The 72,089-nt window shown below is 33.1% G+C and overlaps 1 protein-coding gene, 1 long non-coding RNA gene and 2 pseudogenes across 4 annotated transcripts; all 4 read left to right on the top strand.

Annotated features, from left to right (window-relative positions):
* Positions 1–12,718: 12,718 nt before the first annotated feature.
* Positions 12,719–19,097, top strand: LOC132300222 (disease resistance protein RPV1-like; annotated as a pseudogene).
* An 18,353-nt stretch (positions 19,098–37,450) lies between these two features.
* On the top strand, positions 37,451–48,803 carry LOC132300221 (disease resistance protein RPV1-like). Of its 3 annotated transcripts, none has more exons than XM_059797224.1 (7): positions 37,451–37,603; positions 39,772–43,036; positions 43,700–44,255; positions 45,197–46,298; positions 46,376–46,831; positions 46,986–47,906; positions 47,995–48,803. In XM_059797224.1, exons 3-7 carry the CDS (start codon positions 43,753–43,755, stop codon positions 48,604–48,606), a joined length of 3,594 nt encoding a protein of 1,197 aa, XP_059653207.1. In that variant the 5' UTR covers positions 37,451–37,603; positions 39,772–43,036; positions 43,700–43,752; the 3' UTR covers positions 48,607–48,803. The 3 variants fall into 3 exon arrangements, with proteins under 3 accessions (XP_059653207.1, XP_059653205.1, XP_059653206.1); XM_059797222.1 differs by having other exon boundaries at positions 38,053–43,036; XM_059797223.1 differs by lacking the exon at positions 39,772–43,036.
* A 3,559-nt stretch (positions 48,804–52,362) lies between these two features.
* Positions 52,363–53,636, top strand: LOC132298734 (uncharacterized). Its single transcript, XR_009479942.1, has 3 exons — positions 52,363–52,485; positions 52,583–52,864; positions 53,011–53,636. It is a non-coding gene; the product is annotated as an uncharacterized LOC132298734 (long non-coding RNA).
* Positions 53,637–55,508: 1,872 nt separating this feature from the next.
* Positions 55,509–59,211, top strand: LOC132301414 (disease resistance protein Roq1-like; annotated as a pseudogene).
* Positions 59,212–72,089: the final 12,878 nt, after the last annotated feature.

Here is a 72,089-nt window from a genome sequence, read left to right as displayed (position 1 = left end):
AAGTGAGCTAATTAAGTGTGGGCGCGCTCACAGTAGTGTTTGAGCTTAGCCAATTATTTTGTCTGTTTGTGACATAAAATTAAAACGGTCATAACTTAGTCATCTTAAATCGAAATTGGGTCATTCTTGAGCTCAAATTCAAGGATTTTTCGTCCTCTTTCCAATGGTACCAATTTCATTATCAGATTCTTATCCTAATAAGAGATATTTACGTTTTAGTGAGACGGTGTCGGAAAACTATTTAAACCGGTATGGAGTATTTAAAGGAAACTATTTCTGACATATTTAGTTGCACTAATTTGGGTAAATATAATAAATTAATAATTTGTTATGGAAGGAAGTGTATATATATGTATATATATATATTCATCCTTCCATACAACTCATAGACAAATTAAACTATATATACACATATATAAATAATTATATATATATATGTATGTATGTATGTATATTGATTTTAAATAATCAAGGATTATTAAAGAAGGTGTTAAACACATATATACATTAAATAACATATGTGTAGGTATATATATATATAAATCATTTAAGATGATTAATATTATCATTCTTATTTAGCATATCTTAATAGGCTGGTTGTTAAATTAATGATATGCGTATAATATGCATGTGATGGCTATGTATGATTTAGCGTATTGTTAATTTTAAAGTTAATTCATGGTTAAAGTGTGGGCATGGATGAATTGTCAAATGATTAAATATATTACCTAAATATTTGTATGAATAGAATACATATATGGAAAGCATGGATGAATTGCTAATTAAATGTATGAATAAATATACCTGTGGAGGCATGGTTGAATTGCCAATGTATAAATATACATACACGGAGGCATGGTTGAATTGCCAATGTATAAATAAATATACTTATGGAGGCATGGTTGAATTGCCAATATATAAATAAAAATATTTACGATGGCATGGTTGATTTGCCAAAGCATAATTACGTTGTTATGTGTTAGATGATTAAAATATCATCTATGGTTGTTGTATGTATGAATTGGATTAGGGTTAGATATTCTTAAATGAGAATAGTTTAATACTTACTGGTTAGTGTATTATTTTCCATTAATAAAATAATATTGGGGAAGACGTGGATGTTTTGTCAAAACTTGGATTTTGGATATGTGATTTAAACAATTAAAATCATTATCGGGTTGGTTAAATAGAGTATTTCTTTTATTATAATTTGTTGTTTAAATGATTAGACAACTGACTAGGATGGGATTAAGGTCAAAGGAGTTTTTATAAAATGAAATGGTAGATTGGTCTAGGTATGAATATTTTAATAATTATTTAATAGGTATGGAAATTTAATAAACCTATTAATGGATGTGATTAGTATAGTATATATAATTATATATAGACATGTATATCGTGCTTTATTAAAGTTAAAACTTTATTAGGTTTGGTTTTGATCAGAGATGATCTGCTTATTGGTTTTCAGAGGCCTGGTAGAGTGAACTTGCTCGTAGGGTTTAACCCACGATTTATTTTTCAGGTTATTAGAGGTTCCAGTCTCGAGGTTGAGGATCCGCAGCTGGGAGACTGTCATTCGTCTATTCATCTTGTGTACTTTTAAATAGTATTGGATTATTGGATAATGTTTTAAGGGGTCCTTGAGTTATGGGATTTCCGAATTGTAATTGTTGGAGAATCATTAAGTAATATTTATTTATTAGTTTTCTTCAGCGGTTTATTTATTCTTTATTATTCATCTTTGTATTCTGTGCTTGTTAAACACTTAAATTGTTTTGATATCCCTTGATTTTGTGCGCGGACTTGATCAATCCGTGTTCCAAAATTAGGGGTATCACAGTTGGTATCAGAGTACTCCAGGTTCAAGTGTCCCTAAGGTGTCTTTCGTTGTGTGACTTCCGCGTTGTGTACTCTTTTACTTAGAGCTTAAGTTTAGGATTCATTGTATTCTATATTCGGTCCGTTAGTGTGTCCTAATGGTAAATCATTGAGTCTTATCAGGAAAATGGTAAGACACCGATTTAGAAGGTATTGGTAAATCGTTGAGTCTTCCCCTAATTTTGAAGTATGGGTTTTATGGATTTATGCACCAATAAAATAATATGGAGGTATTTTAGGGACGGATTAACGGAATAGTTAAGTCCTACCTATTTATTTATGAATTGTATGGTTTAATACACCGGTATGGGACGGTGGTATTTTAGGGACGGATTAACCAAAGAAGTTAAGTCCTACCTATATATTTATAAAGGAACGGATTAACCATAGCGTTAAGCCCTACTTATTCGTGTCAGGTCAACGGAATAGTTGGATGGTATGCCATTGAAATAATATGGTTGGATAGTTTACTTTTATGTGGATATAATGGATTATATATATCTATATACATACATACATACACACACACATATATGGGCCATGATATAAGCTTGAGTCTCAGGATCAGTGGTTAGGATGGAGGCGTATATTGCCGATTGAGATGGGTAGCTGGGTTTAAGGATGTGTGGGCTCTGGTAGAAGGAGGACTCGTAACCACCTTTGTGTGCGTTTTACATGAGATACCCACTATCCGGTTGAAACTGCTTTAGTCCAGTGAGAGTCTCTAGTGTGTACTTATATTTATCAATTATATAAATATGGAATTAGCTAATTACGTGATGTGTCTGCTAATAATGAATATGTGTGGATGGGTTAATTTCCACACGGATAAAAGGAATAATGAAATTTGAAATTAAATAATCAAAGTTTTTATTTCATGGATTTGTGAATTCCGAGGACGGAATTCCGTTTGTTATGGGGGAAGAATGTAATACCCCGATAATTTTAAAAGATTTATTAATTAGGATTAATTATTTTATTTTATTTTTCAATGATTTATTTTATTTTATTGAGTGCTAGATTAATTATCTTATTTTAATTAAGTTATATTTCGTGATTATGTATGATGATTGATTGTTTGTGTGGTTGATTATTGATTGAATTATTGGTGTGTTGATTTTATTGGTATTATATGACTTAGTTGTAAATTCTTGTTTGTTTATGTGCTTCATGTAATTAGTTATTTTAATTTCTGTATTTAATTAATTATCTTATTTATTTAAATTAATTGGATTGGGCTTAAGGAAAGTTGGACCAAAAGATGTGGTCTTGGGCTTGTATGAAACCTTATTGGGTTAATTAATGAAGGTCCGTGGTTATTTAATTATTTAAATGATCACTTTTGTATCAATTATATATATATATATATATATATATATAATTATATATAAATATAATTAATTAATAATTGTTATGGAAAGATATATATATAGATATATATTTATTGATATTTATAAGTATATATGATTTAATTAACTAATGAGTTAATTATGGAAGGAATATATATTTATATATAATATATGTTTATAGATATAAATTATTTAGAGGTTATTATTTTAATTCATAATACTAGTTGGAATAGGATTTGGAATTTAAGGTGTATAAAAATACACATAAAACTTTAGGGTTAAAGGTTTTACACGTTAGAAAAATAAAACAGACAGAGAGAGAGGAAGAAGAAGGGCTGACAAGGAGGAGGTCGGATCTGAAAAGGAGGACGTCGGAATTGGAAGAGATAATTAAAGCTTGAAGCGTCGGTTTCGTTTCGAAACCTTCAGGCGAGTTTTCTCTATTTTTCCTCTTAGAACCTATAAGGATTTCATCTTAAGTATTAAGGCTCTAATTAAATTATTAATTTGGATTAATTAAAAGCATCAAGTTAATTTATTTTATTAAATTGTGTTTAGATATGATTATTTAAAAGTATGAATTATTATATATTTTTAATTTTGGATTATTGGATTTTATTTGTATATGTAGATGTTGGATATATATATTAAAATCAATGTATAGGTGGAACTGTGACCTAAGGGGATTAATTTTGGTTTTTATATTTTCTGGAATTTTTCTGTACTTTTCAGAATATTTTTAGAATTTGTTTTGTAATTTTTTTATATTCTGGAATTTATTTTAGAATTATTTTTATTAAATTTTAAATTAATTCTATGCACTCTGTGTGAATCGGCGCATAAATCAGGAGATGGGTGATTTGAGGTATGATCTAGTGTGGTAGAATGCATAGTAAAAGGTTACATCACTGATCTAGGCCTTTGGAATAGTTTAAATATAAGTGGAATGATTCGGTGCATTACGGTGTACATAAAAGAGTGCGCATGTGAATCTGGACCATGGATTAAGTTTGGTCAACAGAAGATTTATCTGGTGTGGGTGCATACATGTGAGCTCAAGTGAGCTAATCTGGTGTGGGTGCGTTTGTGTGAGCTCAAGTGAGCTAATTAAGTGTGGGCGCGCTCACAGTAGTGTTTGAGCTTAGCCAATTATTTTGTCTGTTTGTGACATAAAATTAAAACGGTCATAACTTAGTCATCTTAAATCGAAATTGGGTCATTCTTGAGCTCAAATTCAAGGATTTTTCGTCCTCTTTCTAATGGTACCAATTTCATTATCAGATTCTTATCCTAATAAGAGATATTTACGTTTTAGTGAGACGGTGTCGGAAAACTATTTATACCGGTATGGAGTATTTAAAGGAAACTATTTCTGACATATTTAGTTGCACTAATTTGGGTAAATATAATAAATTAATAATTTGTTATGGAAGGAAGTGTATATATATATATATATATATATATAATTATTTATATATGTGTATATATAGTTTAATTTGTCTATGAGTTGTATGGAAGGATGAATATATATATATATATATATATATATATATATGTATGTATGTATGTATATTGATTTTAAATAATCAAGGATTATTAAAAAAGGTGTTAAACACATATATACATTAAATAACATATGTGTAGGTATATATATATATAAATCATTTAAGATGATTAATATTATCATTCTTATTTAGCATATCTTAATAGGTTGGTTATTAAATTAATGATATGCGTATAATATGCATGTGATGGCTATGTATGATTTAGCGTATTGTTAATTTTAAAGTTAATTCATGGTTAAAGTGTGGGCATGGATGAATTGTCAAATGATTAAATATATTACCTAAATATTTGTATGAATAGAATACATATATGGAAAGCATGGATGAATTGCTAATTAAATGTATGAATAAATATACCTGTGGAGGCATGGTTGAATTGCCAATGTATAAATATACATACACGGAGGCATGGTTGAATTGCCAATGTATAAATAAATATACTTATGGAGGCATGGTTGAATTGCCAATATATAAATAAAAATATTTACAATGGCATGGTTGATTTGCCAAAGCATAATTACGTTGTTATGTGTTAGATGATTAAAATATCATCTATGGTTGTTGTATGTATGGATTGGATTAGGGTTAGATATTCTTAAATGAGAATAGTTTAGTACTTACTGGTTAGTGTATTATTTTCCATTAATAAAATAATATTGAGGAAGACGTGGATGATTTGTCAAAACTTGGATTTTGGATATGTGATTTAAACAATTAAAATCATTATCGGGTTGGGATTAAATAGAGTATTTCTTTTATTATAATTTGTTGTTTAAATGATTAGACAACTGACTAGGATGGGATTAAGGTCAAAGGAGTTTTTATAAAATGAAATGGTAGATTGGTCTAGGTATGAATATTATTTTAATAATTATTTAATAGGTATGGAAATTTAATAAACCTATTAATGGATGTGATTAGTATAGTATATATAATTATATATAGACATGTATATCGTGCTTTATTAAAGTTAAAACTTTATTAGGTTTGGTTTTGATCAGAGATGATCTGCTTATTGGTTTTCAGAGGCCTGGTAGAGTGAACTTTCTCGTAGGGTTTAACCCACGATTTATTTTTCAGGTTATTAGAGGTTCCAGTCTCGAGGTTGAGGATCCGCAGCTGAGAGACTGTCATTCGTCTATTCATCTTGTGTACTTTTAAATAGTATTGGATTATTGGATAATGTTTTAAGGGGTCCTTGAGTTATGGGATTTCCGAATTGTAATTGTTGGAGAATCATTAAGTAATATTTATTTATTAGTTTTCTTCAGCGGTTTATTTATTCTTTATTATTCATCTTTGTATTCTGTGCTTGTTAAATACTTAAATTGTTTTGATATCCCTTGATTTTGTGCGCGGACTTGATCAATCCGTGTTCCAAAATTAGGGGGTATCACACATTGCGCCACAGGTAATGGTTGCAATAAACCTGCTGGCCTTTGATGCTCGGCCTTCACCTGCTGACAGGTAAGGCATCTAGCCACAAACTGTGCAACATCATTCTTCATCCCGCTCCACCAATATTGACGTCTCAAATTGTGATACATTTTAGTACCACCTGGATAAACTGCAAAACGGGAAGTGTGAAACTCCTGTAGGACATCCTCACGACATACTGTGGGAACCACCAACAAACCCATGAACCGTAGACCCCCATCTGCATGCAAGGCCCAATCTTTCACTGTCTCACCACTAGAGATCAAAGCGTGGATGGCATCTAAGTCCGGGTCCTGTCTCTGTGACTCAATCACTCGTACAACAAGAGTAGGCTGAGCCACAAGACTAAATAAGAATGCCGACTCACTGCAAGCATCATCATCACAACACTGTAATCCCATCTCTGCCAGATCTTCAAGCATCTTCCACTTCCGAATAGCTAAACTGGCCAAAGTTCCACGAGATTTCTGACTTAAGGCATCCGCTACCACATTCGCCTTGGCCGGATGACACTGCAAGTCAAAATTGTAGTCCTCCAAGAATTTGACCCATCGCCTCTGTCTGTTGTTCAAGTCCTTTTGGGAGAAAAGGTACTTGAGACTTTTGTGATCTGAAAATACCTCGAATCTCTCACCATACAAATAGTGTCTCCAACACTTCAAGGCAAATACAACTGCCGCTAACTCCAGATCATGAGTAGGGTAGTTAAGCTCGTGAGTCTTCAACTGTCGAGACCCATAAGCCACTTCTCTACCATCCTGCATCAACACACATCCCAACCCGTCACGTGAAGCATCACAATAGATCACATAAACTAAGCCATGCTCAAGTATCACCAACACTGGAGCTGTAGTCAGTCTCGTCTTCAACTCCTGAAAAGATGAATCACAGGCCTCATTCCAGACAAACTTGACCCCTTTCCGGGTCAAACGGGTCATAGGAGCTGCCAAACGGGAGAAATCCTTCACAAATCTCCGATAGTAACCTGCTAAACCAAGGAAACTGCGGATCTCAAACACATTCTTGGGTCGCTCCCAAGTCAAAACTGCTTCAACCTTTGATGGATCAACTGATACTCCACCTTCTGAAACAACATGCCCCAAAAAATTCACCTCCTAAAGCCAAAACTCACATTTCTCGTATTTGGCATACAATCGGTGCTCCCGCAAAATCTGTAAAACAATACTCAAATGAACCTCGTGATCTTCCCGAGTCTGTAAGTACACAAGAATGTCATCCACGAAAACTACCACAAACTGGTCCAAGTAATCGTGAAAGACGCAGTTCATCAAGTCCATGAATGTCGCTGGCGCATTAGTCAAGCCAAAAGGCATAACAAGGAACTCATAGTGTCCATACCGTGTACGGAATGCTGTCTTCGGGATATCCTCATCCCTAACCCGCAACTGATAATAGCCAGACCTCAAGTCAATCTTTGAGAAACAGCTGGCTCCCCTCAACTGATCAAATAAATCATCTATCCTTGGCAAAGGATACTTGTTCTTGATGGTGGCACGATTCAACTTCCGATAATCAATGCACAACCTCAATGATCCATCTTTCTTCTTAGCAAACAAGACCGGTGCGCCCCACGGTGACACACTCGGTCGGATGAAACCTTTCATCCTCAAATCATCCTCCGGGTGAGCTCTCTCTCTCTGTCTCTCTCTCTCACACACACACACACATATCGGTAAGAGTTAAAAATGATGATTTTCATGTTGTAGGGACTGTATGAATTGGGTATATTTAGCACTTTTCTCCCTGGTAGTGAAGTTCCAGGCTGCTTCAGCATAAAGTGCATGGGATCTTCAATATGTTTCAAGGTACCTTCATTTCCTAATATGAAGATCCAAGGCTTGAATGTATGTGTTGTCTATGCACAAATTGATGGACATTCTGGTAATTCAAGAAATGTTTATTGGAGAAATGCTTATTGGACCGAGTGTTGCATGATTGAAGTGAGTAATAGGACAAAGGATCTGACGTGGATATACAGCCCAACATTCATGGGCATTTCAGATGACCTGAAGGAGATGGTATGGTTAAGCCATTGGAATTTGGTGAATCAATTCATGGAAGCTGGCGATGAAGTGAATGTTTCAGTGCTTTTTGAGGAAGAAGAAACGAACCTTAAGCTAAAGGAGTTTGGAATCCATGTTGTGATTGAGGAAGAAGAGAAGGGTACCCCATACCTCACCTATCCTTCTTGTCAAAATGTTAATAACGTAGATTTGTCGGTGTATCAGGTGAGGACAGGTTTGTACTTCCTTTGTCATTACAACTATAGCCTCCATCGAAGCTTACCGGATGACAGCAATTATGATTGGACTACTTGGTATAACTTCTTATCTGGCGATGTGGAGGAGCAGCAATGATGATTGCTGAGGATGATCTGACAGTAACACCTCTATATCATTTTTTTTTTCGATTCACAGTGACCTTTAATATACAAATACATACTCCAAAGCACTCCTTGTCAAAATGTTAATAACGTAGATTTCTTGCTTTACACTCTAAGCTGAAGTGAATGCCCGAGTTTAATGGCCTGAGCCAACTGGTTGATATTAACGGCAGAATTCAGGTGCGCAAAATGGCTTACCTTCAGCATAAATTTGATTAATGTTCATGAATCATTAGAGAATTAAAGAGTTGTTTTTCGAATAGAAAAAGTTGTTAAAAGCTTCCTACAAGTACCTCTTTTATTTTTTATGTTATGAGTAACCTTCTAAGCTGGTGACATTCGGATACACTTGGACTATAAAGTAGACTTCAGATGTGTGCAATTACTTCCGATACACTTATTGTAAAGTAAATTTCGGATGTGTGCATTCACTTGCCGATTGACATGTCATTTTTCATTTTTCTTGTTTCTTGCTGGCTATCTAAAGCTCAAGAAGTTACTTTAGATCACTGTCTCTGAGCTGCAATCACTTAGTAATAGAGCATTGCACAAGCCTCCAATTACTTAAGAACTTCCAATGAGTCTATGGCCGGGACTTGGATTGAGCCTGGTGCAGGTAACCGGAAGTGGTATGAGAAGTACACCAAAGCTATTGAAATCAACAATAAATGTGTCACCTTCTAACTCTCTTTCACTGTTAATTAATCAACAAGCCACAAAATCCTTTATGAATTTGTTACATTTGCCAAAAAAAAAAGATATACTCGTTACATACGTTTTGCATTTGCTTTGTATAATAATATATTTATTTTTTGGGCAACAAATTCTTTTACTGAAAAAATACTATTTGAGAAATAATAATTCAAACAAGATATGAAAAGTAGAGAAATAATAATTCAAAAAGGAATAAAAATACCTTAAACATAAATCACATGAGCGGGCCAAAACTGACACTTCAATTTTGTCAAATTTAATCCAAATAAAGAGAAAATCACTGTATTTTGTAATTTATAAGGGTCTCACTATGCTCCACAGACTCAATCTAAACAACTGCCCAAAACTCCAGTTACTTCCGGAGCTTCCAATGAGTTTAAGGTCATTAGAAATGATAACAAATCTACCAAACCTGTTGAATTCGCTGTTTTTATTGACAGTTAATTGTGAGAAACTAACAGAGGTTCAGAGAATGTTCAAGTTAGAAGCCACTGGAAACTTTGATAAAGCAATGATCGGCAATTTGGGCTTGTCCAACTTGGAATTCCTGAGAAATATTGAAGTGTCTTTTTTGTATAACATGGCGTTAACTGAAAGGAAAGTTCCCCTTCAGGTGAGCTCTCTCTCTCTCTCATATATATTATATTATATTATATTATATATATATATTATATTATATTTTATGCCAAAGGTATGGAGTTTAAAAGCTTGTAAGATTTGTAATATAGATTGATATATATATATATATATATATTTATTTATTTGTATCTTTAATTTGTATGTATCCATGAAAAAAAAGAAGAAGCTGAAATTAGATATAAAAATGTAAGCTAAATAAAATTAGCCACTGGGTTTGGTTTCTATGTTCTTAGACCCATCCATGTTGATGTCTTTGTATATCCAATTTGTTCTCAAGGTTTAAGATAACAGAAATTAGCCATGCATAAATATCAAAATAAAATTTTCACCTAGCCTCAATTCTTTAATTTGTGGGAAGACTAAAGATGATGTTGGTTAAGTTAAAGAATGTTTATGGTGTATTGTGCAATCATAATTAAAAAATTGAACAAAAATTGTGTTTGATTCAGTTTTTAAAAAATTCAGTATAAAACGGACTATTTTTAAGGAACTTTCTTCTATAGTTCTTTTAAAATAGTTTTATATTTCCTACGTTTCTGAGACCTGTTTTCAAAATTACAAACCAAACAGACCCTAAATTAGTAAATTTCACCTTTACTCATTCACATTAAAAGTTAAATATTATTATCTATTTTTTCATTTGGGTGGATTAAATTCCGACAAATTTGGGATCGAAGAAAGACCCAATTATAAATGGAGACAACTTTATTAATATCATACTAACTCTATCGAGTCTTATATAAACGTACTTAAAAAAATCTTAAATAGTCCAACAAAATATCTCACCATGAATTCGTATCTTGAACTCTGGTTTGTACAATCGAAGAAACGAGTTTATATCACAATAAGCGCATTCATGATAGATTGAATTTGTTAAAAATCTTAATTTTCTTTTGTATTCATTGACATGTGTTACACACACAAAATGAATGATCATGAATAAACAACAAAAGAAATCCACCCCCACAACGTACATGAAAAAAATCCTAGCTATTAGAAGACGCCTTAAAAAAAAATAATAATAAATAAATAAATTTAAAGGATAAGAAATCCTGAAAGACATCACATCATCACCTTGCACTTCTTAATAATCTTACAAAAATAATAATAATATACTTTAAAATACAATCATACTAGCATGTAGCATATCAAAATTGACACTTCAATTTTGTCAAATTTGTTCAAAATAAATAGAAAATGCTTCATTTTGTGATTTATCATAAATAACAATTAACTCTCACTGTTCTAGATAAAAAAAAATAAAAAATAAACCGGAAGGAAATGTAAAGAAAAGAAAGTGTTTGTAGCATTAAATAGCTATCCATTGAACATTTGAGGTGACATAGAAAATAAATTTTTTTAATATAAACTCTAAAGCACAAATTCAACCAAAGTCATTAACTCGGGGTTCACAAACTATTCAGTTGCAGGAAAGCTTCCTCAGTGGATTCAGCCAATGGTTCTTTCCTTTCCCCTCCAGCCCTTTTATCATTTGGCTCTTTCCCTTCTCTCTTTATCACTCCTTTTGGGCTCCTTTCCTTTCTCTGCAATTAGTGAACATAAAATCACATTAGTCCATCGACTCCATCAAAATAGACACTTCAATTTGGTTAAACTTAATCAAAATAAAGAGAAACCAACAAGTTCTGTGATTTATTTAGAATAAACAAATAATTCTCATCAATTCAAATTTAAAATAAAGGAAAATAATAAGTAATCTTTACTATCAGGCATATTCAATTATTTTATGTATCATAAAAGAAAAAAAAAAATTGTAGCATTAAAAAGCTATCCACATAGAATCAGAATATTTTTTTGAAAACACTGGCTCAAGAATCTATTTGGGGGATAAGAAAAGAAAAGAAAAAAGAAAGGATAAGAAATGTTATGTTTGGATGGAAGGATTTGAGGAGAAAAGAAAGGATTGGCTATCCCTCCAAATCCCTTGCATTGTATAAAAATGAGAAAATTTAGAGGGAAAAGAAAGTGGATTAGTGATACTTTCATAATGTAAAAATTAGCCTCCAAAATTATAACATTGAACCACCTCCAAAATCTTAGATAAAGAGTATTATAGTTATTTGATCATTGTTCATTCTTTTCTTTTATCTCTTCCATTTTATTCAGAATACTAACATTTTCTTTTTTCTTTTCCATCTATCCAAACATAAATGTAAATTATTGCTATCATTTATTTTACTTTACTTTACTTTACCTTACCTTCCTTTTCTTATTTTCTTTCTCAAGTAATACTCTCTCTCTCCTGTCCTCTCCTGTCCTCTCCTCTCCTCTCCTATGCCAATTACAGGTAAAACTCTTTCTTAGAACACTTGATAATGAGAACTTAATAAAAAAAGTTAGATTCTACAGTTTCAACCCCAGCTCATTATGAATGAGGTCCACCAATTGATGTATTGGACAAAATTCCTCACTGAGGTAGAGTTGCTCACTTGCAGGTTAGCCTCCTCTGTGGATCCCACCAATGGTTCTTTCCTTATCCTTTCCTCCCCCATTGGACACTTTTCCTTCTCTTTTTCTCACTCCTCATTTTTGCTTCTCTCTTCTCTCTTCAGCAGTGACCCGAACAAATTATATCTTTTGGTGGAGTGATCAATCCATTTCTTGGGGTAATTTAGGGTCGGCCCTGACCCAAGGCTCGCCTAGGGCCTCAAAATTTATGGGACCTCAAAATTTATAGGCCCATGGATGATGGGCCACCAGTAAGAAAAAAAGAAATTTAGGGAAAATCATTTCAGCCTCCCCAATCGCCTCCATCGTTCTCAACTCCAAACTTGCCCTCTCTCTGTCTTCGCAATTGCAAACTACAAAATCTACAAGAATCAGAAGTTCAAAACCCATATACTTCAGTTAATCAAAATTTCAAAACCCATATCGCCATATCATTTCAGATTGTTCAAAAAATCAAAACCCATATCTTTCAGTTTCCATCGCCCGCTGTTCCAGTTAGGGTTCGCAGTTCGCAAGCTTCACCCGCTGTCTCTCAACTCTCAAGCTTGCCCCCCTCTCTCTCTCTGCAACTGCTAACTTGTATGTATGGGTTTTGTTTTAATTGTTTTTTTTCTAAATCAATTAATCAAGGTCTGTAATTCTTGTTTTGCAAACTAAATCCTATTTGGTGAAATTTTTTATGATCTTTTTTATAGAATTTTTTTATATTGTATGAATTTTAGTTATAAAGTGAAGATAATGACTGACTTATCAAACAAAAGTGAAGATAATGACTGAAACAGGATCTCCCTTTGCAGGATTTGAAAGACTAATTGGTAAATTTGGGTTCAACTTGAGTCTTGAACAAGCTGAAGGCCAGTGGATTATAATTGTTACAATTACAGCATCCTACGGTCCTACCATCTTTTACCGTGCTTTCATCACTTCAGACTGGTAAGTCATTTCTTCACTTATTCAATATATATATATTATTCATTTTTTTTTTTCATGCTAATAACAAATTGGATGTTAACCGCATAAAGCATAAATCTGTCAATTAATATGGGCACCCAATTGTATATGAAACAAAGTACAATATAAAGTAACAAAATTTATTAATATGTAAACAACAAAATTTTCATTTTTTGTAGACTTTTGTGCTTTGAGCAACTTGGAGGTGCTTGATTTGAGTGTTAGTGTGAAGAAGCTGATTACAGTAAAAGGTATTATAGTGTCATATTCATTGCATTTTGAGGTAATCTACATTTTATTTCAGCAAAACAAATATATATATATATATATATATATATATATTTTAATTCTATAACTTCTATTTCTGTTTTTTTTTTTTTTTGTCATTTATGTCTACAAGAAAATTTGAATCTGGGCATGAAAAAAGAAAAAAAAAAAAAAAAAGAAGAGAGAAGAAAAATTAATTCAATCTCAAAAAGACGCTATTCATAAGCTTTTTAGGGACAATACACAAATAAAGAGTTTAGTTGAAGATTTGGTGAATGAAGAACATAGGACTTAAGAAAATCTTAATGAACATGGAGATTTAATGAATGAAGATACGAATGAGAATCAAAATGAAGATACGAATGAGAATCAAAACGAAGAAAATGTGAATGAACTTGAAGATTTGGTAAATGAAGAATATACGAATGAGAATGATAATCTTCCTTTGAACATTAATGATCCAGAAAATTGGAAAAATATTGATAAAAAAAAAATGAGAGATTTATTAGTTGAAAGAGGTCTTCCAACAGATGCTAAATTTGAAAATTTTCCTAAGGATTTAAAAAATAGACATTTATTTTTGTGCATGTGAAACTTTATGTATAAAGGGCCTCACATTAAAGTTCGCCTAGGGCCTCTAGAAATTTTTTCAATCTCAGGGCCGGCCGTATATTTTGCTAATTACAGGTAACCCTTTTAAAAATTCAATCTTGTAGTGGAGTGATGAGTCCATTTCTTGGGGTATTTTGCAAATTACTAGCCCTTTTACAATTAAACACCCATTGCTCAATATTTCTAGTTTATTACATGTATCATTAATCAATTTTTGTTTTCTGTTTCTGTTTAATTTTTTGTTGTATTTGTATGTATCCATGAAAAAGAAGAAGATAGAAGTGTAACTTGAATAAAACTAGCCACTGGGTTTGGTTTCTATGTTCTTAATGGTTGATCCATGTTGAATAAGACTGTTAGATACTTACCGAAAAAATAAAAATAAGACTGTCAGATCAAGTATCCAAATTGTTCTAAAAGTTTTAGTGAATTAACCATGCATAAATTTAAAATATTGAATGCAAATATGTATGATTAAAATTGAATATATAAATTTAGTAAAACTGAAAATATATATATGGAGATGTAATAAAGATCGAAGGTCTCGAGAAATACCAAAAGAATTTGTATTACCTAGGCTCAATTCTTTACTAGGTGGGAAGATTGAAGATGATGTTGGTTAAGTTGAAGAGTGCTTATGGTGTACTATGTGATCAACAGAGTCTATAAAGTTGAAAGGAAATTTTGTAGCTAAGTTTGGGAATACTGAATAGGCGCCGATTTGGTGCTCCCAAACACAACATAACAGTTATTACCTAGTCATGTTTTATGGGAGAGAATGTTTGTCAGTTAAGAGATAAAAAGGTCATAAGAAGACAAAACTAACATGAGTTCATGTAGTTTAAATGAAGTTATAATTAACCCTATAAAAAGAAAATGGTGAAATGGGATTCATGTAGCATACAACAAATAATTGAGATGAAATTTGGTAGAGTTGAATTTTGCTAAAACCTTTGTGAAGCCACTTTGCAACATTTTGTGTCTGGATTTTCTGTTACGTGTGTAATTCATTAAAGCATATCCTTTAGCATTTTCCTTATGTACTATGGTTCGCATATGGGATTTTAATTGACTTCACTTATTTGAGAATATAATATTGTTGGTTTATTATTTTATTTACACTACACAAATACTGGTTGTGCCTGACAGATTACATATATCCCCTGTTCATTGATTTCTTAGAGCATTGTTCAATGGTTGCTATGGGAGCCCAAGAAGCCTCCTCAAGTCGATGCTCTTATCACGTGTTCTTGAGTTTCAGAGGTGGAGACACCCGGAATACTTTTACCGATCACCTTTATACAGCTCTACTACATGCAGGAATACACACATTTAGGGATGATGATCGACTGGATAAAGGACAAAATATTGCCATAGAACTAAATAAGGCAATCCAAAAGTCGAGGATTTCAATAATAGTCTTCTCAAAAGACTATGCATCTTCAAGATGGTGTCTTGATGAGCTTTTGAATATCCTTGAGCACAAGAAGACTGTTGGTCATATGATTCTGCCCATCTTCTATTATGTGGATCCATCCCATGTAAGAACGCAGACAGGGAGTTTTGCAGAAGCATTTGCTAGACACGAAGAGCGATTTGAGGCAAAGACAGAAGAAAGAAAAGAGGCGGGGTTGGACAAGATAAAGAGGTGGAGGGCGGCTCTGAGAGAAGATGCAGATTTGGCAGGAATGGTTATAATAGATGGGTAATTTCCTTGAAGAGTTAATAGTGTTGATTGAATACATTCAATTTATTCATGCCAATATATGCTAATTTTACTCACTATCAACATTCTTTCTTAATGGTAATGTTTTAGACTAGTCGAAATATATTGAAACATTATTAATACTATCTGTATATCATTTAACAATTTTTTTTAGAATTTATATATATACTTTTAGCCAAAGTATTGATAAAATATGAAAGCTTGACTTCAAGTAGATGCAAAAGGCTTGCTATTTAATATGCGTGTATTATATATATAAATGCGATGTTATATCACTGTCCTATTTCATTATTTGTGGTATAGTGGTTTCCAAATACTGGATGTTGAGTCTAGAAGCTTATTATATGAGCAAATGTATTATACCACTGATATAGAGATTTGATCATAATAATATTTCTATTTGGAAGGCATGGAAAAGAAGGTAAAAGAAAGGATGGATCGAACATGAAAGGGAAAACGAAAATGTTTAATTATTTTTATTTACAACTCAAGGCATGTGAAGGCCACAGTACCATATAAAATAAATTACAAACATCTCTTGAATTAAGATACAAAGAAGCATAAATGGGTTCGAGATAAAAGTGCTTCAGTAACTTAAACTTTAAGTTGTTTAAAATCACATAAAATCACTTCAAAAGAATAAAGTTAGTAGTTGCAAAAATTCTGGAAATAAGTAGATGAATTTTAAAGAAAGGAAATATCATTAGGATTGTGAACAACAGGAGTACCTTTTCATGAACTTGGTTATTTGAATTGGAGTCTGAATTTTGTGAACATTTTTATCTTTTTTCTTCTATTCCTTCTTTCATATGTTTTAAGAGAGTATAACCTACATAATTCTGTCAATTCTAGATTATCATTATATTCAGCAGTCTCTATGCTTGTATATAAGTCATGATGGCCAAAATTGAACACCGTGTAATTTGTTTTATTTTATTTTCATAATCATCATTTGTTGTTTCATTTTAATAGATGACTTTTTGAATGTAATTTATCCATTTTCATTGCATTTTGTAGGCAAGAGTCACGTTTTATTCAAAAAATTGTTGAAGAGATGGGGAACAAGTTGAAACGCACGGTCTTGAGTGTTGGTCCATACCCAATTGAAATAGATTCTCGTGTAAAAGACATTAATTCATGGATACAAGATGGATCGACGGATGTTGGCATAGTGACAATCTATGGAATGGGGGGAATTGGGAAGACCACCATTGCCAAGACAGTGTATAACCTAAACTTCGACACATTTGAATGTAGCAGCTTTCTTGCAAATATTAGAGAAATATCTGAACAACCCAATGGTTTGGTTAGTTTACAGAATCGACTTCTTTTAGATATTCTAAAGGGGAGAAAAGAAAAAATTAGCAGTGTTGATGAAGGAATCATCAAGATTAGAGATGCTATTTGCTGTAAAAGAGTTTTGATTGTTCTTGATGATGTGGATCAATCAGACCAATTAAATGCAGTACTCATCATACGAGATTGGTTTTATCCAGGAAGTAAAATTATCATAACAACTAGACATGAGCAATTGGTGAAGGCATATGAACTTTGTATGGTATACAAAGTTAAGGAATTAATCGACGATGAATCGTTTCAGCTCTTATGTTGGCATGCCTTTGGACAAGACAATCCCATTGAAGTTTACTTGGAGCACTCAAAAAGGGTCGTACACTACTGCTGAGGGCTTCCTTTAGCTCTTCAAGTGTTGGGTTCTTCTCTCTGTGGCAGACATGTAGACGTGTGGGAAAGCGCATTAAAAAAAATTGGAAGCTATTCCTGACAGTCAGATCCTAAAGAAACTAAAAATAAGCTTTGATTCTTTACAAGATGACCATGACAGAAATTTATTCCTCGATATTGCTTGTTTCTTTGTTAGAAAGGATAAAGAATTCACAATTACAATACTAGATGGGTGTGGTTTCTACACAAAAGTTGGGATTCAAAATCTCATTGATAGATGTCTCATAACTGTTGATAGAAATAATAAGCTGACAATGCATCAGATGCTTCAGGACATGGGGAGAGAAATCATACGCCAAGAATCAACCAAGGAACCAGGGAAATGTAGCAGATTGTGGCATCATAAGGACGCCTTTGATGTGTTAAATGAAAGAACTGTAAGATATATGCTTCTTCTTCTTTTTTCAAAGATATATGCTTCTCAAGATGTGTATCTGTAAATGTTTTTTGAGTTGTTGTACTAACTTTTCGAGTCCTCTAATCAGGGAACAGATTCCATTGAAGGCCTCATCCTCAACATGCATGTGTCTGAGGAACATAGGTCCACCAAGAAATTCTTTGGTTTAAATAATGCAAAAAGGCATTCTTTAGAAGATTTTCTTGACAAATCAAAATTGCTTTCGAAAAACAATTCATTGAAGCGGCAGCGTCTAGGCTTCTTCTCTTGGCTCCCCATAAATTCTGCCTCAACAAGATCGCATTCCACATCAAATGAAGTAGATCTGCACATTGATGCATTTTCAAGGATGCCTAGATTAAGACTACTCCAGCTAAATAATGCAAGGCTCAGAGGAGACTATGAAGAATTCCCTAGGAAGTTAAGATGGTTGTGTTGGCATGGGTTCCCTTTAGATTCTATACCCAGTGGCCTTCATCTGGAGAGTCTGGTTGCCCTTGACATGCGCAATAGCAGCTTGAAACAAGCTTGGAATGGAAACAAGGTTTGATACAAACTATTTTCCTTTGGTGATTAATATTAATATTCTTATAAACTAATTTCTAAATGGGCCATTGCGTGGTGCATTGGTAAAATGCTTAGATTGTCAAGTTTGTTATACCAATATTTTTTTTACTTTTTGCTCACATCGTTGAAAATCCTCGATCTCAGTTATTCCCATGGTCTTACCAATACACCTGACTTGTCACAAGTCCCCAATCTTGAAAGATGAATTCTTAAAAATTGTATAAATTTGATTGAGATTCATGGATCAATTGGGGAATTAGAGAGACTAGTTCTGTTGAATCTAAAAGGTTGCAAATATCTTCGGAAACTTCCATTGAAAATTGGCCAGCTAAAATCTCTTGAAATACTCATTCTATCTCGTTGTTTAAAGCTCAAGAAGTTTCCTACAGAGCTGGGCCAGATGGAGTCTTTGAAAATGCTTCTTGCAGACGGGATTGGCATAAATCAATCACCCTCCATGACTACTGGGGTAAGATCATGGCCTTCATACTTCCGGGATTGGCTATTGGGACCAAGAAGAAGTCCAGAATCAGCAATACGGTTGACGGTGATTGGAATACCTTTATTACTTGGTGACTCTGAAGGGGTGGCTACTGGCTCCTGTACATCTACTGTTACTGCATTTGTGTTTCTATTGATGACCACGTATATTAACACAACATACTCCAAAGCGCTACTGCTATGGAGAAATTAACTGCCCCCACTCTTATAAAATTCTCAAAAAGACTCGTTTACCAAGCTAAAGTTCAATAGGACCCATATATGTTCTTTTTCTTGGACCTCAAAATTTTTTTTTTTTTTTTAAAATAAAATAAAAATCATTAAGCCTTCCACCTTTCTTGAGAGAGATTTCAGTAACGATACAAAAAAAGAGGTGAATCAGGTTAATTAATTTGTATTTTGATTGTCTTTGATTATTACTGGATTAGCCAATAACTAATTAGAGAGGTTATTTGAATTATTTTAGCAAATCAGCAAGACTTTTATTAAATAAAAAAATTTAAAACTTACTAATTAAAAATTGATGGATACAAATATTATTTTACTTATATTTTAGATTATTACTTGGCGCAATGGGATTTGAAGGTTACGGATTCGAAATGAACAATCTCTTGGCATGCAGAGGTAAGATGACGTACATCTAATTAACCCTAGACTATTAGCCTTGTGCACTGGGCATCGCAATTTTTATGCAATTTATAAGGGGAGGCCAGGTGCGTGCATGCATGCTTTCTCTACCATCATTGTTTTGGCATCCATCTACGTGATAATGGTCTTTGGAATGTAAGATTTTGTTTTTTGTTTAATATTTATCAAAGAAGTATGTAGATAGTGGGTTGCTTTTTTTTATATATATTATTATTATTCAGGATGAAATATGATTATATATATCAATATAAAGCAAACAACAAATTAGAGTGAAATTAATGGTACTTTTCAAATAAGTAGAAAAGATGATGGTTATTTATGAGAAGAAAAAAAATATTAAAGGGTATAATGATAAAAATAATTTTAAATTTTAAATTCTCTCTTTCCTTCTCTAGTAAGGAAGGAAGGAAGGAAGGAATTTGGTATGTTATTTTCTTTTCTTCTCTTCTAAGGAGGGAAGTTCATAATATCTTCCCTAGAAGAGATATGTCTCATCCTTCTATTCTTCTCTTCCTTCCATTTAATTTTCTTTCGTCATAGCGAACGGAACCTAAGGATTTATATAGGTGACGAGATGTGTGGAGAGTAAGTAAACTTAAATCTTATATGGTAGATCTAAATCTTATATGATAAACCTATACATGGCTAATAATATATCTTATAATATATATACTAACAATACATGGTAACAATATTTTCTATAATATATTTAGATTTTGAAATTTTGTTGGAGAATTGAAAACTTGGAGAACTTGATAGGGATATTTATAAATTAAAAGTTTTAAATTACCAATAAAAATTTAGAAGAACTTGGCTGAAAAAGAAACCTGATCAAATCAAGTTGATAATTTGAGTATTGATTTTATAATCGGGAGTGAGATACCAAAATTTGGTGGGACCACTAGTTATTTTGTGACTCTGAAGCTTACAAGTAATAATGGGTGGGGGAAATCCCTTAAAGAAGACTTTGACCTTGGAAGGGTCAACGTTACGATTGACCCATCTTGCCCATGTATTACGACTTTGGTCCCATATTAACGAAAGATCGTACTCTCTCTCATTGAAATGGTGTTTGAACTTTTTTTTTTTTTTTTTTCCTTCGATTTACTAGATCCATCCAAGATCCTTAGACTTCCTTAAGGATAAAGAGCAATTGAAGGAGCCATAAAATAGTACGTGGTGTTTAAGATTGCATTATTAAGATAAAATAAATGAATATAAATATAGATTTAGATAGATAGAAAAAATAAATAAATTAAACTAAATGCCAATCGGCCACAAAATTGGCATTAATCATTAGTTTTGGAAGGAAAAAAAAATGTCAAAAGAAAATTGAAAAATGAGAAAGAAAAAGAGCACTGAAAAGTTTACTATAGTTTTCACATACATAACTAAAAGATTGTGGGCATCTGGCGACTAAATATTAATTGCTCGTCTACAACCAAGATTTTCCAAATAAAAAATTTGAGAGGACCCAAATGTATTGGTTTCACATTTTAAGTTTGGGTTGATTGCCCCGAAAGAAATATATATAATTGATTAAAAAAAAAAAGAGAGAAAAGAAAAAAAGGAAAAAGTATTATAATCAAAGCTTATATGGAATGGCTTTACTAGTCATAGTCATACATATGATTTATATATCACAGAAAACGTAAGAATGTGGTATATTCGGTATATATTCTTCATTCTGTTCACATGCTAGTTCAATTATCAGATTAAAGTGTCTCTTTAACGTTAATGAAACAATAAGTTGTAAAATTCTTTATGAATTTGTTTCATTTGCATAAATTTGCATTCGATTTATCTCTATATATTTTGACAACAAACCTTTTACTGACTTATTATTAGAGAAATAATAAATCAAAGAAGAAACTGACAAGCACATTTAAAAGGATAAGAACAAAGACAATTCTTTGTTTGTGCAAAATGTTCTTGTACAGGGATTTGTTGTGGTAAGATACATTTGTAATTCTTTAATTGTTTACTCCAAACTCTTTTTACGGGAGAAATTCTCGAGGAGTAATTCTCTCACTTTTGTTTTTTCCTAGAAAAATGATAAGAGAACCGAACCAAACAATCGAATAAAAAGTCAAACTTAACGTGGCTAAGCCACGTCAGATTATTTTATAAAAACATAACTCCTACCTCTTCCCTTCTCTTTCCTCTCTTCCTCTAATTCTCGATTTTTCTTCTATATTCAATCTTATCTTTGATTTTGGTTGTGTCTCTCTTTTTTATTTCGTAAACTTGAAGATAAAATTAAAAAAAAAAAATTTAATTTCTTCATGTTTTGCAAATACAGAAGCACAACTTTGAGAAGCCACGTTAAGTTTGGCTGTTGTTTCTCTCCTTCAGATTTTGTATCCATAAAAATTAAATAGAAACTTTGAGAAGATTCATTTGTTTCTCTTCTCTGGGTTAGTTTTTTTTTTTTAAATTTTTTATTCCATAAGAGATTAATGTGTTTTGTAATGGCAACTCTTGTGTTGATATTTACTTACCCAAAAAAAAAATTCTTATGCATATTTTTCATTTGGGATTGGAAAGATTTATTTTTGGAAGATTTAAGAAAAGAGAAAAGTAGGCAATCTTGAAAAAAGAGTGAAGATAAAAATTTTTAGATCTTGTCTCTAGACTACTTTGGATATGAGAAAAAAGAGGTGATGTATAAGAAGAATTGGTAAAGAACCAGACATAGAGAGGAGAGAGAAATGGAAAGGAAGAGAGAGAGAAAGGAAAAACTAGGAGAAAAAAGATCGATGATAAGGGGTTAGGTTATGAAATTATTTGACGTAGACAAAGTCACGTAAGATTCGGTGTTTATTTCGGTAAAAACATTCGGTTTCTCTATCACAGCTCTTTTTCCTATTATATAAGTTATTTCCTTGGGTACATGAAATGGTGGCAGTGAGAGGTTGGTGAAGAGAGAAAGGGATAGGGAAAGGGAAGAAAAAAAGGGTATTTTTGTTTATTAAAATTTATTTTTTATTATTTTTTGAAAATATAAAGGTAATAGGGTCCTTACACTTTAATTGATTGACATCTTGGTTACCTAAAATTAGGGATGACAATTTGACCAGCCCCGCGGCTACCCGTCCCACCCCATCCTGTTTTTGACGTTTAACTTATTTGGGTATAAATGGTACGATGTAATAAAAATCTGCGTGGGTATGGGGTGGAGTGGGGGAGGTCGCCCTACCCCATTTAGATAGGCATATTACTTTGGGATCCGTAGTTGGGGAGAAAATTACCCGTTTGGTCGAGTATGCTACCAATAAATTTCTACCTCTTATTATAGTATGTGTTTCGGGAGGGGCACGCATGCAAGAAGGAAGTTTGAGCTTGCTGCAAATGGCTAAGCTCTTGGGAAGGTCAAAGAAAGAACTTGTTCCTCCTCCATAAGGAATTTTTCCAATAATTCCGAGCCTAATCCTCCTAGAGTAGCTGTTAATACGAATAAGAGAAACTCTGTTATAGCCATTTCTGTACATTCAATGTACTCTACGGATAGAGGAATACATAGAGTTGAACATAGTAAAATAAGAAATTGAAAGATTTCGTTGAAATTGTTCGTTTGGAAATTTCCCGAAAAGCTAATCATAGGTTCTTCTCTCCATCGGAACAATAGGGCCGTTATGCTCATTACTAAACTTGCGATTTGTGTATCTACCCCAATGAGACTATTGTTTCGTACCATTATGGAAGAAGATCCGGGTAAGATATGCACTTCCTCGGGAATGAAAAAAAATCGATCTACTTTCATTTGGTATTTTGGCCTAAATTCCTTGACTCCGTACCCTTATTTCATTAGTATATATATTTCCCAGTATAGATATTACGTATTCTATATAACAATATTAAAGTAACAAATGAATTTGATTAAAAGAAAAGTTGCAATGGTGAAAAAAAAAAAAAAAAAAAAAAAAAAAAAAAAAAAAAAAGCAAATCTATTTTAACAATAAATAAATTATGGTCATAAACGGGACGGGTTGGTACCTGCGAGGTAAAAATGTTAAACGGTTGCGGAAATGAGATGAAAAGTCTCTCCATTTTTACGGTTTTGGACGAGAACGGGAGTGGAGTTTTTAAACAGTTCCCCCCGCGCCCCGCGGTTGCCATCTATACCTAAAATCCATACCCCCACTTAGGGCCTGTTTACTAACAGGAATCATTCTTGTTTTTTACTTTCAATTTCTAAAAATATAAAGTAAAAGTACAAATTATGTTTATTAAGATGATTTTACTTTTCAGCTTTTAAAAAGTACTTTCACATTTAAGGAAGGAAAGAGAAAGTGAAGATTTGTTACTTCTCTATTTTCTCCACTGTACACAGAAAATACTTTCTGTTACTGTAGCATTCACTGACTCATCAGCCGAGCATCACTCATTTTGAGCATCACCCATCATCCTCTCCCTCTCTATCATCATCATCTCATCCCACCAACCGGCAACAATGGAAGACACTAACCACCGACGACGATGGAAGACACCACCCGGCCACCACACTCTCTCTCTATCAGTATCGCTCTCTGTCTATCTAGACGAAGACGACGATGCCGAAGAAGACGATGATGTAGCTTCAGATTCTCTATATTCAATATCAGATCAAGCCCCAATCACTCTTTCTCTGTATTCAAAATTGGATTGAAGCACCAATCTCTCCTCTCTCATACACACCATCAACAATATACCCAAATCCATCAACCAGTCACAGAAGAAGAAAAAATAAAAAAAAACGTATCATCACCAATCTCCACACTGCCTCCCCCGACCATGGCCACCGGCCTATCGCCGCCGCCATCACCTCCACCCACCTCCTCCCTTTGTTCACATATTTCCTTGGATTTAGTCTTAATTGAACCACACTCTTGAGGAAAAGGAAGAAGAAGATTAGGAGAGTGATGGCGTGCGTTGATCTGCAGTGGAGAATTTGCCCAGAGGCTTCTCAGATCGGAGGTGAACAGAAAGCTCCATTCACAGAAGATCGTAATTTCCGAGAACGACCACTTTGTGGTGGTGGATACCGAAACCACCAACTCAATAATGTTGGAAACGCCGTGGGAGGTGTAGAGAGGATTCGCTGCAAGGGTGATTTGCGGCTGCGAGGAAGGGTTGTTGCTGGTTCAGTCTAGAATGAAGACGCTTAATTTGTGGAACCCTAGGATTGGAAGGCAATTCTTCATGAACTTTCAAGTTTCCAGAACAGAGAGATACGACATGATATTTGACCTATCAAGAAACCCTAGGATTGCAGCAATGATGATGATGATGATATATATATATATATATATAACATTGATTGTCAAATAGAAAGCAAAATCAAAATTATAGTTGTTAAACTTGCTTTTTAATTTCTTACTTTAAAAATATTGAAAGCATAACAAATTAATAAACATAATTTTACTTTATATTTCAACTTTAGGAATGAAAAGTATGATTTTATTTTTGAAGAAAGTAAAAGTAAGAAAATGAAACCGTTAGTAAACGAGCCCTTAATGCGTATAAAAAAATCCTAGCCGATATTACATCACATTACCCTTCTTATCTTAATGGTCTTACTTCGAAAAAAAAAAAAATCCTTAATGGTCTTACCAGGGGAAAGAAAAACACTTAATGGTCCAAATATATAAAAAAAAAAATAAATAAATAAAAAAATCATGAAAAAAAAAAATTCAACATAAAACTGACACTTTAATTTAAACAAAATAAAAAGAAAAGAAATAAGAAGCCAATAAATGAATTTGTGATTTACCATGAATAAGCAAATAACTCTCACTAGTCTAGATTAAAAAATAAATAAATTGGTAAAATTAAATAGTTTATCCATACAACATTTGATGTGTCATAAATAACGAAAAATTTAATACAAAATTTAGATTATACAATTTTCAACCGCAGCTCATCATGCGATAAGGCCAACTTATTTTTCGGTCAAGAAGTGTCCCACAGGAATAATATCATATTATGAATGTTTGGTTTCACACTTACTTGCCGGGAATCTTCCTCTGTGGATCCCACCAATGGTTCTTTCCACTCCTTTTATCATTTGACCACTTTCCCTTCTCTCTTTCTCGCTACTCCTTTCCCTTTATCATCGTGTCTCTCACTACTTTTTGCTTCTCTCCTCTCTCTCTTCATCATAGAGCATAACAAATTCAATTGAACACCCTTTGCCCTTGGGGGATTCTGCTTATTACAGGTAACCCTTTTACAATTGAACACCCTTTGCTCAATATTCCAAGTTTATTACATGAAAAAAAAATTATGTTTCTATTTTGTATCTCCATTTCATTTGGAGATACATTTCATTTCTATATACTTAATTGACATGCCACTCCAGATACAAGAAATAAATGAATCATTTGAGGTTCAATTCCAATGAGAAGTCAAGCCCAAACAACTAGATCATAAATTGATATCAACACATAGTTAGGAACATACACGCATAATTAGCAATTGGGCTCAATGAAAATTTTGATTGTATTCATGCCCAATGAATTGGATGGACTCATACAATCTTGCAAGTGCTTGTCGCAGGCTATTAAAACACAATCGCGATCTGTATATTTGATTTTATAAATTCCAACATTTAATTTCAACCTCATCTCTTCCAACTCTACCAAGGTAACTAAACTTCATCAGATCATGATCACCACTAAAAAAAATAATTCAAATAACATACAATTACAAACATGTGTATTAAATGAAGAAATCCTAGTATAAAAAATTAGGGTCAGCATATACAAACATTATTTTCATAAGCTGGATTGTGTTGTTTTATTATTATTAATTAAAATATAAGTGACAAATCATAAGGTGGTGTCTAAATATGGGTCATCTAAGAATTTTATTTAAATAAAGAGAATATATAATCTTAATTTCTTGTAAGAATTTGAAATAAATATAGAGATAAAAGTGACACTTTTACCATGGTTCTATAATACACGCGTACCTAAAAATATATTTAATTCTTGAATGACCTAAAAAAACGAATTACGATAGATTCACTTTGCTAAAAATCTTTAATATCTTTTTCGTTTATAAACATATATTACACCCATATATGGATGATCATGATATTTCAAAGAGAAGCCACTGAGCTATGTGATTTATCATAGAAAAAAAATATATAGTATTTAATAGCTATCCATAGAACACTTGAGGTGATCAACCTCATTAACACGGTTCACATTTCCTATCAAGTCTTGATTTGGTTAGGGATGTGAAAAAAAAAAAAGAATAAATGTAATCAGAAAATAGTACTTGGTGTTTTAAATTTATTCACTGTACGTAGTTGTGCTTTTCTGTATTTATGTATAAATGGAATCTTATTCTATTTGGGATGTTTTGTATACATGTTTACTTTAATTTGTTCTTTTTTGTGTTCTTTTTTTTTTTTTTTTTTTAAATTAATCTTAAAATGGCAGTTTGTGCTTTCTTCCGTTACAAAGATATAATTTAAAAGTAACTTATGATGTTAATTTGATTTGTTGATTGTTAAAAGTAAAACACATACTTCAAAAGAGGAGCTAGCCTGCTAGGAAGAAGAAAAATAAACTTTTTAGAAAGAATAGATGATTTAGATAACATAAAATAGTTTTAAATGTAGCATCAAAATTGTGTTTCAGCCATCTTATTGCAGGTACGTATGTGGAGTGGTAGTTGAATTAGTCCACATCGGTTAGAAAAAAAGAAAATTTGGAACTTATAAGGGGTAAGAGTCACTCCATTTAATAAGTTAATCTTTTGGGTTGGATACCCATAATTCAACAATTGATATCAGAGTTAGGTTCTAAAGAGCCACATGCCCGCATGTTGTCTCAAGATCTCCTAACTGACCGGAAGGCCGGCGATGTTCTATCCACCGGGTGAGCCTCGTTCAAGAGAATAAATCCATATATTCTAACCAAAAATTTTATTCACTCATGTAGCTTCCAGATAGGTGCAAGACTACTCATATAAACCAATAAAGTTTCCAGATAGGTGCATTGGAAACCTTTAAGTTTCACTGGTTGTTGAGTGTGTTCAATAATAATCAGAACATTAACATAAAATAAGTTGTATGAAATTCGGAAGCAAAAGTATGAAAATATATTTAACTAAAAAGTGGTACAAAATTAAAAAACCAAATGGCTAGAAAAAAATAAAAAGGCAATTTAGAGTTTTTCCCTTTTTTTTTTCTTCTTCACAATACACTACCCGCAGCCAAAAAAAAAAATAATAATAATAATAATAATAATAATAAAACATAAGTGATCGGTAAACTGACCCTTAACATAGTGCTTCTAGATTTCGTGAAAAGGTATAATCCCCAATGACTGTTTCTTTATACTGTATAATGTAAAAAGTAAATTAATTTTTTTAAATACAACACTTTGCTATATAAAATTGAGAAGAAATTACTCGAAGTTGAAAAATACCCTAACGATTCAATATCGCTCAAAATAAGGACAACCTTGAGCAAGAAAAAATGGAAATACCCTATGTTAAAAATAATAATAATAATAATAAACAAAAGAAGATAATAAAGAGTGTAATAGTTGCAATATATTTGGGATAATTATACTTACATATAGAGATAAAAGTGACACTTCTACAATAGTTCTACAACACACGCGTACTTAAAAATATATTTAATTCTTGAATAACCTAAAAAACGAATTACCATAAATTCACTTTGCTAAAAATCTTTAATATCTTTTTCATTTATAAACATATATTACACCCATATATGGATGATCATGAATTTTCAAAAAGAAGCCCTAAAAATATAGCATTTAATAGCTATTCATAGAACACTTGACGTAATCAACCTCGTTAACTCGGTTCACATTTCCTCAAGTCTTGATTTGGTTAGGGATGTGAAAAAAAAAAAATTGTATTTCTATATGTTTATTGAAAAAATATATATATTTTAGAAAATTAAAAATACATTATTAAATTAAAATAAATGAAAATAGATATAGATTTAGATAGATAATATCTCATTAATTGAAGCATAAATATCTTTTAATTTATTAACATAAAGAAAATCTTCTAATTTATTAACAAAAAGAAAATCTTTTAATAAAGAAAGAATGATTCACTACTATTTATACCTTAAATTTATATTTCTAACTCTACCTTCTTCTTTTTAAATAGGTGGCAGTGACCTCTTGGGTGGTGGTGGTGTTATGGTAATGGTGGTACCAGATCGAGGCAGCTGTGGCAGTGACGGTGTAGGTGGTCCCTTTCTTTTTATATTCTTAGTATCAACTTTTCACATTCTGCAGGTGTCTATGCAAGTTTTACATTGATGATTTTCTTTGGGTTTTTTTAATTCATGCACACAGAAGAAAAAATGTTAATCACCAATGAGTTAGTGTCTAATTGTATAAAATTCCTACTTCTTAAAGCGAGGTCAGACGTTTAAGTTTCAGTAAAGACATGTATGTGAACATCAACTAAAAAAAAAAAAGATTCATCAAATCTTATATGATGATAGTAGAGGTGATGGTGTTAGTAGATGAAGATCTTGACACTTTACATCAAATTAAAGAATATTAATTTTTTTATTATAAAAAATTTCCCTCATATGTAATTAAAAAATTAATAATTTTTAAAATAATAATTTTTTATTAACTGTAAATTAGATCCTAAAACTATAGTTAAACGTGTTGTAGCAATTGTACACTATTATATATAAATGATCTATATGAACAAAAAACATGGGTACAAAAGTGGCATTAATCATTAGTGTTGGAAAAGAAAATGTGAAAAGAATTGTTGAAAATGAAAAAAAGAGAAAAAAAAAGAGGCATCAAAAGTTGACGATAGTCTTTACACTATTCCAGTCAAGTCAAGTTGTTCAACACTGTTCCAGTCAAGTCAGGTTTTGCGAAATGGTCACTTTTTCTACTGCATGTGAGAGGAAGAAATTGCCTGCAAGTTTCGCGAGTTTATTAGATAATGCCATTTAGAATTAACGGATTGATCTTCAACGTAAAATCAAAGTTTGTGGATCCCACCGATGCTTCTTTCGTTCCTTTTCCCTCACACTTTCCCTTCTCTCTCGCTCCACCTTTTTTATTTTCTCTCTCTTTTTATCGGTCACCTCAACAAATTCATGAAATGGTGGCAGTGAGAGATTGGTGAAGAGAGAAAGGGATAGGGAAAGGGAAGAAAAGAAGGGTATTTTTGTTTATTAAAATTTATTTTTTATTATTTTTTGAAAATATAAAGGTAATAGGGTCCTTACACTTTAATTGATTGACATCTTGGTTACCTAAAATTAGGGATGACAATTTGACCAGCCCCGCGGTTACCCGTCCCACCCCATCTTGTTTTTGACGATTTTGGGAGATTGTTTAACTTATTTGGGTATAAATGGTTTGATATAATAAAAATCTGCACGGGTATGGAGTGGAGTGGGGGAGGTCGCCCTGTCCCATTTAGATAGGCATATTACTTAAGTACCCTTATTTCATTAGTATATATATATTTCCCAGTATAGATATTACGTACTTTATATAACAATATTAAAGTAACAAATGAATTTGATTAAAAGAAAAGTTGCAATGGTGAAAAACGGATGATGAGGGGGAAAAAAAAAAAAAAAAAAAAAAAAAAAAAAAAAAAAAAACAAATCTATTTTAACAATAAATAAATTATGGTCATAAACGGGACGGGTTGGTACTTGCGAGGTAAAAATGTTAAACGGTTGCGGAAATGGGATGGAAAGTCTCCCCATTTTTATGGTTTTGGACGAGAACGGGAGTAGAGTTTTTAAACAGTACCCCCCGCGCCCCGCAGTTGCCATCTCTACCTAAAATCCACACCCCCACTTAGGGCCTGTTTACTAACCGGAATCATTCCTGTTTTTTACTTTCAATTTCTAAAAATATAAAGTAAAAGTACAAATTATGTTTATTAAGATGATTTTACTTTTCAGCTTTTAGAAAGTACTTTCACATTTAAGGAAGGAAAGAGAAAGTGAAGATTTGTTACTTCTCTATTTTCTCCATTGTACACAGAAAATACTTTCTGTTACTGTAGCATTCACTGACTCATCAGCCGACCATCACCCATCATCCTCTCCCTCTCTATCATCATCATCTCATCCCACCAACCGGCAACAATGGAAGACACTAACCACCGACGACGATGGAAGACACCACCCGGCCACCATACTCTCTCTCTATCAGTATCGTTCTCTGTCTATCTGGACGAAGACGACGATGCCAAAGAAGACGATGATGTAGCTTCAGTTTCTCTATATTCAATATCAGATCAAGCCCCAATCACTCTTTCTCTGTATTCAAAATTGGATTGAAGCACCAATCTCTCCTCTCTCATACACACCATCAGCAATATACCCAAATCCATCAACCAGTCACAGAAGAAGAAGGAAAAAAAAAAACTTATTATCACCAGTCTCCACGCTGCCTCCCCCGACCATGGCCACCGGCCTATCGCCGCTGCCATCACCTCCACCCACCTCCTCCCTTTGTTCACATATTTCCTTGGATTTAGTCTTAATTGAACCACACTCTTGAGGAAAAGGAAGAAGAAGATTAGGAGAGTGATGGCGTGCATTGATCTGCAGTGGAGAATTTGCCCAGAGGCTTCTCAGATCGGAGGTGAACAGAAAGCTCCATTCACAGAAGATCGTAATTTCCGAGAACGACCACTTTGTGGTGGTGGATACCGAAACCACCAACTCAATAATGTTGGAAACGCCGTGGGAGGTGTAGAGAGGATTCGCTGCAAGGGTGATTTGCGGCTGCGAGGAAGGGTTGTTGCTGGTTCAGTCTAGAATGAAGACGCTTAATTTGTGGAACCCTAGGATTGGAAGGCAATTCTTCATGAACTTTCAAGTTTCCAGAACAGAGAGATACGACATGATATTTGACCTATCAAGAAACCCTAGGATTGTAGCAATGATGATGATGATGATGATATATATATATATAACATTGATTGTCAAATAGAAAGCAAAATCAAAATTATAGTTGTTAAACTTGCTTTTTAATTTCTTACTTTAAAAATATTGAAAGCATAACAAATTAATAAACATAATTTTACTTTATATTTCAACTTTAGGAATGAAAAGTATGATTTTATTTTTGAAGAAAGTAAAAGTAAGAAAATGAAAGCGTTAGTAAACGAGCCCTTAATGCGTATAAAAAAATCCTAGCCGATATTACATCACATTACCCTTCTTATCTTAATGGTCTTACTTCGAAAAAAAAAAAAATCCTTAATGGTCTTACCAGGGGAAAGAAAAACACTTAATGGTCCATATATATAAAAATAAATAAAAAAATAAAAAATCATGAAAAAAAAAATTCAACATAAAACTGACACTTTAATTTAAACAAAATAAAAAGAAAAGAAATAAGAAGCCAATAAATGAATTTGTGATTTACCATGAATAAGCAAATAACTCTCACTAGTCTAGATTAAAAAATAAATAAATTGGTAAAATTAAATAGTTTATCCATACAACATTTGATGTGTCATAAATAACGAAAAATTTAATACAAAATTTAGATTATACAATTTTCAACCGCAGCTCATCATGCGATAAGGCCAACTTATTTTTCGGTCAAGAAGTGTCCCACAGGAATAATATCATATTATGAATGTTTGGTTTCACACTTACTCGCCGGGAATCTTCCTCTGTGGATCCCACCAATGGTTCTTTCCACTCCTTTTATCATTTGACCACTTTCCCTTCTCTCTTTCTCGCTACTCCTTTCCCTTTATCATCGTGTCTCTCACTACTTTTTGCTTCTCTCCTCTCTCTCTTCATCATAGAGCATAACAAATTCAACTGAACACCCTTTGCCCTTGGGGGATTCTGCTTATTACAGGTAACCCTTTTACAATTGAACACCCTTTGCTCAATATTCCAAGTTTATTACATGAAAAAAAAATTATGTTTCTATTTTGTATCTCCATTTCATTTGGAGATACATTTCATTTCTATATACTTAATTGACATGCCACTCCAGATACAAGAAATAAATGAATCATTTGAGGTTCAATTCCAATGAGAAGTCAAGCCCAAACAACTAGATCATAAATTGATATCAACACACAGTTAGGAACATACACGCATAATTAGCAATTGGGCTCAATGAAAATTTTGATTGTATTCATGCCCAATGAATTGGATGGACTCATACAATCTTGCAAGTGCTTGTCGCAGGTTATTAAAACACAATCGCGATCTGTATATTTGATTTTATAAATTCCAATATTTAATTTCAACCTCATCTCTTCCAACTTCACCAAGGTAACTAAACTTCATCAGATCATGATCGCCACTAAAAAAATAATTCAAATGACATACAATTACAAACATGTGTATTAAATGAAGAAATCCTAGTATAAAAAATTAGGGTCAGCATATACAAATATTATTTTCATAAGCTGGATTGTGTTGTTTTATTATTATTAATTAAAATATAAGTAACAAATCATAACGTGGTGTCTAAAATGGGTCATCTAAGAATTTTATTTAAATAAAGAGAATATATAATCTTAATTTCTTGTAAGAATTTGAAATAAATATAGAGATAAAAGTGACACTTTTACCATGGTTCTATATAATACACGCGTACCTAAAAATATATTTAATTTTTGAATGACCTAAAAAAACGAATTACGATAGGTTCACTTTGCTTAAAATCTTTAATATCTTTTTCGTTTATAAACATATATTACACCCATATATGGATGATCATGATATTTCAAAGAGAAGCCACTGAGCTATGTGATTTATCATAGAAAAAAAAAATATAGCATTTAATAGCTATCCATAGAACACTTGAGGTGATCAACCTCATTAACACGGTTCACATTTCCTATCAAGTCTTGATTTGGTTAGGGATGTGAAAAAAAAAAAAAGAAAAAAAAAAAGAATAAATATAATCAGAAAATAGTACTTGGTGTTTTAAATTTATTCACTGTACGTAGTTGTGCTTTTCTGTATTTATGTATAAATGGAATCTTATTCTATTTGGGATGTTTTGTATACATGTTTACTTTAATTTGTTCTTTTTTGTGTTCTTTTTTTTTTTATTATTATTTTAAATTAATCTTAAAATGGCAGTTTGTGCTTTCTTCCGTTACAAAGATATAATTTAAAAGTAACTTATGATTTTAATTTGATTTGTTGATTGTTAAAAGTAAAACACATACTTCAAAAGAGGAGCTAGCCTGCTAGGAAGAAGAAAAATAAACTTTTTAGAAAGAAAAGATGATTTAGATAACATAAAATAGTTTTAAATGTAACATCAAAATTGTGTTTCAGCCATCTTATTACAGGTACGTATGTTGAGTGGTAGTTGAATTAGTCTACATCGGTTAGAAAAAAAGAAAATTTGGAACTTATAAGGGGTAAGAGTCACTCAATTTAATAAGTTAATCTTTTGGGTTGGATACCCATAATTCAACAATTGATATCAGAGTTAGGTTCTAAAGAGATCTCCTAACTGACCGGAAGGCCGGCGATGTTCTATCCACCGGGTGAGCCTCGTTCAAGAGAATAAATCCATATGTTCTAACCAAAAATTTTATTCACTCATGTAGCTTCCAGATAGGTGCAAGACTACTCATATAAACCAATAAAGTTTCCAGATAGGTGCATTGGAAACCTCTAAGTTTCACCGGTTGTTGAGTGTATTCAATAATAATCAGAACATTAACATAAAATAAGTTGTATGAAATTCTGTAGCAAAAGCATGAAAACATATTTAACTAAAAAGTGGTACAAAATTAAAAAACCAAATGGCTAGAAAAAAATAAAAAGGCAATTTAGAGTTTTTCCCTTTTTTTTTTTCTTCGTCACAATGCACTACCCGCAGCCAAAAAATAAATAAAAATAAAAATAATAATAATAATAAAACATAAGTGATCGGTAAACTGACCCTTAACATAGTGCTTCTAGATTTCGTGAAAAGGTATAATCCCCAATGACTGTTTCTTTATACTGTATAATGTAAAAAGTAAATTAATTTTTTTAAATACAACACTTTGCTATATAAAATTGAGAAGAAATTACTCGAAGTTGAAAAATACCCTAATGATTCAATATCGCTCAAAATAAGGACAACCTTGAGCAAGAAAAAATGGAAATACCCTATGTTAAAAAAAAAAAAAAAAATTATAATAATAATAATAAAGAGTGTAATAGTTGCAATATATTTGGGATAATTATACTTACATATAGAGATAAAAGTGACACTTCTACAATAGTTCTACAACACACGTCTACCTAAAAATATATTTAATTCTTGAATAACCTAAAAAACGAATTACCATAGATTCACTTTGCTAAAAATCTTTAATATCTTTTTCATTTATAAACATATATTACACCCATATATGGATGATCATGAATTTTCAAAGAGAAGCCCTAAAAATATAGCATTTAATAGCTATCCATAGAACACTTGACGTAATCAACCTCGTTAACTCGGTTCACATTTCCTATCAAGTCTTGATTTGGTTAGGGATGTGAAAAAAAAAAAAATTGTATTTCTATATGTTTATTGAAAAAATATATATATTTTAGAAAATTAAAAATACATTATTAAATTAAAATAAATGAAAATAGATATAGATTTAGATAGATAATATCTCATTAATTGAAGCATAAATATCTTTTAATTTATTAACATAAAGAAAATCTTCTAATTTATTAACAAAAAGAAAATCTTTTAATAAAGAAAGAATGATTCACTACTATTTATACCTTAAATTTATATTTCTAACTCTACCTTCTTCTTTTTAAATAGGTGGCAGTGACCTCTTGGGTGGTGGTGGTGTTATGGTAATGGTGGTACCGGATCGAGGCAGCTGTGGCAGTGACGGTGTAGGTGGTCCCTTTCTTTTTATATTCTTAGTATCAACTTTTCACATTCTGCAGGTGTCTATGCAAGTTTTACATTGATGATTTTCTTTGGGTTTTTTTAATTCATGCACACAGAAGAAAAAATGTTAATCACCAATGAATTAGTGTCTAATTGTATTAAATTCCTACTTCTTAAAGCGAGGTCAGACGTTTAAGTTTCAGTAAAGACATGTATGTAAACATCAATTAAAAAAAAAAGATTAATCAAATCTTATATGATGATAGTAGAGGTGATGGTGTTAGTAGATGAAGATCTTGACACTTTACATCAAATTAAAGAATATTAATTTTTTTATTATAAAAAATTTCCCTCATATGTAATTAAAAAATTAATAATTTTTAAAATAATAATTTTTTATTAACTGTAAATTAGATCCTAAAACTATAGTTAAACGTGTTGTAGCAATTGTACACTATTATATATAAATGATCTATATGAACAAAAAACATGGGTACAAAAGTGGCATTAATCATTAGTGTTGGAAAAGAAAATGTGAAAAGAATTGTTGAAAATGAAAAAAAGGAGAAAAAAAAACACAGAGGCATCAAAAGTTGACGATAGTCTTTACACTATTCCAGTCAAGTCAAGTTGTTCAATACTGTTCCAGTCAGGTCAAGTTTTGCGAAATGGTCACCTTTTCTACTGCATGTGAGACGAAGAAATTGCCTGCAAGTTTCGCGAGTTTATTAGATAATGCCATTTAGAATTAACGGATTGATCTTCAACGTAAAATCAAAGTTTGTGGATCCCACCGATGCTTCTTTCGTTCCTTTTTCCTCACACTTTCCCTTCTCTCTCGCTCCACCTTTTTTATTTTCTCTCTGTTTTTATCGGTCACCGCAACAAATTCAACCTTTTCGAGGAGTGATCAATTATAGGTAACCCTTTTATAATTGAACACCCATTGCTCAATATTTCATTCATCAATTTTTATTTTACTCATTCGATTTCTGTTTAATTTCTTCCTGTAATTGTATGCATCCATAAAAAAAGTTGAAACTTTCGTGTTGATGCGTTGGTATATCTGTTTCTCTGTTAGTTCAAGTATCCAATTTATTCTAATGCTAGTAGGAATAATGATGTATAATTTTAAAAATTAGTATGGAATGTAAATAAGTAATCATATGATTTAATCTGAAAATACATATAGAGATGTAATAAAGACACGAAGGTCAAGAAAAACCAAAATGATTTTGGTTAAGTTGAAGAGCAGTGTATTGGGTGATTGACTCACTCTCAAAATAGAAAGGAGAAATTTTAAAATTTCCCAACATAAGCCGTCTAACATGTCCATCAATCTCTTGTTCTCTTAAAATTTCCCTTACAAAAGCCACAACAACACAACAAATAAAAAATAAAAAATTATCCCCACTAAAATAAAGTTCCAATTCTGACCCTGCCTTGACGTCAACTAATGAAGTTAATTGATAATTGCCAGCCTAGCATGTCTCATCAGATATACATGGAGATCAAAGAGAGATTAAAGAACTCTGGTCGGTCCTATGATGACTAGGGCAATCGCATATACCAAAATAATAAGACAATTTAAATAAATAAAAAAATAACTCAAAAATATAGTGTCACACCACGTGGCATCATTAAATCCGTAAACTTAGACATCATGCCACGTGTCACAAATTGTCCGATTCGTCAAAGTCCACTCCGGTTATTCCCGCTTCCCCTTCTCCTTTTCTTCCCTTTTATCATTGAACACTTCCCCTTCTTTCTCGCTCCACTTTTTTATTCTCCCCCCCTTCTTCATCAGTGACCAGAACAAATTCAAATTTTAAGTGGAGTGACCAATCCATTTCTTGGGGTATTTTGCTAATTACAGGTAACCCTTTACAATTGAACATCCATTGCTCTACATTTCAAGTTTATTTTCTATGTTCATTAATCAAATTTTATTTTATTCTATTATGCTGTATGTTTTGTTTCTGTTTCATCTGTTGTTGTAAGTGTGTGCATCCATGAAAAAAGCTGAAACTACATGTAGATCTGTAGCCTGAATAAAGCTTTCGTTCTTGATGTTTGACCCATATTGATGTCTTGGTATTTCTGTCTCTCTCTGTGTCAAATCAAGTATCCGATTTCTTCTAAAAGTTTAAGCTTAGTAAGAATTAGCCATGCTAAATTTCAAATAAGTATGGAATGTAAATGTAAGATTAAAATTGAATGTATAAATTTAGTAAAGTTGAAAATATATATATGGAGATGTAATAAAGACCAAAGGTCAAGAAATAGCAAAAGAATTTTTATTACCTCTCCTCAATTCTTTAATAGGTGGGAAGATGGAAGATGATGTTGGTTAAGTTGAAGTGTACTTATGGTGTTATGTCATCAATTCAAGTCTATAAAGTTGAAAGGAAATATTTTAGCTAAGTTTGGGAGCACCAAATAGGAGCCAATTCGGTGCTCCCTGTCGGGCACGGGAAGTTCTGATACCAATTTTCTGACACCAATCTTCTTGTGCGGAGGCGACCCAAATAGGGTTACATCTATGGGCAATGATGATCTGTATCACTATATAGAAGAAAATTACAAATTGAAGAACGTTTTGGTTCTTCTAGACAATAATCCCTCTTCTTACAAAACGTCACCCACCAAACGAAGAAAAGCTCACCAAACTCTCTCAAGAAAAATCCCCAATAATTATATGGTTTATGTAAACTAGAAAATCCATCAAAAGACAAACTTCAAATATCTCTCTTGAAGATTGCACACAAAAAGGATTTTCTTCACACAAAAAACTAATATAACTTATTATGACTCTATCTCCCTTGATCAGAATTGTAGGTATGAAAGAAAAATTTTGTAATAAAAGACTCTTATTACAAATGACATTGAATTTCTGAATATTCTTTTCTATTTGTAGAAAGTACTTCATTTCTTGGTGTCAAAATAGGATATGTGGTATAAAAATGGAGGATTTATTCTCTTTTTTTTCCAAAAAATGATTTGGAGATTGTGTAATGCTTGGATCACTCTGGGATTACCGTGGGATCTCTCAAGATCTACATCTTTTGCTGCATAACACGCTTTATACAAAACAATTCATTCCTTATCAATTACTTTCCTGAAAGTTTGCTTATTGCCTTATCAAACCCTTAGCTTGAGCATTAAGCCGTCCACACGGTCATACAATTGACGACCACAATTGTATCATTCAACCAATGAAATTCTGCCAAAATCCCAACACTCTCAGACACAATAGTTATTACTAGTCATGTTTTATGGGAGAGAATGTTTGTCATTTAAGAAATAAAAAGTTTATAAAATGACAAAACTAACACGAGTTCATGTAGTTTTATTGAAGTTTTAATTAACCTTAGAAAGAGCAATGGTGAAATGGGATTCATATAGCATACGACAAATAATTGAGATTAAATTTGGTTAATTACAATTGACTTGACTGGAATATTGTGAGAATTACATGGGTTATGTTAAAGTTTAGTGGACTTGTACTTAAAACAAATGCTGCACAATGAGAATTCAAACCAATTTTAGAAAAAAAAACCTGGTGTAATTAGTTAAATTAAAATTGTGGCGCGTTTGAGCCTTTATTATTTGTTTGGATATCCAACCACTTTTAAAATTTTTTGAAAGGTAGCTCAATTAGATACTATTTGATTTAGAGACCCTGTATCTAGTTTTTCTGTAAATATAAAACTTCATAAGATAATTTGCTTCATTTCCTTCTACTTTATTGATTAGACTGTATCATTAAGATTAGAGATGCTATATGTTTTCTAAGTACTTCCATCCTCTATGTGTTGTTTATTGTTGGTCATTCCCAGCGTTTCACACATGCATTTCCTGTCTTTTAATCCCGATAAAAGAATATAATAATTTGAAAGAATCACATGTATTTCCTTACACTTGTTTTAATGTATTAGTATAAGCATATAGCCTTAAACTTGTTTTTAATGTACTAGACTAATAGTATAAGCATATAGCCTTAAACTTGTTTTTATGCTTATTTGTTTCGTTGTCCTTTTTCAGGTAAATTATATATTTTTATTTTTTGGTGTTTGATAAAGATTTAGGTTAAAGTTGAGGTAGAAGCCTAGCCCGGCTAATAAAATAACTTGTCAAAAATTGATAGGTAAGTTATTTTTGTTAACTTTTAGTATTTTTTTTTCTTCGTAAATATTTTATGACAACCAAATATTAGAAAATAAAAAATATATTTTTTGAAAAATATTTTACATCTAAACAAAGGGGCTTTTATAGTTTATGTACTACAGTAATAGTATAAGCATATAGTCTTAAACTTGTTTTTAGGCTCATTTGTTTCATCAATTTTGGAAATTACATAATCTCTTAAAACCATAAACCTGAAGAACAAATACAATAATCCATTTTTAGGTAAATTATATATTTTTATTTTTATTTTTTGGTGTTTGGTAAAGATCTTGGTTGAAGTTGAAATTGAGGCCTAGTCCGGTGAATAAAATAATTTGTCAAAAATTAATCGATAAGTTATTTTTGTTAACTTTTAGTTAGTTTTTTTAAATTTCTTTGGAGCTATATACTAGTAAAATTTTGATGTTATTTCGCATATATTTTCGTTCTGTCTAGACTAATACCACACCCCCACAGTATGCATAAAAAAATTGTTGCGAAATATCATATCACATTATCCTTCTTAACTTCATGGTCTTAAAATAATAATAATAATAATAATAATAATAATAATACCTTAACCTAATTGACTCTGTTCACATTCTCTTTTCAATTCTTCATTTTGCTAGGGTCAAGAACTGTCCCACCGGGAATAACATATTATCAATATTTGGTTGCCCACTTGTAGGAAAGCTTTCCCTGTGGATCCCACCAATGGCTCTTTCCTTTCTTCTCCACTCCTTTTTACTCTGTATCATCTTGTTCGGGTCAAGAACTATCTTATTTACAGGTTGGCGGATAAGCATATTGTAATCTAAGTTACATGAAGTGGGAGCGTAAGAGCGGCAAAATTATATAATAAATATTGAAAATTTGAGCGAGAGCGCGTGCAGAGCGTGAGAGCACTCCGAACGTGAGAGCGATACGTGTTGAGAAGAACTGTATGACTTAGATTGTAATTGTATCATGCTTTTCACAATTGTCCCACCGAGAATAGCATATTATCAATGTTTGGTTGCCCAGTTGCTGGGAAGCTTTCCCTGTGGATCCCACCAATAGTTCTTTCCTTTCCTTTCCTTTCCCCTACTTTTATAATTTGACATTTTCCCTTCTCTTTCTCACTACTCCTTTTTTGCTTCTCTCTTCATCATTCATGATTGAGCATAATAAATTCAGTCTTTTGTTGATATTTAGCAGAGTAGTGTTCATATATATGTATTTTTTATAAAAGAAATCCAGCCCCATAGTAAGCATAAAAAATCCTAGCCCTAAGAAGATATCACATCACATTACCCTTCTTAAGTTCATGGTCTTACAAAAAAAATATATATATTATATATATGTACCTTAACATAAAATTACACGGTAATTTACATGGTTTTGTGATTTTCCGTGAATAAACAAATAACTCTCTCCATGGTCCAAATTATAAAAAAGAAAATTAAAAAAAGAAAAGAAAAAATTCGTAGTATAAATAGTTATTCATAGAACATTTGACGGGGCATAGATAATGAAAATTTTAATACAAAATTTAGATTTTATACAACTCCGTTCACATTTTCTTTTCAACTCGTCATTTTGTTAAGGTCAAAATATAGGGTAACAATTTATATCCAAACCCATTAAACAGCCCAAACTTGTCCACTAAAATTAAATTTTTTGGATAATCAATTTAAATGAATGTGTAATTAATGGATAAAAAATGGGTTCTCATTATATTCATGGGTAAATAATGAGTAAATATTGGGTACCCATCTCAACTCGCTCAAACAAAACTATATTTTCTCTCCTCCATTTCTCTCTATTTCTCATTTTTTTTTTCCTGTGTTTTCTCTTCTCTTCCCCCTTTTTTTCTCTCTGTTTTCTCTCTTCTCCCCCTTTTTTTTTTTTTTTGAGAAAGGTTTTTTTAACTCTTTTGTTTGCTCTCTCAAAAATTTTAAAGAGAGAAATTAATTTCATCTCTTTCTTTTTATTTTTTGTTTTTTTTTTTTTTTGAAAAGTAATTTCATTGGCCGACATAGTTATTGTTAAATTGATCTCTCTCACAAATTTGGCACTGCTTTAGTTTTTGGAAAAAAAAAATTTTTGGCGAATTTTTTTTTAGTATTATTAAATTTTGTCACTTTCTAAAATATAGAATTATTGCAAATATTGTTTATAGATCCTGCCATTGCTCAGAGATCCTGTCATTGTAATTGGGTTGGAAGTCAATTATATAGGAAGATGGTGTGATACTTATTTATTGTTATTAATTATGATTTTATATAGAAAAAATAAAATTGGCCTCTCTGAATTTTTATCTCTTTCCTTTCTCTTTCTGTTTTCTCTCTCCTCTCTGTTTTTTCTCTTTTCTTTTCCTGGGTTGTGGTACCGCACTCTATCGCAATGTTACCTCAACTTCTATATTTCTTTTTTTTGCACTACAAACCTCAATTTCTATTTTATTGGGTAAAAAATATTGAAATTAAAACCATGTTTGTACCGGTTAAAATTCCTTTTTCTATATATATATATATATATATTATTAATTATAGTAGCAGAGTAATAAGTTGTATTTGACTTTTAAAAAAAAAAAAATGATAACACCAGTGATTAGAAAATTAATATAAAACTGTTACAAGAACAATTTTTTTATTTTTTGGTATTCAAGAATTAAAAATATTTGACAATTTGTTTATAAAAAAATTTGGGTAATTGGGTTGGGTGTGAGTTCGGCTCGACCCATTTGACACCCAACCCATTTTTAACCCACCATAATGGGTTGATAATGAACTAATGACCCATTATTGTCCCGCCCATTCACGACCGGCCCAAACCCACCAAATTACTACCCCTATCAAAATTACTGTCACATGGAGAATAGCATATATTAACAAAGCAGCATATAGATTCTGCATTTTCAGAACTGTCCCAACGGGAATAGCATATTATCAATGTTTGTTCGGCAGGGAAGCTTCCTCTGTGGATCCCACCAATGGTTATTTCCTTCCTTTCCTTTCCTCCCCTTTTATCATTTGACACTTCGCATTCTCTCTGGCACTCCTTTTTTCGCTTCTCTCCTCTCTCTTCATAGTGAGCAGAACAAATTCAATCTTTTAGTGGAGTGGTCAATCCAGTTCTTGGGGGGTTTTGCTAATTACAGGTAACCTTTACAATTGAAAACCCTTTGTTCAATATTTCAAGTTTATTACATGGATCATTAATCAATTTTTATTTTGTATGTTCTGTTTGTGTTTAATTTGTTACTGTAAGTGTTTGCATTCATGAAAAAAGCTGAAACTACATATAGATGTGTAACCTGAATAAAACTAGGCACTAGGTTTGGTTTCTTTGTTATTGATGTCTTGGTATATCTGTCTCTCTTTGTCAAATCAACCATCCAATTTGTTCTACAAGTTTAAGCTAGTAGGAATTAACCATGCATAAATTTATAATAAGCTTGGAATGTAAGTAAGTATGATTAAAACTAATATATAAGTTTGGATTAATAAAGATCGAAGGTCAATAAATGCCAAAAGAATTTTTGTTACCTAGGCTCAATTCTTTAATTGGAGGAAAGATTGAAAATGATGTTGTTTAAGTCGAAGAGTGCTTATATATAAAGTTGAAAGGAAATTCTTTAGCTAAATTTGTGTTTCTATTTAACCCTTGCCTCATGTATAATTCATTAGAGCATCTCCCTTTTTAGCATTTTCCTCGTGTACTTCGGTTCATATATAGGATTTAATTGACTTTGCCTATTTGATTACGTAATATTGTTGATTTAATTTTTTTGACCTTACCCAAATACTGGTTGTCTGTACAGATTGCATATATCCCTTGTTCATTGATCTCTTAGAGCCTTGTTCAGTGGCCGCTATGGGAGCCCGAGAAGCGTCCTCAACTCGATGTTCTTATCACGTGTTCTTGAGTTTTAGAGGCGAAGATACTCGGAATACCTTTACTGATCACCTTTATGCGGCTCTACTCCATGCAGGAATACGCACATTTAGAGATGATGAGGGAATAGAGAGAGGACGGAATATCAACTTAGAACTAAAGAAGGCAATCCAAGAGTCGAGAATTTCAATAATTGTTTTCTCAAAAGACTATGCATCGTCAAGATGGTGTCTTGATGAGCTTTTGAATATCCTTGAGCGCAAGAAGACTGTTGGTCATATGATTCTGCCCGTCTTCTATCATGTGGATCCATCCCATGTAAGAAAGCAGACAGGAAGTTTTGCACACGCATTTGCTATATACGAAGAACAATTTAAGGTAGAGACAGAAGAAAAAAAAGAGGCGGGGTTGGACAAGATAAATAGGTGGAAGGCAGCTCTGAGAGAAGTTGCAGATCTGGCAGGGATGGTTATAATAGATGGGTAATTTCCTTTAAGTGTTAGTAGTGTTGATTGAATACTTTCAATTTATTCATGCCAATAGATGCTAATTTTACTCACTATAAGCATTATTTCTTAATGGTAAAGGCTTAAACTATTTGAAATGTATTGAAACATTATTAGTACCATCTATATACCATTTATCAAAATGTTTTATGAATTTATATATATACTTTTAGCCAAATTATCGATAAATATGAAAGTTTGGCACCATCCAAAACTGATATATAAATGGGATGTTATATTACTGTCCTATTTACGATTTCTGGTATAGTGGTTTGACTGGTTTCCAAATATTGGATGTTGAGTCTATAAACTTATTTATGAGACTGCTTAGATTTTACTAAGAATCTGAATTTATCGATGTTCTGGAACACTGATAGAGATTTGATGATAAGAAATATGAAGATTTCTCTTCAAACGGTTTGAAATAGGAAAAAGAAAAGATGGACAGAGCATGAAAGGGCTAAAATGACTAAATGAATGACAACTCGAGGTGTGCGAAGGTTACAAGTATAATACAAATTATAAACATATCTGGAATTAAGATACAAAGAAAGTAACTTTGAGAATAAATTCAGCAGTCACAAAAATTCTGGAAATAAGTAGATGAAGCCAAAAGAATGGAAATAGGATTGTGGACAACATGAATCCCTTTTCATGAACTCTCTTATCTGACTTGGAGCTTGAATTTTGTGAACATGCTCTCTTTTTTTTTCATATATCTTTAGCATAACCTATGAAATTATGTCAATTTGAGATTTTCATAATACTAGGCAGTCTATGTTTGTATACGAGTAGTAATGGCCAAAATTGAACACCACTTAATTTGTATTATTTTATTTTTATTATCATCATTTGTTGTTTCATTTTAACAAATGATGTTTTCAATATGCTTTATCCATTTTCATTGCATTTTGTAGGCAGGAGGCAAGTTTTATTCAAAAAATTGTGAAAGAGATTGGGAACAAATTGAATCGCACGGTTTTGAGTGTTTGTCCATACCCAGTTGGAATAGATTCTCGTGTAAAAAACATTAATTCGTGGATTCAAGATGGATCGACGGATGTTGGCATAGTGACAATATGTGGAATTGGTGGAATTGGGAAGACAACAATCGCCAAAACTGTCTACAACTTAAACTTTGACAGATTTGAAGGTAGCAGCTTCCTCGCAAATATTAGAGAAATATCAGAACAATCCAATGGTTTGGTTAGTTTACAAAAACAACTTCTTTCAGATATTCAAAAGGGGAGAAAAGAAAAAATTAGCAGTGTTGACGAAGGAATCATTAAGATTAGACATGCTATTTGCTGTAAAAGAGTTTTAGTTGTTCTTGATGATGTGGATCAATCAGACCAATTAAATGCAGTACTCGCCATGCGAGATTGGTTTTATCCAGGAAGCAAAATTATCATAACAACTAGACATGAGCAATTGCTGAAGGAACGTGAACTCTATAAGATGCACAAAGTTAAGGAATTAAATGATGGTGAATCATTTCAGCTCTTCTGTTGGCATGCCTTTGGACAAGACCATCCCATTGAAGTTTACATGGAGATGTCAAAAATGGTCATACAGTACTGCGGAGGGCTTCCTTTAGCTCTTCAAGTGCTAGGTTCTTCCCTATCTGGCAGACCTGTAGATGTGTGGGAAAGCACATTAAAGAAATTGGAAGCTATTCCTGACAGTCAGATCCTAAAGAAAATAAAAATAAGCTTTGATTCTTTACAAGATGACCATGACAGAAATTTATTCCTTGATATTGCTTGTTTCTTTGTTAGAAAGGATAAAGAATTCACAATTACAATTCTAGATGGGTGTGGTTTCTATACAAAAGTTGGGATTCAAAATCTCGTCGATAGATGTCTCATAACTATTGATGACAATAACACGCTGACAATGCATCAATTGCTTCGGGACATGGGGAGAGAAATCATCCGCCAAGAATCACCCAAGGAACTTGGGAAACGCAGCAGATTGTGGCATCACAAGGATGCCTTTAGTGTATTAAATGAAAAAACTGTAAGAAATATGTTTCTCATGATGTCTATTTGTATTCTTTTTAGTTGGTATGCTTACTTTTCATGTCCTCTTATCAGGGAACAGATTCCATTGAGGGCCTCATCCTCAACTTCAATGCATCTAAAGAAGATAGGTCCACCGAGGAATTCTTTGGTCTAGATAATGCAAAAAGACACTATTCAGAAGACTTTCTTGACAAATCAGCATTATTATTGGAGAACAATTCATTGAAGCGGCGTCGTCTAGGGTTCTTCTCTTGGCTTCCCATAAATTCTGCCTCAACAAGATCGCATTCCACATCAGATGAAGTAGATTTACAAACTGATGCATTTTCAAGGATGCACAGATTAAGACTACTCCAGCTGAATAATACAAGGCTCACAGGAGACTACGAAGAATTCCCTAGGAAGTTAAGATGGTTGTGTTGGCGTGGGTTCCCTTTGGAATCTATTCCCAGTGGCTTTCACCTGGAGAGTCTTGTTGCCCTTGACATGCGCAATAGTAGCTTGAAACATGTTTGGAATGGAAACAAGGTCTCAAACTAACTTTTTCTTCCTTTTATTTTCATTGGTGATTAATATAAATATTCATATAAATGAGTTTCCAAATGGGCCGTTGCGTGGTGCATTCATAAAATGCTTGGGTTGTCAAGTGTGTTATACTAATATTTTCCACTTTTTTAAACAGTTGCTCAGATCGTTGAAAATCCTCAATCTCAGTCATTCTTATGGTCTTACCAATACGCCTGACTTCTCACAAGCCCCCAATCTTGAAAGGTTGATTCTTAAAAATTGCATAAATTTGATTGAGATTCATGGATCAATTGGGGATTTAGGGAGACTAGTTCTGTTGAATCTAGAAGGTTGCAAAAATCTTCGGAAGCTTCCATCGAAAATTGGCGGGCTAAAATGTCTTGAAGTACTCATTCTGTCTCGTTGTTTAAAGCTCGAGAACTTGCCAGAAGAGCTGGGCAAGATGGAGTGTTTGAAAATGCTCCATGCAGACGGAGTTGGCATAAATCAATCATCCTCCATGACTACTGGGTTAAGATCATGGCCGTCACATTTCCGGGAATGTCTATTTGGACCAAGAAGAAGACCAGAATCGATCAGCTTTTCATTGTGTTCTTTACCACGCTCATTATCAGTCTTGAGTCTTGCTGGCTGCAACCTATCAGATGATGCTATTCCAAAGGATCTTGGCTGCCTATCCCTGTTGCAGAACTTGGATCTAAGTAGAAATCTAATATGTAGCATACCAGAGAGCATCAAGTGTCTGACTATGCTCCACAGACTCGATCTAAACTGCTGCCCAAAACTCAAGTTACTTCCAGAGCTTCCAATGACTTTAAGATGGTTGGCGTTACATGAGTGCAGGTCATTGGAAGTGGTAACAAATTTACCAAACCTGTTGAAGTCACTGTTGTTGTTTTCAGGTGGTTGTGACAAACTAAGTGAGGTTCAGGGGTTGTTCAAGTTGGAACCCATTGGAAACTTTGATGAAGTGATGATCAGCAATTTGGGTTTGACCAACTTGGAATTCCTGAGAAATATTGAAGTTTCTTTGTTCAACCTTATGACGGGAACTGAAAGAAAAGTTCCTCTCCAGGTGAGGTTTCTCTCTCTCTCTCTCTCTCTTACAAACACACGCACACTCATATTTGTAAGAGTTAAAAATTGTGGTTTACATGGTGTAGGGACTGCATGAATCGGGTATATTTAGCACTTTTCTCCCTGGTAATGAAGTTCCAGGCTGGTTCAGCATTAAGAGCAAGGAATCTTCAATATGTTTTAAGGTGCCTTCAAATCCTAATTTCAAGATCCAAGGCTTGAATGTATGTGTTGTTTATGCACAAAGTGGTAGTTGGATGGATTCTGGTTGGCCTAACTTCTGCATGATTGAAGTGAGTAATAGGACAAGGGATCTGAGGTGTATATATTGCCCAGCATTCATGGGCGTTCCAGATGAAGGGAACGAGATGGTATGGTTAAGCCATTGGAGTTTTGTGAATCAATCAGTGGAAGCTGGTGATGAATTGAATGTTTCGTTGTTTTTCGTTGGGCGATCAAATTGGGGTTTTAAGCTAAAGGAGTTTGGGATCCATGTTGTGTTTGAGGAAGAAGAGAAGGGTACCTACCCTTCTTGTCAAAATGTTGATTTGTCAGTGTATCAGGTGAGGACACGTGCCTACTTCCTCTGCCATCATCGTTTTCTCTGGCCAAGCCCAAAAGCTTACCTCCGTTCTTGTCTCCGCTACCTCAAATCAACGGCAATAGGTGACTCTAAACTTTATTTGGATAGATTTTGACCAATCAAAAATGTTTTGATGACCTAAAATTTCTTCAACAACTCATTCCTTTCTAATAAAGGTCAATAAATTGTCTAAGAGCACTATCTTTGTGCTGCAATCACTGTTTTAGTGAAAATAGGATCCAAATGATAATTGTTCAGTTTTTGTAATATAATTTTGAAAAACTAATTGAGTTCCAGGAATAATTTTTTATATCAGCATCTGCTATAGGATTCAAATGGGCGCCGTAATACTACTACTATTAAACTATATTTGATTTAATCATTTTATTTTTGCATAATTTCATATCAAGTACGTAAAACAGTTACAGTTGTTTTATAAAGTGAAAATTTTTCAAACTTTTTTTTAGAAATGTGGGTGACACTCTTGAGAAATCTTTATTCCCTCTCTCTATGTGACACTATTATTTTTATATGTATGTTAAAGAATGTGAGTAGGGCAGTGATGCTATTACTTTTATATGTACATTTTTCTACATTGTTCACATAGTGAGTTGTGAGTAGGGTGGTGCAAAATAAGTTGTGTACTTTAATTTAAAAACAATTAGAGATGAATAAGAGTAACTTGTGATTTTATTTAATTTTTTAGATAAATTAAATTTACCGAATTAAAAATAAATTAGATAACTGATAAAGCAAAAATAAACGGGATTGTTAAATAGACTCGTAACATTAGTAGTAGTAGTAGTGCTTTTAAATTCAATAACCTACTAATTTATAGATATATATATATAATTCAATAACCAACTTTTAACGTGCTTCTACATTTTGTGAAAATGTATAATCTCCGCTGGCTGTTTCTTTATAAAACGGAAAAAGTAAACTAATTAAAAAATCAACAAATTTTTATACAAAATTATGAAGAAATTACCTGAAGTTGAAAAATATCCCAAACTATTTAATATCGCTAAATCAGGACAACCTTTCATTTTTCTGTTAACGGAGCGAGAAAATAATGGAAATGCGTTAATACAAAAAAAAATAAAAAATAAAAATAAATAAAAAAGGGTGCAAGAGAAGACAATAAGTAGTGTAATAGGTGCAAATTAAATTTGGATAATTATACTTACATTCACGGTAGACAGGGACAAAAGTGACAATTACAACATTTTTCTGTCATGGAAATTCAACTCGGGGCACATAACCTCGTTTAACCTCCTATCACAATTCTTTATTTTGTTAGGGGTGTGAGAAAGAATAAATAGAATCGGGTTTAAGAGTTAAAAGAAAAATGCGTTATTAAGATAAAATAAATGAATATAAATATAGATTTAGATAGATAAAAAAATAATAATAATAAAATTGAATGCCAATCGGCCACAAAAGTGGCATTAATCATTAGTTTTGGAAAGAAAAAAATTGTGAAAAAAAAAAGAAAAATGAGAGAAAAAGAAATTTTAGAAACGGAAACCTCCCCAGCCATAAATATTTTTAACTTTATCCTTTTATTTATTTTTATTTCTTAAAACTCCATAACTCGAATGAAAAAACAAAGTCAAGTCAAGTTCAGAAAACAACACAATCTCTTTCTTAAGATTGTCTTATCCATCTCTTATACTTTCTCTTCCATTCAATTTTTTTTTTTTTTCCTACCTAACAGAGCATAAAGCGAGCCTGCTTTAAAAAATAATAATTCAAAGAAGAAATTGATAAGCACATGAAAGTAAGAACAAAGAGATGATGAAGAGGGAAAGAAACTCACAATCCAGGGTGAATTCTGTGCAAAATGAAGAAGCAACTTATTGCCATGAAAATTATATCTTTAGTTGATTTTTCAAAACAAGGGAGTGTTAGATACCAATGGGCTGCAAGTCCTAGAAAATACTTAATTTTGTGATTTATCTTAAATAAACAGATAACACTCACTGTTCCAAATTACAAAAATAAAAGGGAAAAAAGACAGAGAAAAAAAAACAAAGAGAGAGAAAAAAAAAATGAAGTAGCCAAAGCTATGAAATGTTCACAAAAGAAGATGACAACTTTGAATTCACAAAATTGAAGAAAAATTGCAAGTCAATCTGAAATATTATTAATGAAAAGTTAAATTTTGCTCTTAAAATATATGCATATTTATAATAAAGAAAACCCTAATATTGTAAAGAAACTAAAACAATCCTCTAAGAAAAAATAAGTCCAAAAATAAATTCTTTCTAAAAAATCTCAAAATATAGAATAAGAAACCCAATGAGTAAAAAATTTAAAACAATCCGACATGATTTAGGTCATGAAAAAAATTCGAAATAATTAACAAGCCTTTTATAAGACAAGAAAAGACTTTCACAGTCTTAAGTGAAGATTTTCAGTAAAAAATTAATATGGCCCACTAACTAGTTTTGGTCAATGAGTTCCAAACAAAAAAAAATAAATAAAAAAATTACTCCATTATGATTAGAAAAACGAACTCATCCAACTGATAATGAAAATTTAATACAAAACTCAGATGATATGGTTTCAATCTTCTATTTTATTGTATAATGGCCAACACAGCTCTATCCTTTTGGTAAAGTACGTCCAAAGACTTGAAATTTTCTGTCAACCCACTTTCTCTTGAATTTGATTAGGCCCATTTTGATGACCATTACTCAAATAGTGATAATGGGCCAGTTGGCACCATGACTTCTGATTGGGCGACTCTGAAGGTGTGACTCTGAATATAATATAGTGCTTAAATCATAAAATTTCGTTATTTTTAATTTTTAATTATAAAATCTTAATCTATTTTTAAAAATCGTTATTATACATTGTTTGAATATCTGAATTTAATCGAATCGTAAAATAACAAATTTAATCTTATTATTTAATATTAAATTAAAATTAAAAAGTATTATTTTTTAAATTACAAAAATAACTTTTTTTATTTTATGTTCTTCTTCCTTGCCGCCAACCTCGCCGCCGGCGTGGAGTCACCGAACTGAATAGAAAATGTATTGTTGCACAAGGAAGCGACCTGGAACCATGAATCAACCACTTGAACCATGAATTGACCCAAAACGGGTCTCCGGCAGCAACGACAGTGATCTGGATTCTCCATGGACAGGGACCATCCCCGTCCTTCTCTCAAGCCTTAGGTCGCTGTTTGCGACTCAAGATTTCCACCAAAGTGACCCACAACTACCAGGAAAAGTGACCGAATTGAACTCAATTGTGTGTTGTGCTCAATTGTGCGTTGTGCTCTACGGTGTAGCCCAAGGTTTGGGTTTGAGACTCCAGATCACGTTGGTGGGCGTTTAGCCTCGGCGGGGCTGAAGAAGGATGCGGTGGGTTAGATTCCGGTGGCGGTGTATAATTTGCCTTGGAGAATTTGGTGAAGGAGGGAAGGTCAGAGTCCTGCCCAAATGCAATCACAGTTTTCATGTAAAGTGCATAAACACATGGTTAGTGTCACACTCATCATGTCCAACATGTAGGCAATTGTTGTTTGAACATCCGTCGAGTTCTAATACAGAGGTGGGTGTCAATGGTTATTGCAAACACAGTAATAAAAAAGTGAGAGGGGATTTTTATAATTTAAAAAATAATAATTTTTAATTTTTAATTTAATATTAAATAATAAAATTAAATTTATCATTTCACTGATAACCTTAACAGTGTTTGGGGTTTTAGAAACAGGTTGTGTCTTATGATAAAAGTCTTGTAATATAAGTAATATATAATACAAAAAAAATAGTTGAGATGTTTATGGGCATAAAAACAAGAACCATTTGAGTCATGTGGATCCCACGAATGGGTATTTCCTTCCCTTTTATCATTCCACACTTTCCCTTCTTTCTCACTCTTCTTTTTTGCTCTTTCCTCTCTCTTGATTCAGTGAGCATAACAAATTCAATCTTTCAGTGGAGCGATCAATCCATTTCTTGGGGGATTTTGCTAATTACAGGTAACATTTTACAATTGAACACTCATGTTGCCTAATATTTCAAGTTTATTACATGGATCATTAATCAATTTTATTTTGTTGTTGTATGTGAAACAAGCCACTGGGTTTGGTTTTTTTATCTTTCTGTCAGATCAAGTATCTCCGTCGATGGCAATGATATTGAAAAGAAGACAAAACTAACTAACCTTAGAAAGAGCCAAATGGTAAAATAAGATTCTTGTGTAGCCACTTTGAAGCATTTTGTGAAAGCCACTTTGAAGTTATAATTGAGATGAAATTTTGTTGAGTTGAGTTGTGCTAAAACCTTTGTGAAGCCACTTTGAAGCATTTTGTGTCTTGATTTTTGGTTACGTGTGTTTCCATTTAACCCTTGACTCAGGTTTAATTTCTCTCCTTAAGCATTTTCCTTATGTACTTTGGATTGTATATGGGATTTAATTTACTTTACTTTTTTATTTATTTATTGACATCTTACACAAAAACTGCAGATTGCATATTTATATGTTGTTCATTGATCTCTTACAGTGTTGTCCAATGGCTGCTATTGGAGCCATAGAAGCCTCACCAACTGCATGTTCTTATCATGTGTTCTTGAGTTTTAGAGGTGAAGACACCTAGAATATCTTCACTGATCACGTTTACACAGCGCTACAATGTGCAAGAATACGCACGTGTAGGGATGATGAAGGACTAGAGAGAGGTCAGAATATCGATTTAGAACTAAATAAGGCAATCCAAGAGTCGATGATTTCAATAATTATCTTCTCAAAAGACTGTACATCTTCAAGATGATGAGCTTCTGAATATCCTTGAGCACAAGAAGACTGTTGGTCATATGATTCTGCCCGTCTTCTATCACGTGGATCCATCAAATGTAAGAGAGCAGACAGGGAGTTTTGCAAATGCTTTTACTACACACGAACAGCGAGTTAAGGCAGAGAAAGTAGAAATAAAAGGAGTGGTTGGACAAGATAAAGAGATGGAAGGCAGCTCTTAGAGAAGTAGCAGATTTGGCAGGGATGGTTTTAATAGATGGGTAATTTCCTTGAAGAGTTAATAGTATTGATTGAATACTTCCAAATTATTTATGCCATTAGATGCTAATAGTACCCATTATCCACATGATTTCTTAATGCTAATGTTTTAAACTAGTCGAATTTATATTGAAACACTATAAATATAATCTATATATTATTTATTATTATTATTTTTTTAATTCACACACAATATAAATACTTTTAGTCAAAGTACCTATAAATTAGAAAGTTTGACACCATCCAAAAATTGATAGAATAGTTAAAGTAGATGCAGAAGACTTGATATATAATGTGATGTTTTATTACTGTCTTATTTCAGAGTTTATGGTATAGTGGTGTCCAAATACTGTATGTTGAGTCTAGAAACTTATTATATGAGATTTCTTACATTATTAAGAATTTGACTTTATTGAATGTACTTCACCATTGATATAGAGATTTGATCATTAGAAGATTTCTATTTAGAAGGAAAGAAAAAGGAGGAAAAAGAAAAGATGGATCGAACATGAAAGGGTAAAACGAACAACATGTTCAATCTTTTTTATTTTCAACTCAAGGATTATGAAGGTCATAATATGTATAAAACAAATTATAAACATATCTGGAATCAAAATAAAAAGAAGAAAAGCTGGATATGAGTTAAAAGTGCTTCAGTATCTTAAACTTTAAGGTGTTTAAAATTATATAAAAGCAATCTGAAAGAATAAAGATTCTAAATTTTTTGGAAATAAGTAGATGAGGCCTAAAGACCGGAAATATCATTGAAATTCTGAACAACATGGCTCTTTTCATAAACTTGCTTATTTGACTTAGAATCTGAATTTTGTGAATGTTCTTGTATTTTCTTATTTTCTTTCTGTCAGATATCTTTAACATTGTATAATCTATGTAATTCTGTCGATTCGAGATTGTCATAATATTCAACAGTCTATATTATTGTATATGAATCGTAATGGCCAAAATTGAACCCCATGTAATTTGTTATATATATATATATAATCATCATTTGTTGTTTAATTTAACGGAAGTTGTTTTAAGTGTACTTATCCATTGTCCTTTCAATTTGTAGGAAAGAATCAAGTTTTATTCAAAATATTGTTAAAGAGATTAGCAACAAAATGAATCGCATGGTGTTGATAATCGTGCCACACTAGCTGTTCAAGTGGCGCTACCTTTGAAAATAAGCACACCTGGCCAGTACTTATCTGGCGTGCTCCTGAAATGACCAAGTACCCTCGCGCTACCGCCCGCACTCCCTCGCGCTCGCTCGCGCTACCATCTCGCGCTAGCTCGCTCGCGCTACCACCTCGCGCTCCTTCGCGCTAGCACCTCGCTTACGCTAGCGCCCCGCACTCACTCACGCTAGCTCCCTCGCGCTCACTCGCTCGCGCTAGCGCCCCGCACTCGCTCGCGCTAGCGCCCCGCACTCGCTCACGCTAGCTCCCTCGCGCTCACTCGCTCGCGCTAGCGCCTCACACTCGCTCACGCTTGCTTGTTCACGCTAGCGCCCCGCACTCGCTCGCGCTAGCGCCTCGCACTCGCTCTCACTAGCACCTTGCACTCGCTCGTGCTAAAACTCACTCGCACTCGTCCGAAGCAACCATCCTTCCTGCTCTTCCGAGGTCGCTTCTTGCTGGAGTGACCTCGAGCTTTCTGCTTTGTGAGATCCCCTCTTTTTGGATAGAGGGACCCCGAAATATAGACTCGGGATGTGGCCTCACGAGGTCAAGAAGGCAGAACCTTGGAGTAGGCTCATTCCTATGGTGGGTTCGGGAATCTGAGGGCGTGTGGACAGGTGGCTGAGATCCAAGGTACTGCCTCAGTCCGAGGCCGATGCAAGGGGGAAAGGACATTCGGTATCCGAGCTCAAGCTATGAACGATAAAAAGTGCATTAATTACGAAAGACATTTGACAAGACCTGTATTAATTAAGGAGCGCCGTTACCTCTTTGGACCGGGGGGCAAAACACCGCGGTTCATCCGTTAATGTCCCATCAGTCGGGAGGGGAGACCCTCGAACCCTTGGGCAAGAGCGGGCTCACCCAAAGGACTGAGAGACATTGACTGAGGGAATGAGCACTATAAATAGGCGAATTAATCAGCCTTTTAAAAGGAGAAGGACCCTAACCACCAAACATTGCCGAGCTTGAGTTCATTGGGTACCGAGGTCGGCCTTCTCTTTCTTAATCTTTACTGTACAAAGAGTCCCTTGTATCGCTTGGATCTCCACTTGGATACTGATCTCAGATTTCTTGACTTACGTGGAACGATCTCCTCATCCTACTCACGAACCACCATCAACACACGCCCAATTGGAATAGATACTCTGTGTAGAAGGCATAAATTCGTGGATACAAGATGGATCAATTGATGTTGGCATACTGACAATCTGTGGAATAGGTGGAATTAGGAAGACAACCATCGCTAAAACTGTGTATAACCTAAACTTTGAAAGATTTGAAGGTAGCAGCTTCCTTGCAAATATTAGAGAAATATCATAACAACCAAATGGTTTGGTTAGTTTACAAAAACTACTTCTTTATGATATTCTAAAGGGGAGAGAAGAAAAAATCAGCAGTATGGATGAAGGAATCATCAAGATTAGAGATGTTATTTGTTGTAAAAGAGTTTTAGTTGTTCTTGATAATGTGGAGCAATCAGACGAACTAAAAGCAGTACTCATAATGCGAGATTGGTTTTATCGAGGAAGTAAAATTATCATAACAACTAGAAATGAGCAATTGTTGAAGGCACATGAATTGTATAAGATGCACAGAGTTGAGGAATTAAACAATGATGAATCGTTTGAGCTCTTTTGTTGGCATGCCTTTGGACAAGATCATTCGATTGAATTTTACTTGGAGCACTCAGAAAGGGTTGTACGCTACTGTGTAGGGCTTCCTTTAGCTCTTGAAGTGTTGGGTTCTTCTCTTGCTGGCAGACCTGTAGATGTGAGGGAAAGCCGCAATAAATAAACATTGCCTCATTTGTTTTTAATTTATTATATATCTTTAAATAGGTGTGCTTATTTTTCAAGTCCTCTAATCAGGGATCAAATTCCATTGAAGGTCTAATCCTCAACTTGAATGTGCCTAAGGAAGATAGGTCAACCAAGGAATTCCTTGGTTTAGATAATGCAAATAGACACCATTCTGAAGGTTTTCTTGAAAAATCAATGTAAGTTGTACTCAGTGGCAAATACTTAGAAAGTTTTGATTAGTTTAAAACAGATCTGTGTCTTTACCAACTTTCTTTATTTTTGCAATTAATAAATCAATATCATGTAATATAAAATAAAGCAAAGTAAAGTTAGAGATGACACCAGGATTTTAGCGAGGAAACTCCAGTTGATAAAATACATCAACTGTTTGTATGGGAAAAACCTAGAGGACTGTGTAGTCCAAAGTAAACCGATCCACTATGCTTGAAACAAAGTATACTGAATTTTGACTCTGGCTCACACCTAATCCTTCTACCAAATACCAACTGCTGATAATCCTCTGGCTTTGCAACTCCCTGTCCAACATCAACTTGACCTCAGACTTATGTTTGGTATTTATAGAAGAGTAGCAGGTAGATTAGACAGCACTTCTCAAATGCTCTAACCCTTTCAAAGTGTGATCGCTTTTACTTCTGTTCTTCAATCATCTGAATTCAATATAGAAGTAGATTTGATTTCGTCTGATCGATGTAGATGCAACTGTATGATCACGATTAGGATTTGAACACCACAACTCTAAACTCTTTATGTGTTTATGTGTATGTATTCTAGAAAGATGACGGAAAAAATCAACTCTTATTTTCTGTAAAAATAATCTTCCTAAGGCTTTTAAGAATAATGAATTTGTAGATCAAAAGCCTTGAATAAACCTATGTGTATGACATGATTTATATAGAGATTTGCAAAGTCCTAATCCTTTTGAAAATAAAGGAAATTTCGTGCATAGGACTTGGAAGGAAAGTTGGATAAAAAAGGAATCAAACAGAACAAGATAACTGAAAACCTTTTGCAAACAGGACTTCTGGAACCGGTTCCCAAAGGACAGAATGAAGTTCTTCGAATCATAGCTTCTGGAACTGGTTCCCAAATTCAGGTACCAGTTTCTACTTGACAGAATCCACTTTAAACTTAGATTTTCTGTTTTTGGAAATTCTGAAAAATATAACATATAGGTATTTGTGTCCTAAGTGGGAAACGATGTTCTAATGTATTGTTCTTTCCTTTTCGATGATCAACAATACTTTCCTCATCTGAACAACCTCTGAATTCCGCGGTCGATGTTGAGTCTGATATGGTAACTAAAATTACAACTCGACTAGGACTTGTTTTGTTACCGAAATTTGCCAATTACAAAAATATATCTCACAATCAACATTACATTCTAAAAGGAATGCATTGAAGCAGCGGCTAGGCTTCTTCTCTTGGGTCCCAAAAATTCTGCCACAATAGGATCACATTCCACATCAATGAAGTAGAATTACAAACTGATGCATTTTCAAGCATGTACAAATTAAGACTGCTCCATCTGAATTATACAAACCTCACCGGAGACTATGAAGAATTCCCCAGGAAGTTAAGATGGTTGTGTTGGTGTGGGTTCCCTTTAGAATCTATACCCAATTGCTTTCCTCTAGAGAGTGTGGTTGCTCTTGACATGCACAATAGTAGCTTGAAACAAGTTTGGACTGGAAACAAGGTCCCATTCTAACTTTTTTTTTTTTTTTTTTCAGTGATTACTATGAATATCATATATACTAATTTCTAAATGGGCCATTGCATGGTGCATTGGTAAAATGCTTGGCTGAGTGTGTTATGCTAATATCTTTTATGTTTTTTATACAGTTAATCAGATTGTTAAAAATCCTCAATCTCAGTCATTCCCATGGCCTTACCAATATGCCCGATTTCTCACAAGTCTCGAATTTTGAAAGATTGATTCCAAAAAATTGCATAACTTTAATTAAGATTCGTGGATCAATTGGGGAATTAGGGAGACTAGTTGTGTTGAATCTAAAAGGTTGCAAAAATCTTCCCAATCTTCCATCGGAAATTGGTCAACTAAAATCTCTTGAAATACTCATTTTATCTTGTTGTTTCAAGCTCGAGAAGTTGCCTGAAGAGCTGGTCAACCTGGAGTCTCTGAAAATGCTCATTGCATACAAGATTGGCATAAATCAATTACCCTCCATGAATACTGGGGTAAGATTATGGACTTCGCACTTCCGGGATTGGCTATTGGGACCAAGAAGAATTCCAGAATCGATCAACTTTTCGTTGTGCTCTTTACCACACTCATTATCAAGGTTGAGTCTTGCTAGCTGCAACCTATCAGATGATGCTATTCCAAACAATCTTGGTAGCCTATCCCTGTTGCAGTACTTTTATCTATGTGGAAATCCAATCTGTAGCCTTCCAGAGAGCATCAGGTGTCTTACTATACTCGAGGAACTCTATTTAAGCAACTGCGAAACATTCCAGTTACTTCCAGAGCTTCCAATGAGTTTAAGGGACTTGTATTTATCCAGTTGCAGGTCACTGGAAATGATAACAAATCTACCAAACCTGAATTCATTGGATTTGATGATAAATGACTGTGAGAAACTAACTGAGGTTCAGAGATTGTTCAAGTTAGAACCAAATGGAAACTTTGATGAAGTAATGATCAGTAATTTGGGCTTGTCCAACTAGGAATTCCTGAGAAATATTGAAGTGTGGTTGGTCAATAAAATGACGTTTACTATAGGAAAACTTCCCCTTCAGGTGAGCTCTCTCTCTCTCTCTTTCTCACACACACACTCCCACACACACATATTGGTACGAGTAAAAAATTATGATTTTGATGCTGTAGGGACTGTATGAATTGGGTATATTTAGCACTTTTCTCCCTGGTAGTGAAGTTCCAGACTGGTTCATCATTAAGAGTATGATATCTTCAATATCTTTTGAGGTACCTTCATATCCTAATTTGAAGATCCAAGGCTTGAATGTATGTGTTGTCTATGCATAAACTGATAATCTGAGTGATGGTTATTTGGAAATTTTGGATGCGTTATGCATGATTAAAGTGAGTAATAGAACAAAGGATGTGAAGTGGACATACTGCCCAACATTCATGGGCTATCCAGATGAGGGCAATGAGATGGTATGGTTAAGCCATTGGAATATTGTGAATCAATTAATGGAAGATGGCGATGAAGTGAATATTTCAGTGGATTTTTGGCATAAAGGTAATCTTCAGGTAAAGGAGTTTGGGATCCATGTTGTGGAGGAAGAGAAGGATACCCCACACAACACCTATCCTTCTTGTCAAAATGTTAATAACTTTGACTTGTCAGCGTATCAGGTGAGCACAGGTGCTTACTTCCTCTGCCATCATCGTTTTGACGTCTATCTATGCAGCTTTCCTGATGGTAATTGGGATACCAAAAGTAGGTTGTATGATCTATATTTTGGTTATACCAAAAGTTGGTTGTATGATCTATATTTTGAGGATGTCTCTTTCGATGATGAATGGATTACCGAAAAAAAAGATGAAGAAGATGATATCGATGAAGAAGATGAAGTAGAAAGGATGATTAGGACATGTAAGAACTTAAACTTTAAATTTTTATTATAATATTGTACAAATTATTAAATTATATTAATTTTTTTCCTTTCTTTATGTTTTATAGTTGTGGAAATTTTTGCAATTGATGATAATGAAGACGTGGAGCCATTACATCCCATTGATGATGCTAATGAGGAAGATGGTGATGATGATGCTGATGGTGAAGAGTTCAATGATGACTTTATGGATATGTAATTTTAGTTTCTAACTTTGGAGATGGATGAGTTAGGATTTGAAATTTGTGAACTTTATGTTATTTTGAGCTACATTCTCTTTTATTTATATTCAGGCTTTAGAATATTCTCTTTTATTTATATTCGGACTTTGGAATATTGTTAGGATTTGAGATTTGTGAATTTATGGATATGTAATATTGTGTGTTTTAGCCTTATTTTCGTTATATTTTACAGATCTTATTGTTTAAGAAGATAGTTTCAATTATTTTTTCACAATTTGGTAGAATCTTACAATTCACGATCCGATTCTACGGAACCCAAAACGATTCTGCGTAGATCTCGATTTTAACAACCTTGTTTTGGTGACTGAACGTGTGGCTCCTCTACCTCTAGAGGTCTACCAGATAGAGAATACGTACTATCTGGAACGTGTGGCTCCTCTTCTATGGCATAATTTAATTTGGAGCTACAACAGGCCAAGAATATCAGTTCAGGCAGTTCTTATTTTACACAACTCCTCCTTTTTTTTTTTTTTTTTTTTTGGTAACCTCAGAAAGAGAGGTTTCATAATTGTTTTGAAGAAGACGACTTTAATACCCTCCGGATTTCCTGATGCGGGTTGGTCAGGCCCACGTCCGAATATCCGAGGATATCAAAACGAATCGGCAATAATCGAACACAGAATACAAATATGATTAATAAGAATAAATAAACTATTGAAAAGAAACTAAATGAAAATCCAACAATTCCTTAGAATAAACTTCCATTAAAAAGTTTCTCTGACATAAATAATCCTCCAATTTAAAATACAACTCAGGAATCCATAATATGTGGACCCCTCAAACCAAAAGTTACTATCCAGAATTTCAAAAATAAATACTAATTTCAAACGAAATAATAATAATATCCTACTTTTAAATAAACCGAAAGAATGAATAAGTCCTCCAGCTGCGGATCCTCAACCTTTAGACTTGAACTTCTAATAACCTGAAAACAAATCGCGGGTTAAACCCAACGAGCATGCTCTCTCTACCAAGCCTCTGGAAACCAATAAACAAATCATCTATACCAAAACCAACCCTAAGAAAGTTTTAACTTTAATGTACGATGATACACATATATTTAATTATATATATATAAAATAATCCTATCCATTAATAGGTTCATTAAATTGTAAAATCATTAACCAATGATTAATAAAATAATCATACCTAAACCAATCCACCAATATATATTTCTTTTAAAAAGAAACTCCTCCAACCTTAATACCAATCTAGACAGTAACTTAATTAAACAACAAATTTTAAAATAAAAGAATACCACATTTAATCCAAAACAAATAATAATTTTAATTGTCTTTATCACATAGTTAATGTCTATGTTTTGACAATTAGTCCATGTTTCTACCACTATTATTTTACTAATATAATAAAATAACAACTAACATTTAGGTACTAGACTATTCTAATAAGAATATTCAATCCTAATTAATTTATACGTACAATATCCATAGATAAATTTTAAATCATCTAACACTTAGCAATTTAGTTACGCTTTGACAAATCAACCATGCCATTATAAATATATTTATTTATATATTGACAACTCAACCATCCTTTCACAAGTATATTTATTTATACATTGGCAATTCAACCATGCCTTCATATATGTAAATTTATACTTTTAAACTAGAAACTCATCCATAGTTCCTATGTATGTATTTTATTCATACAAATACTTAGGCAATATATTTACGCCTATGGTAACTCATCCATACCTACACTTCAACCATGTACCAACTTTAGAATTGACAATAGCTAATTCATACATAGACATCTCATGCAAATTATTAGCATATCATTAATTTAATAACTAGCCTATCCAGATATATTAAATAAGAATAACAATAATAATCATCTTAAATAATATATATCTATACACATATATTATTTAATATACATATAACACATTCCTTTATAATCTTTGATTATATAAAATCATATATACAAATAAATAAATAAATAAATAAATAAATAAATAAATATATATATATATATCCTTCTATTCGAATCATAAATTAAATCAACCATACATATATACATGTATAACTATATATATATATATACACACACACACCTCCTTCTATAGCAAAATATTTAATTAATTATCTTGTACAAATAAATGTTACTAAATATCTTAGTAACACTCTACGGTTCTCAAAACCCTAAAAATATCTCTTCTAGTGTTTGCTTTCAACCCTAACAAGCTTAAAATCAGTTCTAGGACATCACCGGACTCCACAGCAACTTCCCGGGACCTCAAACACCTCTATACATGCTCCCACGCGCCACCACCTGAGCCCAAACATCTTTCACGCCCTTTCACGCGCCACCACACACTGGCAGGTGGCTACACGCGCCCACACGCGCTGCCATGCCCCTGCTTCTCCTTTTGGTTGATGTGGCGCACTCTGGTTGGTTACCATTCTCTCTGCTGCATGACCGCACCTGCACTGGATCAACGGCTCCCCATCAGCGCATCTCATCCCTCCAAACCTTATGCGCACCATACTATTTTGATCCGCAACACACCTGATCCATTTCATTGATCCAAACTTATCCTATGGCCTTTGACCTGTGGCGCACCAAAGCTTTATGCACCGTATTACACTAAATCAATCTATTATATTAATGGCTCTGATTCACAAGGACACCAAGCTATGCTATGCCGCGCTACACTTAATCAAAAGCCCCTTTTGATGCGCCGAAATATAGCCTCCAATGTACATAGTATATATGGGGCGCAAATCACCTGCTATACAATTCCCATGTTGTTTCCTACAGTGAGCAGCAAGTGGCCTTGGTTTGGCCACGTTTTACTCCACTTAATAGACACTAACACTGTGTTTGGCAATTGCATCACCATTTTTAAGTAACGTCATAGAAGTCTAAAAGTAATATCACATAGTCCAAAAAGTAACATTACCACCATTTATAAGTATCTTTCACCCTCAAAACGTGGTGATGTTACTTTTTAGACTATGTGATATTACTTTTAGACTTCTGTGATGTTACTTATAAATGGTGGTGATGTTACTTTTTAGACTATTTTTACATTTCACCACCATTTATAAGTAACATCACCATTTGTAAAAGGAAACATCACCACTTTTAATTTCAAATAATAACATAAATAATATATTGAATTGAGTTATGTTTATATGTGACATTACTTTTTAGACTATGTGATATTACTTATAAATGGTGGTGAAATATTTCTTATAAATAGTGGTGTAATTGGCCAAACACGGCCTTATTGTCCGTTAGCTGAAGAATGATGTGGCCAAATATGGACAACTTAAAAATTACAGCAGGAAACTGCATAGGAGCCTCATTGCAGGTGATTCGCGCCTGTATATATGTATATAATATATTTTGCCCCAAAAATAAATAACACAAATTCTAAATAAAATTCTAAAAATTACTAAACCGATCCAGAAAATTTCCAGAAAAATCCCGAAAGATTAATTTATTATTTTTGGGCATAATTGACATATATAATTATATTAAGATCTATTTAATTTAATTAATCATGTTAAACTAAATTAAAACAAACTATAAAACTTAATTAACATAACCTCACATACAAAATTTAAATTATCATAACAATACAAACATATATCACATGTCTAAATCTATAATATATATATTTTTTTTTGCAAAGAATAAACGTGCTTTTATAATCCGATTAATAAATTATATTAATCAACAAAATAACAATAAAACTATAATTTTGATAATTAAGGTGATAGGCTTATGAGTCACAATAGTAGAAATAGAGAAGAACTCGCCTGTCTCTTCCAAATTAATCCGGCCTCCTCTTTATCAACCCTTCTTCTTCTCTCGCTGTCTCACTTATTTTTCTAATGCGAAAACCTTTTCACGATAAAACATTATGGGTATTTTTATACACCTTAATAACTTATTCCTATTCCTAGTATGACTACTAAGTAAAAGACATCATAATTATCCATAAATAATATATATATATATATACCTTCCATAATTAATCATTAGTTAATTAATTAGATCATATATATACCTATATATATATATATGTGTGTGTGTGTGTGTAAAAATGACCATTTACATAATCACATACCATGGGCTTTTATTTATTAACCCATCAAGGCTTCCTTCAAGCCCAAGACCATATCCATTGGTCCCACTCCTCTTAAGCCCAATCCAAATAAAATAAAAATAATTAAATTAAATCTAATAAATTACAAATAATTAACTAAACGCTTAAATTAAAATAACTAGTTACATAAAGCACATAAATAAAGTAATAAATTACAACTAAGTCACATCATACCAATAAAATCAACACACCAACCATTTAATCAATAATTAAGCACACATACAAACAATCATCATATATAATCACGAAATATAATTTAATTAAAATAAGACAATTAGTCTAAGCACTCAATTAAAAAAAATAAATTATTTAAAAATAAAAATAAAAGCAATTAAACCCAAATAAATCAAACAAATCATTTAAAAATAAAATAAAAGTAATTAATTTCAATTAATAAATCCTTTAAAATATCAAGGTATTACACCGACTCCCGGGATCATTTATTCTGGTTTTCTAATATATGATCTATTGGGGCTGCTGCTCCTCTTCTCTGATGTGTTGTCTTGGCTATGGAGGCATGTTTTGAAGGCTTAGACAGCTTTGGGCCTCTCAATCTCGAATATTTATTTTCTTTTCTTTCTTCCCAGTCAGTCCTGTAGTGGATTGGGGTATGCCCTGACCTACTGGTTTCTTTTTCTTGTTTCTTTGCTTTCTTTGTGATCCTTCTTCTTCTCCATGTACTTTGTTGTTTCGTATTTATAAAATTAAGTACTTAATTAGGTTATGAAAAAACACCTGAGGATTATACAAGCCTCCAATAAGTCTGTGGTACTTGGATTTATACTTGTGCAGGTCAGTGGAAGTGACATGGTTGTAAAAAGCTAGTTGGGCTCCAAGGAATTTCAACTTAAACCTATGGAGAAAATTGGCGTAAAAATGATTAATGGTTTGGGCTTTGTTAAGTTGGGGATCGAATTAGCACTGTCCTCCCCATTTCTTGTATAATTTTGTTCTTCCTTCCAATAATGATATGCACGCTGAAGACTTCTTGTTGCTGTTGGGCCTAGGTCTTGAGCTATTGTTTTTCTCCTTCAGTGGACTTCCACTTTGTACAACACCATTTTGTTGAAATGTGGTCACAACAGAGATCGAAAGGTTTAGGCGGACTTGTTAAATTGATTTATGGTAGCAAAAGTAATTAATGCACAAAATGCATGAATATGGATGAAGAATTTTACAGTATACATCTTTAAATCTTTCAACTTTCAAAAAACAAAAAGATATGCAGTGAGCAATGACGGACCAGAAAATTTTGTGAGGGAGGTGCCCTTTTAATTTGTGGGACAAACTTATATGGTGGGTCTATTTTTGTAATTTCAATGGAGTTTTCTTCATAAATTTTTAAAAATTTAAAGTATAAAATGCAAAAAATAATAATTCAGTAGGGCAAATTGTAATTTTAATGGGGTCGTCTTCATAAGTTCTCAAAAATTTAAAGTATAAAATATATAAAAAAAAGAATTCAGTAGGGGTGAATTATAATTTTAGTAGGGGTATCTTCATAAATTCTAAAAAAATTGAGGTCTAAAATAGAAATATAAAAAATCCAGGGGCATCCCCCCCACTGGTCCTATGCTAGGTCCGTGCCTGATAGTGAGTGGGGACTCCACTACTTTATTTGTTAATATAAATATCTAATTAAAAGCAGTAGGCCTAATAATTTACTATTCGGTGCAAAAATTATGTTTTTAAAAAATAAATAAATATATAACAACACTTGAAAAGAAGTTTGTATTCACATGTTCAGTGTGTGGCAACCCCAGGTAACTGTTGCTCCACCCATCCTCGTGCAGTCCTAGCAAAAGTCTCAACTGCTGCTTCAACCGAGGGTTAATATTGGGACTAAGAAAACACATGTTGTATCAAAGTTAACCAATTGCCCCGACAATTCTTCATATTTGTTTAAAACAGGCACCACACACACACACATATATATATATAATATTATTGAGCATTTTAGTATCATATATTTGATCAAAGTATGAACATGAGTATACAATTGAATTAGCCAAACATTACCCAAAAAAAATAAATAAATAAATAAAAAAAAACTTTGTTCCTATTATGCTTTAAAAATTGGGCCATGGAAATAACCCATAATGATCCTATATACTAATTTGGATCATCTTGGCCCAATTAAACTTTGAAATAATTGTGGAACCTTTTTTATCTTCAACTCTCACGTGTTCCTAAACATGTATCTCACACACACACACACACACACACACACACATCGTTCTCTATTGGAGCATTTTGTCGAATACTTTGTGTTCGCCCTATTTTGTAATTCTAATAGGTTTCATTGATTGATTGTTGAAGCAGGTGAGCTTGTTTTAGTGTAGAGGGAGGAGAGTGCATGTCAGGAGTGGATGTGAGGGAGGTAGAGAGAGATGGAGAGATTTCAAAACCAGACTCCGGAAAGTGCCAAAAAAACACTTCTCAGAAAATATTTAACGGAGACAAACAGATACAAAAATTAGATTGTACAATCTCACCAGAGCGTATTGGATTATGCATTTCAGAATTGACAGATTCAAAGTCCACTGTTTGGTTGCCCATGCAGGGAAGATTCCTCTGTTTGGTAGCCAGCCGGAATATTATAGTAGCAAGCTGAAGAGCATGTTGGATTATGCCTTTCAGAATCAATTAACGGATTCAAAGTCCACTGTTTGGTCGCCCACATGCAGGGAAGATTCATCTGTGATCTCAACAATGGTTCTTTCCTTTCCTTTCCTTTCCTCCCCTTTTGTCATTTGAGTTTTTTCCTCCTCTCTTTCTCACTTCTCCTGTTTGCTCCTTTCCTCTCTCTTCATAAGTCAACATAACATTGAACACCCATTGCTCAATCTTTCAGTGGAGTGATCAATATAGTTAATCCTTGGGGGATTTTGCTAATTACAGGTAACCCTTTTACCATTGAACAACCATGTATTTCAACTTTGTTTCTGTTTTGTTGTAGTAATAAAACTTGCCACTGGCTCTGGTTTCTTTGTTCTTGATGTAGGTTGATGTCTTGGTCTATACGTGTTTCTCTGTCAGAAGATAAAACAAACAACCAAATAATAAATATTTATTCTAAAAGTTTAAGCTAGTGGGAATTAACCATGCATAAATTTAAAATATGTATGGAATGTAAATATTGTTAATTTCCAAAAGAAAATAATATGGACTCTAAGTAAGTATGATTAAAACTGAATATATAAGTATAGTAAAACCGAAAATATATATGGACATGTAAAAAGTAGAAGAGTGCTTATGGTGTATTGTGTGTTCAATTCAGTCTAAAAAGTTGAAATTTTTATTTTATTTTTACATTTATTACCTAGTCATGATTTATGGGATATAATATTTGTCAATTAAGAAATAAAATGCTCATAAAATGATCATTGTTGAGATGTGTATGCTGAGAATCTTGAGATGGCTGTATGTTAAGACAAAGGAGGACACAATTAGAAATTAACACATTCACGATAAGATGAAAATAACATCAATTGGAGGAAAATCTTCTAACATGGTTTTGGTAACGTGCAGGAAAACCAACTACTGCATTAGTGAGGACTGAGGAAAAGTAATTTGTTCTCCTTGATGTCAATGATAGACAAAAGAAGATAAAACTAACACAAGTTCATGTAGTAAAGAAGACGTGATAGTGTGTAGTTTCATTGAAGTTATAATTAACACTAGAAAGAGCGAATGGTGAAATAAGTAAGATTCACGTAGAATATGCCAAATAATTGAGATGAAATTTTGTTTAGTTAAGTTGTGATAAAACCATTATGCAACCACTTTGAAGCATTTTGTGTCTGGATTTTTGGTTATGTGTGTTTCCATTTAAACCTTGCCTCGAGTATAATTCATTAAAGCATCACTCTTTTTAGCATTTTCCATATGCACATTGGTTCATATATAGGATTTAGTTGACTTTGCTTATTTGAGTACACAATATCGTTGATTTAATTTTTTTGACATCTTACACAAATACTATTTGTGGCTGTACAGATTGCATATATTCCTTGTTCATCGATCTCTTAGATTGTTGCTCAATGCTGCTATGGGAGCCCAAGAAGCCTCCTCAAGTCGATGCTCTTCTCCCCGTGGATGTAGGCATAGCCGAACCACGTAAATCCTTGTCTCGTTTGTGTGTGTGCCCATTTTATTTTTCTTGTCATTATTTTTTCTTGTTCTCATAGAATCCTATTCGATCCTTTATTTATTTATTTATTTATTTTCATAGCAGTGTTCTTTACCATGCTCATTATCAAGGTTGAGTCTTGCAGTACTTGGATCCAAGTGGAAATCCAATCTGTAGCCTTCCAGAGAGCATCAAGTGTCTCATTATGCTCGAGGAACTCAAGTTAGGCAAGTGCAAAACACTCCAGTTACTTCCGGAGCTTCCAATGAGTTCAAGGGACTTGCATTTATACAAATGCAGTTCATTCGAAATGATGACAAATCTTCCCAAACCTGTTGAATTCATTGGATTTGTCTGCATATAGATGTGACAAACTAACTGAGGTTCAGGGGATGTTCAAGTTAGAACCCATTGGAAACTTTGATGATGCAATGATCAGCAATTTGGGCTTGTCCAACTTGGAATTCCTAAGAAATATTGAAGTTACTTTGTTGAATAACATAACGTTTACTGAAAGAAAAGTTCCCCTGCAAGTGAGAGCACTCCCTCTTCCGTCTCTCTCTCTCTCTCACACACACTCACACTGACACACATACTGGTAAGAGTTAAAAATTATGATTTCCATGCTGCAGGGACTGTATGAATTGGGTATATTTAGCACTTTTCTCCCTGGTAGTGAAGTTTCAGGATGGTTCAGCACGAAGAGCATGGGATCTTCAATATGTTTTAAGGTACCTTCTTCATTTCCTAATTTAAAGATCCAAGGATTGAATGTATGTGTTGTCTATGCATTTTCCCATGGATGTTTTTTTCGGTTCCTTGACTATTGGAGCGACGACTTTTAATTATTAAAGTGAGTAATAGGACAAAGAATCTTAAGTGGACATACTGCCCAACAGTCATGGGCATTCCAGATGTTGGCGAGGAGATGGTACGGTTAAGCCATTGGAATATTGTGAATCAATTTATGGAAGCTGGCTACGAAGTGAATGTTTCAGTGAGCAGTTTTGAGTATTCGGGGAGTGTTAAGGTAAAGGAGTTTGGAATCCATGTTGTGTTTGAGGAAGAAGAGAAGGGTACCTATCCTTCTTGTGATTTGTCAATGTATCAGGTGATGAGGCCAGGTGCCTACTTCCTCTGCCATCATCCTGTTGGCATCAGTGCACGTACCCAAAGTTGGCGGTATGACAACTTATTTGGTGACTCTGAAGGTGTGGCTCCTGTACCTCTAATGGAATGACTTATTAATTTATTATTATAGAGGGTTACTGTTACTGCATTTGTGTTTCCAGTAAAAATTAGGGTTTAAATCTAAAAACTCCTGCTACTTTCAAAAAATGATCATTAAACTCTCACCTATTTTTAAAAACCCCAACACTATTATAAAGTTATCACATTACCCCAATATCAGAGTCCTACCCGTTAACTGGGCTATGAAATAACAAATTTGACCTTACTATTTAATGTTAAATTAAAAACTAAAAATTGTTGTGTGAGAGTATCTTGATTTTATAATATTGAAATGCGAGGTAAATTTTTTTGGTGTCTCTGAAGGTGTGGCTTCTGTACCTCTAATGGAATGACTTATTAATTTATTATTACAGAGGGTTACTGCATTTGTGTTTCCAGTAAAAATTAGGGTTTAAATCTAAAAACTCCATTATTTTAAAAAAATAATCATTAAATCCCCACCTGTTTTTAAAAACCCCAACACTATTATAAAGTTATCACATTACCCCAATATTCAAGTCTGACCCATTAATCGGGCTGTGAAATGACAAATTTGACCTTACTATTTAATGTTAAATTAAATACTAAAAATTGTTATTTTTTAAATTACAAAAATACCTTCTTCTTTTTTCTTTTTCTTTTTTTTTTTTTTTCTTTTACTGTTCTTCTTCCTTGCCCAACCTTACTGCCGATGTGGAGTCACCGGCGTAGAGTCACCGGATTGAATAGAAAATCTATTTTTGCACAAGGAAGCGGCTTGGAACCATGCATATATTGACCACCTTGAACCATGAATTGACCCAAAACGAGTCGCCAGCAGCAATTTGGATCCTCCATGGATGGGGACCATCCTCGTCCTTCTCTCAAGCCTTGGGTCGCTATTTGTTACTCAAAATTTCCACCGAAGTGACCCATAACGACCAGGAAAAGTGACCGAATTGAACTCAGTGACCCACCCAGTTCATCTTCTTCCCTCTGGCTCTGGTTTCTCCCTTCCATAGGGGCGGGGAGGTGATAGCTGCCTCCCACGGTCCCACAGCTATAATAAACTCTGCGTATTTTAATAAGTGCACTCCGTGGGTATGTTTTTTTTTACTCATATTTAGTTCGTTTTCGGCTCACATAGTCACATGGACGGATCTGTTGTTTTTCTCTAACTAGATCTCTGATCTATATCAATTTTGGTTTTGCCCCTCCTAGATTTGATCTTTTTCTCCTTGATTTGATCTTGTGCGGGATTTTGGATGTCAGAGCGCCTTGTGGTTGTAGCTTTGGAGCTGTTTCCTTGATGATGGCCAGACCTCTGGGTCACTCCTGTTTGCTGCGTTTCTCCCATGATGGTTCCGTTACAGAGTTTTAGCTCTGTTTTCTCCACAAATCTGGAGGCTAATCTTCATTTTATTATTTTGCTTCAAGATGGCCTTTGTGCCTTTGGAATGACAAAAAAATATATAAAAATAAAAAATAAAAAATTTAAGAGCTTTGAGTGAGTCTATGGTACTTGAATATATACTTGTGCAGGTCACTAGAAGTGGTAACTGAGTACGCCGCCAAACCTATTGAGATCAACAGCATGGTTGTAAAAAACTAGTTGAGCTCCAAGGATTTTCAAGTTAAACCTGTGGAGAAAATTGACGTAAAATTGATTAGCGTTTTGGGCTTTGTGGAGTTTAGGATCAAAAGGTTTAGGTGGACTTGTTAAATTGCTTTACACTAACCAAAGTAATTGGTGCAGAGAATGTATGAATATATCTTCTTCATTCTGTTCAATTATGAAATTAAGGTGCCTTTAAAATGTATGAATGTGTTATTTCTCTCTCTTTTGCCGCCAACGAAGCAAGAAGCTACAAAATCCTTACTCAAACAAGAATATGGAACTATTTCAGTTCAAATTATAAAAATATATATATAAAAATATTAAGATATATTTGTGTGTGTGTGTGTGTTTTTTTATTTATTTATTTATTAATACATATCTCAATATAAATTAGGGTAAATTACAGATCCCATGAGGTTAGGTCATTTTAGATTTCACTTATATTTGAATTAGTTATTTAACATTTCACTTACATCTCAAATGTCAATTTTTAGGACCATGGTACTTTTGAGGTGTTAAATGACCGCTACCCTTTGACCTTCTGTTGACTATTTTTGTGACCAAAACTACCCCAACATACACCTTCCTCTTCTACTTTTTCATACCATCATCATCCCCAATCGC

The sequence above is a fragment of the Cornus florida genome, unplaced genomic scaffold, assembly GCF_030987335.1.
Source record: "Cornus florida cultivar Cherokee Brave unplaced genomic scaffold, ASM3098733v1 CherokeeBrave_3.0.0_Hap2_Chr03, whole genome shotgun sequence".
Classification (NCBI taxonomy): domain Eukaryota; kingdom Viridiplantae; phylum Streptophyta; class Magnoliopsida; order Cornales; family Cornaceae; genus Cornus; species Cornus florida.
The sequence above is the reverse complement of the archived record's forward strand: the minus strand, read 5'-3'. Positions and strand labels throughout refer to the sequence as shown.

Bases quoted from the DNA above. Each gene is read 5' to 3' on its own strand.
- LOC132300221 (XM_059797223.1), top strand. From the start codon at position 43,753: ATGGGAGCCCGAGAAGCGTCCTCAACTCGATGTTCTTATCACGTGTTC. The intron at 46,299-46,375 runs GTAAGAAATATG...TCCTCTTATCAG, and splicing joins GTGTATTAAATGAAAAAACT to GGAACAGATTCCATTGAGGG. The intron at 47,907-47,994 runs GTGAGGTTTCTC...TACATGGTGTAG, and splicing joins AAAGAAAAGTTCCTCTCCAG to GGACTGCATGAATCGGGTAT.